Source organism: Theropithecus gelada, chromosome 7b (assembly GCF_003255815.1).
Source record: "Theropithecus gelada isolate Dixy chromosome 7b, Tgel_1.0, whole genome shotgun sequence".
Classification (NCBI taxonomy): domain Eukaryota; kingdom Metazoa; phylum Chordata; class Mammalia; order Primates; family Cercopithecidae; genus Theropithecus; species Theropithecus gelada.
This window is the reverse complement of record NC_037675.1, coordinates 95,457,264-95,527,854: the sequence shown is the minus strand read 5'-3', so window position 1 is coordinate 95,527,854 and position 70,591 is coordinate 95,457,264. Positions and strand designations below refer to the sequence as shown.

The 70,591-nt window shown below is 47.0% G+C and overlaps 2 protein-coding genes across 2 annotated transcripts; one reads left to right on the top strand and one right to left on the bottom strand.

Annotated features, from left to right (window-relative positions):
- Window positions 1–11,095: 11,095 nt before the first annotated feature.
- On the top strand, window positions 11,096–40,615 carry DDX24 (DEAD-box helicase 24). Its single transcript, XM_025392490.1, has 9 exons — window positions 11,096–11,222; window positions 12,550–13,266; window positions 28,865–29,389; window positions 30,406–30,559; window positions 30,914–31,429; window positions 33,648–33,723; window positions 36,350–36,538; window positions 38,421–38,550; window positions 40,076–40,615. Exons 2-9 carry the CDS (start codon window positions 12,555–12,557, stop codon window positions 40,342–40,344), a joined length of 2,571 nt encoding a protein of 856 aa, XP_025248275.1. The 5' UTR covers window positions 11,096–11,222; window positions 12,550–12,554; the 3' UTR covers window positions 40,345–40,615.
- Window positions 40,616–42,624: 2,009 nt separating this feature from the next.
- Window positions 42,625–65,804, bottom strand: OTUB2 (OTU deubiquitinase, ubiquitin aldehyde binding 2). The gene is made up of 6 exons (XM_025392492.1): window positions 65,599–65,804; window positions 53,998–54,093; window positions 52,393–52,511; window positions 47,493–47,577; window positions 46,750–46,944; window positions 42,625–45,814 (listed from the first exon to the last, which is right to left on the bottom strand). The coding sequence occupies exons 1-6, from the start codon at window positions 65,599–65,601 to the stop codon at window positions 45,608–45,610; spliced, it is 705 nt and encodes a 234-aa protein (XP_025248277.1). The 5' UTR covers window positions 65,602–65,804; the 3' UTR covers window positions 42,625–45,607.
- Between the last annotated feature and the right edge of the window lie 4,787 nt (window positions 65,805–70,591).

The following is a 70,591-nucleotide window of genomic DNA, read 5'->3' as shown; positions in this document are numbered from 1 at the left end:
GGGGAAATCAGACCTAGGACATTGTATACAGCTGATAGGACCAGCTCCACGACCGCAGCAGGCTGTGAGAGGGGAAGGCACGTTCCTAGCTGAGCAGTGTCGGAAACTCCCATAATAGGACCCGGTCTGGTGGACCTGAGATTGAAAGTGAGACTGAAAGTATGTCGCAAGAGAGGAAATGGGAGGAAAAGCGTCAAAACCAACTCCTTTGAAGTGCATGATAAAATTTTGTAAAAAGGATTTAGAGGTGATTATGGGATGAAGCTATGGAGGGATAATGGGCAGCTATGGAGACAAAAGAAAAGTCTCAGGAAAGAGAAAACTGGTTTTGCAAGAACCACAGAAGGGAACAGAGATCCCTCCTCACTACATTCCAATCTACCCCCCTTTACCAAGGCTAACTGCCCCTAAGGAGTTAAGTTCAAAGAGATACAGGCTCCTAGACTCACCCGAGAAGGAGAAATCAGAGCTCCGGGAAGTTAAACTGAAAGGCTGGAAAAGTCAGGCAGGCCGTCTCAGGTCAAGCCATGCCCAAGTTATGCTTATGCCTCGTAAGAGGATAAGAGCACCCCCATTAGGACCCAGATGATGCAGTCCAGCTTCAGCACCTACAAAAGTGCTGAGAAGCACTTCTACAAAGGCTAAAGGATGGTAAAAGAAAAAGGCAACCAATATAAAAAAATCTCAGAGGTGCTCCAGGGTGCAGAAAAAAGCACCAATGAATTTTAAGAAAGACTTTGTGAGGCATTTTGGTTGTACACTCCATTTAACCCTAAGGCTGCTGAAAATCAGTGCATGGTGGATACAGCATTTCTAAGACAGGCCCAAGGAGATATCAGGCATCAACTGCAGAAGTCAGAAGTTCCGTAGGCATGAATGCCACTCAGCTTATTAAAGTGGCTACCAAGGTGTACATTAACTGAGACCAGGAGGTGTAGGGTCCAGCCCCACAGGGTTGGTGGGTTTTCTCCCTGGGTGCAGAGATGAAAGATTATAGGAATAAAGACACAAGACAAAGAGATAAAAGAAAAGACAGCTGGGCCCGGGGGACCACTACCACCAAGACATGGAGACCGGTAGTGGCCCCGAATGCCAGGCTGCACTGATATTTATTGGATACAAGGAAAAGTTGCAGGGTAAGGAGTATGAGTTATTTCCAGTGATTGACAAGGTCACATGAGTCACGTATCCACTGGACAGGGGGCCCTTCCCTGTTTGGCAGCCGAGGCGGAGAGACAGAGAGAGAGAGAGAGAGAGAGAGGACACAGCCTACGCCATTATTTCTGCATATCAGAGACTTTTAGTACTTTCACTAATTTGCTACTGTTACCTAAAAGGCAGAGCCAGGTGTACAGGATGGAACATGAAGACAGACTAGGAGCGTGACCACTGAAGCACAGCATCACAGGGAGACGGTTAGGCCTCTGGACAACTGTGCGCGGGCCTGACTGATGTCAGGCCCTCCACAGGAGGTGGAGTAGAGTCTTCCCTGAACTCCTCCAGGGAAAGGGAGACTCCCTTTCCCGGTCTGCTAAGTAGCAGGTGTTTTTCCTTGACACTGACGCTACCACTAGACCAAGGTCAGCTTGGCAACCAGCATCTTCCCAGACGCTGGCGTTACCGCTAGACCAAGGAGCCCTCTGGTGGCCCTGCCCGGGCATAACAGAAGGCTCGCACTCCGGTCTTCTGATCACTTTTCACTATGTCCCCTCAGCTCCTATCTCTGTATGGCCTGGTTTTTCCTAGGTTATAATTGTAGAGCAAGGATTATTATAATATTGGAATAAAGAGTAATTGCTACAAACTAATGATTAATGATATTCATATATAATCATATCTATGATCTATACCTAGTATAACTATTCTTATTTTATATATTTTATTATACTGGAACAGCTCATGCCCTCGATCTCTTGCCTCGGCACCTGGGTGGCTTGCCGCCCACAAGGAGGCAAAGAAGAAAGTTGATCGGAGGCTTAAGAAAGGACAATTTGGCATATATAGAAACTCATGCTGCACTTCTTGTCCCCCAATAACACATCTCCTGGATTTGCAAAAAGGTCTCTTTTCTTTGGTCCCTGTAGCCCACACAGTTCTTTGTGTGTGTGTGTGGTGGGGGGCACTAACTGGGTGAGTTACCACAGAGAAATTTACTAGCAGCAGCCCTTATAGGAAGAGAAGCTGACTTTGCAAGGGGGCATGGACGCAGGCGTGAACACAGTCGTGGAAAAGGCTAGTCTGGACAGGAGTTTGAAAGCTGGCTGAGGCTAGAGAGAGACTAATGTGCACAGTGCAAAAGGAAAGGACACTAGAAGGATGTCACAAGAATAAGGAGAATGGTCAATGGTTTAACAACCAAGTACAGCATTCAGTTGCTAGTTGTGGTGCTTCAAAGGCAGACCCTGATCTGAGCGGCTTACCGGGGCGCGAGAATTTGGAGAACTGAGACAGACAGGGATCCATCCTTTTAGGCCCTGGGGAGCCTATAGTCTTTATGGAAGTAGGGGGCCGATTAATGGATTTTTTGGTCGATACTGGTGCTGATTTCTCTGTGGTAACTCACCCAATTAGCCCCCCCCCCCCCCCCCCCCCCCCCCAAAAAACTGTGCTACTATCATATGGGCTACAGGGGCCAAAGAAAAGAGACCTTTTGCAAATCCAGGAGATATGTTATTGGGGGACAAGAAGTGCAGCATGAGTTTCTATATATGCCAAATTGTCCAGTGCCTTTGTTAGAGAGAGACTTACTCCAGAAACTGCACAAATTTCCTTTACACCTAAAGGGAATATGACACTGTAGTTTGGAAGGTCTAAGGCAATGGTATTGACTCAACCTCAAGAACTGAGGAACGGCAGCTCTATGAACTGTGTACCAGGAGGCTGCCAGAGCCGGACCTACACAATATGTGGGGAATGCTTTTCAAGGTACCAGGTGTATGGGCTGAGGACAACCCTCCTGGACTTGCTGCAAACAGACCCCTGGTGCTAGTAGAGCTTAACCTTCATGCTGCCCCAGTACAACTCCATCAATACCCCCCTACCCGGAGACGCAATTGATGGCATAGCAAAACATTTAAATCGACTCTATGAACATAGGATTATAGTGAAATGCAAGTCCTCCTGGAATACTCCCCTGCTGCCTGTGTGCAAGCCAAACGGTGAATACAGGCCAGCGCAGGCTTGGAAGTGCACGCAAGGAGGCTGCATGTGCACTGCCCACCCCAGTTACAAGGCAGCACGTCAGGGAATTTCTAAGTGCAGCGGGATTCAGCCGAATCTGGATTCTACCAAATCTGGATTCCAAATTTCTTCCTTATAGCAAGGCCCTTATCTGAGGCTCCCAAAGGAAAAGAAAGAGAGCCCCTCCTATGGGAAAAGGAACAGGAAAAGGCCTTCAAAGATATAAAGGAAGCCCTCATCCAAGTCCCGGTGCTAGGGTTGCCAGATGTAAAAAGCCCTTCTTTTTGTATGTGGATGAAAGAAAGCGAATGGCAGTCAGAGTCTTAACTCAGTTGTTGGGCTCTTGGTATCGGCCAGTAGCATACTTATCCAAAAGACTGGACTTGGTGGCCTTAGGTTGGCCCCACTGCCTCAGGGCGTTGGCAGCTACTGCAATCCTTATAGAAGGTGCCAACAAGCTAGCCCTAGGTCAGAAGTTAATAGTTTGGGTGCCACATGCTGTAGTCACCTTAATGGAGCAAAGAGGACATCAACCACTGTCCAACTCTAGAATGCTAAAGTATCAAGGGCTTCTGTGTGAAAATCCCCAGATAACACTGGAGACTGTAAATAACTTGGACTCAACTACCCTGCTGCCTGTGGAGGAACCCGATTGGAAGGACGGTAGGTCGCCTCACTGCTGACAGCACCTTCCCCCTTGTTGCATAAATACGGTGGATGAAGTGTTCTCGAGCCAGGAAGATCTCAGAGACAACCCCTTGGAGAGCCCATATGTTGAATATTGATGGTAGCAGTTTCATAACAGATGGGGTGTGATATGCAGGGTATGCAGTAGTGACCCAACACTCGATAGTCGAGGCTCAAGCCTTACCTTCTGGGACTTCCGCTCAAAAGGCTGAATTAATAGCATTAACCAGAGCACTGTTATTGGCCAAGAGGAAGAAAGTAAACATATATACTGATTCAAGATATGCTTTTGCAACCCTGCACACCCTTGGGGCAATATACAAAGAGAGAGGACTTTTCACTACTAAAGGAAAAAAAAAAAGAGAGAGGAAATTTTGCAATTATTAGAAGCCACATGGGCTCCAGAGAAGGTGGCTGTCATCCATTGCAAAGGACACCAAATCGGGAAAAGCTATGAGGCACAGAGCAACAAAAAGGCAGACGGAGAGGCTTGGCAGGCAGTAATGTGCAAGGCTTTACCTGAAGAAAGAACTCTAGCAATGCCTCTCCTTATAGAGCCTCCTTTCTCAGAGGTACCCAATTACTCTTCAAGTGAAAAAGCTTGGTTTGGTCAGGAAACAGAAAAATATATTAAAGACGGATGGTGGTGGTTCTCTGACGGGAGGCTAGCTGTCCCAGAAACCATAGCCCCAAGGTTTGTGAAGCAGATCCATCGAGGAACACACATTGGGAGGACGGCCCTAGAAACTTTGATAGGTTGGCATTTCTATGTGCCATGGCTCTCTGCCATCACCTGTGCTGTTCGTGAACAATGTCTATCCTGTGCCTGGAATAATCCAAGGACCTACTTGACCCCCAGGAATACCAGAAGTGGGAGCTGCGCCTTGTGAGAACCTGCTTGTAGACTTTACTGAGTTGCCTCGAGCCGGAGGTTACCGGCATATGCTAGTGTTTGTTTGCACCTACTCGGGGTGGGTTGAGGCCTTCTCCACCAGAACTGAAAAGGCACGAGAGGTGACAAAGGTGCTACTAAAAGATACCATACCAAGATTTGGGGCATTTGTGGCAGAAGTTGTACAACTGCTGACTCAACTTTTAAAGATCAAATGGAAACTGCACACAGCCTACAGACCACAGAGTTCAGGGAAGGTGGAACGGAGGAACTGGACACTCGAACAGCTACTAAAAAATTGTGTCAAGAAACTTATCAAAGGTGGGATCAGGTCTTGCCCATGGTCCTCCTCTGAATCAGGTGCACCTCCACCAAACAAACTGGGTATTCGCCCTGTGAGATTTCATTCGATCGGCCACCTTTCCCCATCATAAGACAGATTAAAGGTAATCTCTGTAAACTAGAGGAGCTAACTTTAAGAAGGCAAATGCAGATTTTAAGTATGGCTATGTAAAAATGCATAGCTAGGTATAGAAAAATGCCTATAAGTCTAATAGACCCAGCACACCCTTTCAAACCTAAGGATTTTGTTTAAGCTAAAAAATGGAATCCAACCACTCTAGGACCCACATACGATAGGCCTCATATTGTAATCACGTCTACTTCCACTGCTGTTAAAAGTTGCAGGTGTCACACCTTAGATTCACCATAGCCGGCTGAAACCAGTGGCAGCAGTGATTCCCGACGATACCCAGTGGATTAACCAACAAGACCCAGATCACTCCATCTGAATAGTCCTACGGCGAAACCCAACTACCGGTAAGAAGGACAACTGCCCTGCTCTGACCACACCGGAGGCTGGTCAGTCTACGCATGGCTGAAGCTTGAGGATCCTGCAAGCTCTGCTCTAGTCACATCCTGGAAGCTGACTAGTCAACGCACAGCCGAAGCTAAGAGGACCATCTCTGGATAAGTAAATGTGAATACAATTTATAAGCCTAGTTAAAATTCTGTCAATACTGATTGTTCTGTTATGTTGTCATTGCAAATGCTGCAAATGTCTATGCCCAGAGGGAGGTTTGCACGCCCATGTGTAGTATAAGCATGTTTCTACTACATACACTGATGCTGTTACCATTTCTGCCTATGCTACAAAGTGAGAATTCTTTAAAAGATGTCCACACTGTGTACATACTACCTGGGTAAGAAATACCGTAGTCAAAACTCTACTGTACCGTACTTACTATAAATATACAGGAACCAAGTTAAAAACCTACACATACAACCAGAAACAGTCTGCAATAGTTTAATACAAGACAGGTTTAGCAGGGGCAGCCCTAAACATCAGTACGGAGAACCACAAATCGGATGCCCAGACTGTAACATTCAGCGGTCAACACTAACACAGCTCCAATATTTATATTCAGGAAGGACTGCTCTGCAAAGTAGTATGTCAACCAAACCAAACTGTAAGACAAGAACATGCAATCCTTTAAATTTTACTATCTTAAAGCCAGAGCTACCTTTTTGGTATACAGGACAGACATCACTACTACGAGTGATAGACAAGGAGCAGGCCTTGGAGTTCCACTACTAATTGTCAAAAAGACTAGAAGGAATCAAATGTGTCCAACCCCGCAATTCCGAGTCCATAAGTCATTCTACAAGCATTTTGATCAGTCAGCGCCTGAGCTTTCCCATCAACCAAAAACTTATTTGCTCAACTAGCTGAAAACCTAGCTGGCAGCTTAGAAATTTCCTCATGCTATGTATGTGGAAGATCTAATATAGGGGACCAGTGACCATGGGAGGCTAAGAAATTAATGCCACAAGATAACTTCACTTCGCCTAACCCTGCCAGTAAACCAACAGCCTTAGCCAGTGTTTGGTTGTTAAAAATCTCCATAATTGGAAAATACTGTATTGCGCGTTGGGGAAAGGCTTTCACAGAGGCAGCAGGACAAACAACCTGCCTAGGGCAACAGTATTATGATGAGACTAAAACAAAACTCTATGGAGAAACACCCAGAAGACTCCTACTTAGCAGATCCAAACCCTTTCTCTCGATTCTCTCCTCTAAGCCACTCTTGGTATCAGCTAGAGGCTCCAAATGCTTAGAAAGCACCCTCTGGCCTATACTGAATCTGTGGAGCATGGGCACATCGGCAACTGCCAGCTAAATGGACAAGGGCATGTGTGTTAGAAACAATCAAGCCATCCCTCTTTTGAATTCCTCTGAAGCAAAGGGAACTCTTAGGATATCCAGTTTATAAAAAAAATAAAAGAAGCATGATCACAGCTAGAATGCGCAAGTTGGCCCATGTTCCAATTCAGACTTGGGCCGGATGGTCTCTGGATTCCTTGTTTAGAAGATGGTTCTCAACCTTTGGAGGATTCAAAACCCTCATTGGTAGGTTTATTTTTGACATCTGCCTCAGCCTTCCTTGCTTTTTACCCCCGTTTATTAGGAGTATTCACTTAACTATAGATGCAGTAGTAACGCGGCACACTACCACAAATTTCATGGCATTAACCAAATATTAGCCGCTACCAGGAGAAGCAGCAGCTCAGCTCCATGAAGAGGTGGCAAATAGTAGTGCTTTCTATTAACACCTTTGTTATAAAAAACACCAAAGGGGGGAAATGGAACAGGAATTAAAAGAAATTAAAAACTGTGTAAGCAAAAACTCAGTTGTATGTAAGAAAACCCAATTCCCCTTGAGGAAGACAAAGGGCTGGAGTCCTTTAAAATTAACTGCCTGTTTTTCTTTCTGAGGCTAGTGAGTCTTATCTCTCCCTTTCCCAGGCGTTGTGAAGACTCTGTTTCTCTAGCTGTGTAGCTGCAAGGTCACTAAACAGATAATCTCAAGTCGCAAAACATGTTGTTCTTTGAGAAGTAAAAAATAATGTAATGCAGGTCGCAACTGAATAGCTTTGTTTCTCGCTTCTGTAATATGCTTTCACCTGCACAAATCTCCGAGCCCGGCCCCACGAAAGGTTGCTTGACCCTTTGTTCAGGGCTCAGTCCTTTGGATGTTAATCTGACTGGGTTAGTGCACCTAAATAATTAATTCCTCCTCAACCCCTCGGTCTCTCTGATTCCTTAATTATCCCACAGCAGCATGAACATGGCTCACTGTAGCCTCGACCTCCTGGGGTCAAGCAATCCTCCTACTTCAGCTCCCTAAGTAGCTGGGACTAAGGGTGTATGCCACCAAGCCCAGTTAATTTTTGTATTTTTTGTAGAGACGGGGTTTCACCATGTCACCTCGGCAGATCTTGAACTCCTGAGCTCAAGCGATCCACCCACCTGGTCCTCCCAAAGTGCTGGAATTACAGGTGTGAGCCACCGCACCCCGTTAACGTTATGGAGCTCTGAGTCAGGTCTGAGCCCTGTAACACTAGCTATATGACTCTGGCAAATTAATCATCCTGCAACTGTTTTCTCATCTGTAAAAGAAGAATAACATTAAAATAGTTTATTTTAACTATATTTTAAAATTAGAATATTGAGAAGAAGAAAAAAAATACGTATATTCCTACTACTATAAAGGAACCTTTGCCATCATTTTGCTCTTGGTTGGCATCTCCCCCTCCCCCATTTTTAAAAATGAAAATTGACTCTATTTCTTTCCTTCTTTCTTTTCCTTTTTTTAAAGATGATGTCTTGCTATGTTGCCCATGCTGGACTCATACTCCAGAGCCCAAGCGATCCTCCCTCTTCAGCCTCCTAGATAGCTGGGACTACAGGGATGTGCCGCCATACCTGGCTTAAACCAATTTCTTTTTTAATTCATAATTTTAAATCAAAACAATTTACTCAACTCTTTATTTTGAAAAGTTTTAAACCTCAAAAAAGCTGAAAGAATAGTACAATGAACACTCATGTACCCTTACTCTAGCACCAAGAATTCACCAATTATTAACATTTTGACTGTGCCCCTCTGCCATAATATACCTTTCTTTTTTTCTGAAATCAGCTGATTGATTAGGGTGGTGGTTGCTGAAAGGGGAGGTGCTGTGGCAATTTCTTAAAATAACATAACAATGAAGTCTGCTGAATGGATTGATGCTTCCTTTCATGAAAGATTTCTCAGCAGCATGTGATGCTGTTTGATAGCATTTTATCCACAGTAGAATGTACCAAATTGTAGTCAATCTCTCAAACTCTGCCACTGCTTTATCAACTAAGTTTATGAAATAGTGTAAATCCTTCATTGTCATTTCAACAGTGTTCCCAACACCTTCACCAGGAATAGATTCTATCTCAAGAAACCACTTTCTTTGGTCATACATTAGAAGGAACTGCTCATCATTCAAGTTTCTCATGAGATTGCCACAATTCAGTCATATCTTCAGGCTCCGCTTGTAATTTTAGTTTTCTTGCTATTTCCAACCACATCTGCAGTTACCTCCTTCACTGAAGTCTTGAACCTCTCAAAGTCATCAATGAGAACTGGAATCAACTTCTTCCAAACTCCTGTTAATTTTGATATTTTGACCTCGTCCCATGAATCACAAATGTTTTTAATGATATCTAGAATAGTTAATCCTTTCCAGAAGGTTTTCAATTTACTTTGCCCAGATCCATCAGAGGAATAACTATCTATGGCAGCCATAGCCTTACAAAATGTATCTTAAATAATAAAACTTGAAAGGCAAAATTACTTCTTGATCCATGGGCTGAAGAATGGATCTTGGTTCGCAGACATGAAAACAACATTCATCTCCATATACATCTCAATTAGAGCTCTTGGGTGACTAGGCACATTTTCAATGAGCAATAATACTTTGAGAGAAATCTTTTTTCTGAGCAGTAGTCCTCAACAGTAGGCTTAAAATATTCAGTAAACCATGCTATGAACAAATGTGCTTTGTTTGTTGCACTTTGTTTGTTGCACATCCAGGCTTTGTTGTTGCACTTACAGAGCACAGGCAGATTATACTTAGTGTAATTCTTAAAAGACCTAAGATTTTTAGAATGGTAAACACGCACTGGCTTCAATTTAAAGTCACTAGCTGCATTAGCCTCTAACAAAAGAGTGAGCTTGGCCTTTGAAGCTAGACATTGACCTCTCTAGCTATGAAAGTCCTTGATGGCATCTTCTTCCAATAGAAGGCTGTTCTGTCTACACTGAATACCTGTTGTTCAGTGGCCACCTTCATCAGTGATCTTACCTAGATCTTGGGGATAACTTGCTGCAGCTTCTCCATCAGCACTTGCTGCCTCATCTTACACTTTTACGTTTCTGGAGACAGCGTCTTTCCTTAAACCTCATGAAATAATCTCTTCTAGCTTCAAACTTCTATAGCTTCCTCACCTCTCTCAGGCATCACGGAACAGAAGAGAATCAGGGCCTTGCTTTGGATTCGGTTTTGGTTTTAGGGGATGTTGTAGCCGGTTTTATTTTCTATCCAAACTACTAAAATTTTCTCCAAATCGGCAATAAACAGTTTCAGTTTCTTACCATTCATGTGTTCGTTAGCGTAAAATGTTTAATTTCCTTCAGTAACTTTCCTTTGCATTCACAAACTGGCTACCTTTTTTGGTGCAAACTTTCAGCCTGGCTTTCAGCCTACCTTGCCTTTTGACATGCCTTCCTCACTAATCTTAACCATTTCTAGCTTTTGAGTTAAAGTGAGAGATGTGCGACTCTTTCTTTCACTTGAACAGTTAGAGGCCCATTGTAGGGTTATTAATTGACCTAATTTCAATACTGTTGTGTCTCAGGGAATAAAGTCCCAAGGAAAGGGAGAGAGAAGGGAGAATGGCCTGTCAGTGGATTTGTCTGAACACACACAACATTTATCAATTAAGTTTGTCGTCTTATATGGGCACAGTTCATGGCGGCCCCAAACAATTACAATACAAGGAACACTCATCACAGGTCACCTTTGTAGCAGAGTACATCTCCCTATGATGGACGCGTACGTCCTCTTACTTTCGGGAACGCCCCACTCCGTCTACGAAGTAGCCGCACTTTCACCACTTTACTTAATAAACTTGCTTTTGCTTTGCTATGCGGACTCGCCCTGAATTCTTTCTTGCGCAAGATCCAAGAACCCTCTGTTGGGGTCTGGATCGGGACCCCTTTCTGGTAACAAAACTACACCAAAAATAAAAGAAAACACGTTACTGTGCGGTACCTGACAAAGTCTCTAGTCGGAGGGAGCACACAGAACTTCACCTTCTGTGGCCTTTCCCTAAGCGGGGAGGAGCAGAGCTGGAAGAGGAGGGGCCAGCGCCCCAAGCCAGCTCTCCCATCAGCACAGCTTTGGTCCGCGAGGCAGCCAATCAGATAGCTGAGTTTGCCATAGGGGTGGGACTTCCTCCGCAGCGCGCACGAGTACGTGTGTGGAGGTCCCGCCCCGGAACTGCGGTTGCTTCTGCAGCTGAGGTACAGCAGCGGTTTCTGAGGCTCCTGACCGGCGACCAACAGAGCTGCCGTGGCGTCTCCAGACGGTGAGTACCAAAACGAGCGGAGCTGGAGCCGACTCTGGAGAGGGGCTGAGGCCAGGAACCCGGGTTCCTGTCGCGGGTCTCTCTGCGCCGGTGGGTTCCCGGGTCCAGAGAGGGCGGCCGCCGGCCCAAGCGGTCCAACGGAGCTGCGCGCCATGGTCCCCGCGCCTTGGGCTCCTTGTCTGGGCATCAGGGCCTGACGGCCTCGGCTTCTCGGTTTCGTGCGCGCGTTCGTGCCTGAGACAAAGCGAGAGCGCCGCGCGAGACCGGCGTCACGAGGAAACAGAGGCCTTTCTACTCTGCCTGACGCTCCCCGTGTCCTCGCCCGGTTCGCGTGGCACCCCCCGCCCTCTCCTCGTTGAACCCCGCGTGTTTTTTTTTGCCGTGGCGCAGCGGGTCCGGCGGGCACCGTGTGCGAACGTGCTCTCCTCGCCGGGCGCCATGCTCAGCGGTTTTTGACGTGCGTCACTTTTTCGTAGTGGCGTATAACGATTCTGTGGGACAAATGTCCTCGTTATTCCCATTGTGCAGACGGGGAAATAGAGACTCAGAGATGGATACGTCCACCGCAGAGCCACAGCTGACGAGTGGTGGATCCGGATTTGAACCAAGATTTACCTTGGTCTTTTTCACGGAACCTGTTGTCTTCCTTGGGCTTTCTGAAAAGGGAAAACCTGGATCGAGTTCCACCCAAACGAGTTGGGCCTAAATGGCCATTAAGCCACTTAAAATATGATGAAAAAGCTGGATGGGTTTTAAGACGCTTGGCAAAGGAAGGGATGGTGGAGCAGGCATTTGCTCTCTCAGGCAAGGCTTGAGAAGGAAGCAAGCGCAATACGCTTTTAATAAAGCTCACCCCTCCTGCCCCCACAAGAAAAACCCCTCAGATTCTTACTCTGCCTTCAGAACGGCTTATGTGTGGCAGGCTTCATCTTCCGTGCTTTATATAATTTCCTTTATTTACACAAAATATATAACTTAGATATTGTTAGGTACTCTCCTCCCTTTTTATAGATGAGAGCACTGAAGTTCAGAGAGGAGTGGGTGGCACTATCCAAGGTCACACACGCAGTAAGTGTTGAATTTGGAATTCAAACCAGGTCTAGCTCATACGTCTTTGTTCCATCATATGTGTACCCTGTGTTTCGGGCAAAGCTGTCTGTTGTGTGGTATTTCCTTCTTTGTTCATCTCTAGGTGGGAGCAACTGTGTGATAGCCGTCTTTGTATCCTCAGTTCTTTGTAGGGCCTAGTTGCTTAGAAAATATTTGTTGCATCAGAACCCTCTGCTTCTCAGACACCAACCTAATAGAACATGTATCTCCTTTTCAGCAACCATGAAGTTGAAGGACACAAAATCAAGGCCAAAGGCATCAAACTATGGCAAATTTCAGACAAAGGGAATCAAAGTTGTGGGAAAATGGAAGGAAGTGAAGATTGACCCAAATATGTTTGCAGATGGACAGATGGATGATTTGGTATGCTTTGAGGAATTGACAGATTACCAGTTGGTCTCTCCTGCCAAGAATCCCTCCAGTCTCTTCTCAAAGGAGGCACCCAAGAGAAAGGCACAAGCTGTTTCAGAAGAAGAGGAGGAGGGAGAGTCTAGCTCACCAAAGAAAAAGATCAAGTTGAAGAAAAGTAAAAATGTAGCAACTGAAGGAACTACTACCCAGAAAGAGGTTGAAGTCAAAGATTCTGAGCTGGAGGCCCAGGGAGATGGTATGGTTTGTGATGATCCGGAGGCTGGAGAGAAGACATCGGAAAACCTGGTCCAAACTGCTCCAAAAAAGAAGAAAAATAAAGGGAAAAAAAGTTTGGAGCCTTCTCAGAGCACTGTTGTTAAGGTGCCCAAAAAAGTGAAGACATGGATTCCTGAAGTTCATGATCAGAAGGCAGATGTGTCAGCTTGGAAGGACCTGTTTGTTCCCAGGCCGGTTCTCCGAGCACTCAGCTTTCTAGGCTTCTCTGCACCCACACCGATCCAAGCCCTGACCTTGGCACCTGCCATCCGTGACAGACTGGACATCCTTGGGGCTGCTGAGACAGGTAAGGGCAACTCCGGCCAAGGCAGGATTGCTTCTGGATTGAGCCCATAGCTAATAATAAGCCAGATAATTGGGAGAGAGAAGAATGTTGAGAACATAACCACAAAAGCAACGCTGAATAAAGGTGTTTAGAAGTCAGCCCCCTCTGGTTTGAAATACGCTCTTCCTGAATGGTACCCTAGCCATCACTTTTATCTCTCTCAGCTCTATAGACCCCATTATCAACCAAATGGAGATAACATTTTCTACCTCTTGCATTTCTGTGAGGGTTAAATGCTACAGTAAGCTAAAGCTTACACTGTGCATTGGAAGTGGTCTGCAAATGGTAGTTTCTCCTGTTCTTGAGCCTTTTCTGAATGACTCATAGGGGTAAGGTAAGGCTAAGATCAGCCCTCTGGAGAGGTAGATCTTCATGAGTATAAGGAAGAACTGTCTAATTCTCAGGAGTTGTGCAAAGGTGAAAAGGGTTGCTGCTTTGGGAGTTGATGAATTTCTTGTCATTGGAAGGATTTGAGTGTGGTAGATAGTCATTGGGTGGATTTTATAAACAGATTCAGCTATGACGTGACTGTTAGGACTAGGCTGTGTGAGGTTCCTGCAAGACTTTTGGAAGCAACGACAGGTTGGCTTTGCTGGATAACTAGACTACTGACTTGGGGGAGGAACTAGTACTGCCTGGAACTATTGGTCTGTTTAGACCAGCAGTGTCCGTTAGAAATACATATAGTCATCTCTTGATATCCATGGAGGATTGGTTCCAGGACCTCCCTTGGATACCAAAATCCAGGGATGCTCAAGTCTGATATAAAATGGTGTAGTGCTTGCATATAAGCTATGCACATCCTCCTGTATATTTTAAATCATCTCTAAATTACTTACAATACCTCATACAATGTAGGTCTTATGTAAATTGTTACACCGTATTGTTTAGGGAATAATGACAAGAAAAGTCTGTACGGTGTTTAGTACAGATACAGTTTTTTTTTTTTTTACCCCCTGAATATTGTCGATCCCCAAGATGCGGAACCCACGGTTACAGAACGGTGATTGTATAATGTAAAACACATGTGTAATTGAAAATTTACTAGGAGCCACATTTTTTAAAAGTTAAAAAAAACTAGTGAGATATTTTACATTTTCTTACTAAATTTTTAAGTAATAAATTACTTAAACTTTTAAACAATTTTAAAATTTTAATTAATTTTTAGTAATAAATTACTAAACTTGCAGCACATGTCAGGTTAGAGTAACTACATTTTAAGTGTTCAATAGACACGTTGTGCTTTGGGTTTCTGAAACAGTGGTCAGGAAACTCTTGATGAGGTTCTGTGACAGTCATATAGGTGGAAGAGTGAGGAACCCACAGGAAAGGGGAATGGAGATTATAACTTAGAACATTTACTGAGCATTTAAGATGTGTCATGCACTGTGTTAAGTGCTTTATGTTGATGAGGTCGGTTGTCACAACCACCCTGAGGTAAGTACCATTATTCCCATGTTACAGATGAGAAAACTCAACCTCACAGAGCATAGACAACTTCCCTAAAATTACACGACTGAAATGGTAGTGTCTGGATTCCAGGCTAGTTCTGTGTGTTGTTAAGCATTCTGCTACACTGCTTTGATATGTGCAGCAGAGTCCTGGAAATAAGTCCCTGGAAGGCAGAAACAAGGTTTATGTGAGCCATTGTGGCCAGAGATTGACATTTGGATTTATACCACAGTTCCTGTCAGGTTGTGAATCTACAAGTCCAGAATTCAAAACGACTTGGATAAGTCATCCATTTGGGGCTATGAACAGACCATTGCCCATGCAATAACGAATAGAACCTTAAACAATGTGGGGACTGGGGCACCGGTCCCCCATGCAGTCAAAAATCCATGTATAATTTTGAACTCCCCCCAAACTTAAAATAGCCTATTTTTGGCTGGATGCCTTACAGATAACATAAGCAGTCTATTAGCATATATTTTGTATTATATACTTTATTTTTACAGTAACATAAACTAGAGAAAAACTGTTACTAAAATCGTAAGGAACAGAAAATGTATTTGCTATTCATTAAATGGAAGTGGATCATCATAAATGTGTTCATCTTCATCTTTACTGTGAGTAGGCCGAGTAGAAAGAGGAGGGGTTGGTCTTGCTGTCTCAGGGGTGGCTGAGGTGGAAGAAATTATGTGGTATAAGTGGACCCCCACATTCAAATTTGTGTTCAAGGGTCAACTGTATATCCATTACCCCCAAAAAGATGCCCTGGTTTTTTTTGTAATCCCTCCCTCCCTCAGTTCTTGTTCCTCCTCAGGCAACCACTGATAGGCTTTCTTGGGCGTTCTGTCACTATAAATTAATTTGCATTTTTTTCTTTCACACACACACACACACACACACACACACACACACACTCTCTCTCTCTCACTCTCTCTCACTCTTCTCTCTCCCCCGCCCCTTTTTTTTTTTTGGAGACGGAGTCTCACTCTGTCACCCAGGCTGGAGTACAGTGGTGCAATCTCGGCTCAGTGCAACCTCCGCCTCCCGAGTAGCTGTGCCTGCCACCATGCCCGGCTAATTTTTTTTCATAGTTTTTGTAGAGATGAGGTTTCACCATGTTGGCCAGGCTGGTGGTGAACTCCTGACCTTGTGATCCGCCCACCTCAGCCTCCTAAAGTGCTGAGATTACAGGTGTGAGCCGCCACGCCCGGCCCTATACTCGGTCTTTAATTTTATTTTAGACTTTTAAAATTTTAGTATTATTTCCTTGTCATTTGAATTTGCATTTCCCTAGGGACTAGCAATGTTGAGCATTTTAGCATATGCTTATTTGTCTATTCAATTATTTTACCCATTTTAAAATTGGGATGTTCTGTTGTAGAGTTTTGGGGTTCATTATGTGTTCTAGATACATGTCCTTTATCAAATGTGAGATTTGCAAATTTTTCTCCCAGTTTGTGGCTCACCTTTTCATTCTCTTAACAGTGTTTTTCAAAGAGCAGAAGGTTTTATTTTTATGAAATCCAAATTAGCCTTGTCTTTTATTAATTTATGCTTTTGGTGCCTTTGGTATTTTATCTAAGAATCCTTTGCCTAACTCAAGATCACAAAGATTTCTCCTGTGTTTTGTTCTAGAAGTGTTAATAGACTTAGGTTTTATGTTTTGGTCTCTAATCCTTATTGAGTTAACTTTTATTTAGAGTGAGAAGTATGGATCAAAGTTTGTGGGTTTTTCTGCATATGGCTGTCTAATTATTCCAGCACCATTAGTTGAAAAACTATTCTTTCTCCACTGAGTTGACTTTGCGTCTTTGTTGAAAGTCTGTGACCATATAGGTGTGGGTCTTCCTCTGGAGTCATTGTTTTCCGTTGATCTGCTTGTCTAGTCTTTATGTCAGTTTCTTACTCTCTTGGTTATAGTAGCTTTATAAAAAGTCTTAAAGGTAGTATAAGTCCTCTTTGTTTTTTTTTTTTAAGTTATTTTGACTGTTGTAGGCATTTGCCCTCCCATATGGATTTTAGAATCCGTTTAATCAATTTCTACAAAAAAAGGAAGCTGATATTTGGATTGGGATTCTGTTGATTACAGAGCAAATTGAGGATAGATGACATCTTAACAATATTGAATTTTCCAGTCTATGAATATGGTATCTCTCCATTTCTTTCTCAGCAATGTTTTATAATTTTCAGTATATAGATTTTTCACATCTTACGTTAGATTTATCCTTAAGCATTTTGTATTTTTGATTCTATTGTAAATGGTAATTTAAAATTTTTTATTTCCAATTGTTTGTTGCTAATAAGTAGAAATATGATGGATTTTTGCATATTGATCTTGTGTCCTGCAACTTAGTACCACCAAGTAGTTTTCTGAGGATTCCACAGTATTTTCTGCAAAGATGATCATTATCCTGTCTTGGATGCCTTTTATTTTTCTTGTGGTATTGCAGTGGCTAACACCTTTAGCAGAATTTTGAATTGTAGTGGTAAAGTGGGCATTATTGCTTTGTTTTTGATCTTTTGGGGAAAACATTTAGTCTTTCACCATTAAGTCTGATCTTAGCTGTAGGTTTTTTGTAGATGGTTTTTATCTCGTTGAGGAAGGTCTCTTTGATTTCTCATTTGCTGAAAGGTTTTATCAGGGATGGATGTTGGATATTTTTCAAATGGTTTTTTACTGCATGTATTGAAATACGTGGTTTTTCATTTTTAGTCTGTCAGTATGATGAATGACATTTTCAAATACAAAATTAGACTGACATTCCTGGGATAAACTGAACTTGGTCACAATATACCAATGTATTTATATATTGTTGGATTTGATTTGCTAAAATTTTGTTGAGAATTTTTGAATTTAGGTTCATGGGATATTTGTAGTTTTCTTGTAATGTTTTTGGTGTTGGAATCAGTAATATAGCTTCAGAATGATTTCTGAAGTATTCTGTTCAGTTTTCTGAAATAATTTGTATAGGATTGACATTTTATCCCCAACTTAAATGTTTGGTAGAATTCATCTGGGCCAGCACTTGTCTTTGTAGGAAGATTTTTGACTACAAATTTACTTTGTTTAATAGATTAGAGATATTTGTGTTCGTTATTTTTTTTTCTTTCTCTTTTTTTTTTGAGATGGAGTCTTGCTCTGTTGCCCAGGCTGGAGTGCAGTGGCGCGATCATGGCTCACTGCAGGCTCTGCTTCCCGGTTTCACGCCGTTCTCTTGCCCCAGCCTCCCAAGTAGCTAGGACTACAGGCGCCCGCCACCATGCCTGGCTGATTTTTTGTATTTTTAGTAGAGACGGAGTGTCACTGTGTTAGCCAGGATGGTCTGGATTACCTGACCTCGTGATCCGCCTGCCTCGGCCTCCCAAAGTGCTGGGATTACAGGTATGAGCCACTGCGCCTGGCCTCTTATTTTTTTCTTGAGTGACAATTTTCTACTTGCGGTTCTACTAGTTTTTGCTTCATGTATTCTGACGATCAGTTTATGTGAATAAATGTTTTATGGATTAAAACATTAGATTGTTACATCCTCTAAATGAATTGGCTTCTTATCATTATGAAATGGCCCTCTTTCTCTTCGGTAATATTTTTTGTTCTAAAATGTACTTTGATATTGATGCAGCCAGTCCAGCTTTATTGATTAATGTTAGCATGGTGTGTGTTTTTCCATAGTATTACTTTCCCTTATTTATATCTTTATATTTAATGTGAATTTCTTATAGGCAGCATATAAATGCATCTTGCTGTTTAATCAGACAGTTTCTGTCTTTCAGTTGAATTATTGAAGCCAGGCATGGTCGCTCACATCTGTAATACCAGCATTTTGGGAGGCCAAGGCAGATGGATCACTTGAGGCCAGGAGTTCGAGACCAGCCTGGCCAACATGGCGAAACTGTCTCTACTTAAAATACAAAAAAAATAGCCAGGCGTGGTGGCACATGCCTGTAGTCCCAGATACTTGGGGGGCTGAGCCACAAGAATTGCTTGAACCCAGGGAGTGGAGGTTGCAGCGAACCGAGATCGTGCCATTGTACTCCATCCTTGGTGACAGGATCTCAAAAAAAAAAAAAAATTATCAAGTTATTGAAATTATTTATATTTAATGATTATTTGTAATGGCTGGGTTTACGTATTTATTTTTTGACTGATAGCATACCTGATTTATTTTTTTCACATTTCTGTTTTTTAAAATTTTCCTTTTCTGTGTTTAGATGTTTATTTTTAAAATTTATTTTTCCATAAGTTATTGGGGTACAGGTGGTATTTGGTTACATGAGCAAGTTTTTTTGGTTTTTTTTTTTGAGACGGAGTCTTGCTCTGTCACCCTGGCTGGAGTGCAACAGTGCGATCTCGGATCACTGCAACCTCCATCTTCCGGGATCAAGCTGTCTTCCTTCCTCAGTCTCCCAAGTAGCTGAACTATAGGCATGTGCCACCACGCCAGGCTAATTTTTGTATTTTTAGTAGAGACAGGATTTCACCATGTTGGGCAGGCTGGTCTTGAACTCCTGAACTCAAGTGATCTGCCTGCCTCGGCCTCCCAAAGTGTTAGGATTACAGACATGAGCCACCGTGCCAGTTTAGTGGTGATTTGTGAGATTTTGGTGCACTTACCACCCGAGCAATATACACTGCACCATATTTGTAGTCTTTCATCCCTCGCCCCCCTTTCATTCTTCCCCCCAAGTACCTGGAGTCTGTTGTATCATTCTTATGCTTTTGTGTCCTCATAACTTAGTCCTGCATATCAGTGATAACTAGGATGTTTGGTTTTTCCATTCCTGAGTTACCTTGCTTAGAATAATAGTCTCCAATCTCATCCGGGTCACTGCAAATGCTGTTAATCCATTCCTTTTTATGGCTGCGTAGTATTCCGTCCTAAATATACCACAGTTTGTTTATCTACTCGTTGATTGATGGGCATTTGGGTTGGTTCCACAATTTTGCAATTGTGAATTGTGCTGTTATAAACATGTGTGCATCTTTTTCGTATAATGACTCCTTTTCCTCTGGGTAGATACCCAGTAGTGGGATTGCTGGATCAAATGGTAGCTCTCCTTTTAATTCTTTAAGGAATCTCCACACTGTTTTCCATAGTGGCTATACTAGTTTACTTTCCCACCAGGACGTAAAAGTGTTCCTTGTTCACCACATCCATGCCAACATCTGTTTTTTTGTTTTTGTTTTTGTTTTTGAGTCAGAGTTTCGCTCTTGTTGCCCAGGCTGGAGTGCAGTTATGCAATCTCGGCTCACTGCAACCTCTGCCTCCTGGGTTGAAGCAGTTCTTCTGCCTCAGCCTCCCAAGTAGCTGAGATTACAGGCGTGCGCCACCATGCCCGGCTAATTTTGTAGTTTTAGTGGAGACGTGGTTTCTCCATGTTGGTCAGGCTGGTCTCAAACTCCTGACCTCATGTTATCTGCCCGTCTCAGCCTCCCAAAGTGCTGGGATTACAGGCATGAGCCACTGCGCCCGGCATTCATTCATTCATTCAAGTCAAAGCCTCACTCTGTTGCCCAGGCTGGAGTGCAATGGCACGATCTTGGCTCACTGCCACCTCCACCTCCCGGGTTCAAGCGATTCCCCCGCTTCAGCCTCCTTAGTAGCTGGGATTACAGGTGCCTGTCACCATGCCCGACTAATTTTTGTATTTTTAGTAGAGATGGGGTTTCATTTGTTGGCCAGGCTGGTCTCGAACTCCTGACCTCAGGTGATCTGCCCACCTCAACCTCCCAAAGTGCTGGGATTACAGGCGTGAGCCACCGTGCCTGGCTGCCAACATCTACTGTTTTTTGATTTTTTGATTATGGCCATTCTTGCAAGAGTAAGGTGGTATCGCATTGTGGTTTTGCTTTGCATTTCCCTGATCATTAGTGATGTTGAGCACTTTTTCATGTGTTTGCTGGCCATTTGTGTATCTTCTTTTGAGAATTGTCTTATTTATGTCCTTAGCCCACTTTTTGATGGGATTGTTTTTTTCTTACTGATTTGTTTGAGTTTGCTGTAGATTCTGGATATTAATCCTTTGTCAGATGTATAGATTGTGAAGATTTTCTTGCACTCTGTGGGTTGTCTGTTTAGTTTGCTGACTGTTCCTTTTGCTGTACAAAAGCTCTTTAGTTTAATTAGGTCCCAGATATTTATCTTTGTTTTTATTGCATTTGCATTTGGGTTCTTGGTCAGGAAATCCTTGCCTAAGCCAGTGTCCAGAAGGGGTTGTCCAGTGTTATTTTCTGGAATTTATATAGTTTCAGGTCTTAGGTTTAAGTCCTTAATCCATCTTGAGTGGATTTTTGTATAACGTGAGAGATGAGGATCCAGTTTCATTCTTCTATAGGTGGCTAACTAGTTATCCCAGCACCATTTGTTGAAAAGGGTATCTTTTCCCCACTTTATGTTTTTGTTTGCTTTGTCGAAGATCAGTTGGCTGTAAGTATTTGGGTTTATTTTTGGGTTCTCTATTCTGTTCTATTGGTCTTTGTGCCTATTTTTATACCAGTATCACTCTGTTTTGGTGACTATGGCCTTATAGTATAGTTTGAAATCAGGTAGTGTGATGCTTCCAGATTTGTTCTTTTTGCTTAGTCTTGTTTTGGCTATGCAAGCTCTTTTTTAGTTCCATATGAATTTTAGAATTGTTTTTTCTAATTCTGTGAAGAATGATGGTGGTATTTTGATGGTATTGCATTGAATTTGTAGATTGCTTTTGGCAATAGAGTCATTTTCACAATATTGATTTTACCCATCCATGAGCATGGGATGTGTTTCCATTCATTTCTGTCATCTATGATTTCCTTCAACAGTGTTTTGTAGTTTTCCTTGTGGAGGTCTTTTGATTCCTTTGTTACATTCCTAAGCATTTGTTTTTTTTTGTTTTTTTTGTTTTTTTTGGCAACTATTTTAAAAGGGATCGAGTTCTTGATTTGATTCTCCACTTGGTTGCTGTTGATGTATAGAAGAGCTACTGATTTGTGTACATTAATCTTGTATCCGGAAACTTTGCTGAATTATGAGTTCTGGGAGCTTTCTGGAGGAGTCCTTAGGATTTTCAAGGTAAACGATCATATCGTCAGCAAACAGTGCCAGTTTGACTTCCTCTTTACTGATTTGGATGCCCTTTATTTTTTTCTCTTGTCTGATTGCTCTGGCTAGGACTTCTAGGACAGTGTTGAAGAGGAGTGGTGAGAGTGGGCATCCTTGTCTTGTTCCAGTTCTCAGAGGGAATGCTTTCAACTTTTTCCCATTCAGTATTATATTGGCTATGGGTTTGTCGTAGAAGGCTTTTATTACATTAAGGTATGTCCCTTGTATGCAGATTTTGCTGAGAGTTTTAATTGTAAAGGGATCCTGGATTTTGTCTGATGCTTTTTCTGCATCCATTGGGATCATGTGATTTTGGTTTTTAACTCTGCTTACATGGTATAACACATTTATTGACTTGCATATGTTAAACCATCCCCGCATCCCTGGCATGAAACCCACTTGATCATGGTGGATTAACTTTTTGATATGTTGTTGAATTTGGTTAGTTAGTATTTTGTTAAGGATTTTAGGATCTATGTTCATCAGGGATATCGGTCTGTAGTTTTCTTTTTTGGTTGTGTCCTTTCCTGGTTTTGGTATTAGGGTGATGCTGGCTTCGTAGAATGAATTAGGGAGGGTTCCTTCTTTCTCTATCTTGTAGAATAGTGTCAAAAGGATTGGGAACAGTTCTTCTTTGAATGTCTGGTAGAATTCTACTGCAAAACCTTCTGGTGCTGGACTTGTTTTTGTTGGTAGTTTTTTAATTACCATTTCAGTCTTGCTGGTTGTTATTGGTCTGTTCAGGGTATCTGATTCTTCCTGACTTAAGCTAGGAGGGTTGTTTTTTTTCCAGGAATTTATCCATCTCTTCTAGGTTTTCTAGTTTATCTATGTGAAGGTGTTCATAGTAGCCTCGAATGATCTTTTGTAATTTCAGTAGTGTCAGTTGTAATAGCTCCTGTTTCGTTTTTTAGTGAGGTTATTTTGATTTTCTCTCTTCTTTCTTAGTTAATCTTGCTAATGGTCTATCAATTTTATTTATCTTTTCAAAGAACCAACTTTTTGTTTCATTTATCTTTTGTTTGTTTGTTTGTTTCAATTTCATTTAGTTCTGCTCTGATCTTGGTTATTTCCTTTCTTCTATTGGGTTTGGGTTTGGTTTGTTCTTGTTTCTCTAGCTCCTTGAAGTGTGACCTTAGATTGCCTGTTTGTGCTCTTTCAGACTTACTGATGTAGCCGTTTAGGGCTATGAACTTTCCTCTTAGTGTCACCTTTGCTGTATCCTAGAGGTTTTGATATGTTGTGTCGTTATTGTCATTCAGTTTGAAGAATTTTTAAATTTCCATCTTGATTTCGTTTTTGACCCAATGCTCATTCAGGAGCAGGTTATTTAATTTTCATGTATTTGCATGGTTTTGAAGGTTCCTTTTAGAGTTGATTTCCAGTTTTATTCCACTGTGGTCTGAGAGAGTGCTTGATGTCATTTCACTTTTCTTAAATTTATTGAGGCTCGTTTTATGGCCTGTCATATGGTCTGTCTTGGAGAAAATTCCATGCACTGTTGAATAGAAGTGTATTCTGCGGTTGTTGGATGAAATGTTCTGTATTTATCTGTTAAGTCCATTTGTTCCAAGGTGTAGTTTAAATCCATTGTTTCTTTGTTGACTTTCTGTCTTGATGACCTGTCTAGTGCTGTCAGTGGAGTATTGAAGTCCCCCACTATTATTGTGTTGCTGTCTGTCTCATTTCTTGGGTTTGTTAGTAATTGTTTTGTAAATTTGTGAGCTCCAGTGTTAGGTGCATATATGTTTAGGATTGTGATATTTTCCTGTTGGACAAGGCCTTTTGCCATTATATAATGTCCCTCTTTGTCTGTTTTAAGCACTGTTGCTTTACAGTTTGTTTTGTCTAATATAAGAATAGCTACCCCTGCTTGCTTTTGGTGTCCATTTGCATGAAATGCCTTTTTCCACCCTTTTACTTTAAGTTTATGTGAGTCCTTATGTGTTAGATGAGTCTCCTGAAGGCAGCAGATAGTTGGTTGATGAGTTCTTATCCATCTGCAGTTCTTTATCTTTTAAGTGGAGCATATTGGCCATTTCCATTCAATGTTAGTATTGAAATGTGAGGTACCCTTGCGTTCATCATGCTCTTTGTTGCCTGTGTACTTTAGTTTTGTTTTTTCTTTTTACTTTTTAACTTGTATTTCTGCGTCCTGTGTGATTTTTACTTTATACTTTAAAGAGGTTGTTCTGATTTGATATATTTCCAGGGTTTGTTTCAAGATTTAGAGCTCCTTTTAGCAGTTCTTATTATAGTGGTGGCTTGGTAAATGGCAAATTCTCTCAGCATTTGTTTATCTGAAAGCGGTTGTTTATTTTGTGTATCTTTCCTTCATATATGATGCTTAGTTTTGCTGGATACAAAATTCTTGGTTGAAGATTGTTTTGTTTGAGGAGGTTGAAGATAGGGCCCCAGTCCCTTCTAGCTTGTAGGGTTTCTCCTGAGATGTCTGCTGTTAATCAAATAGGTTTTCCTTTATAGGTTATCTGGTGCTTCTGTGTCACAGCTCTTAAAATTCTTTCCTTCATCTTAACTTTGTATAACCTGATGACAATGTGCCTAGGCGAAGATCTTTTTGCAGTGAATTTCCCAGGTGTTCTTTGTGCTTCTTTTATTTGGATATCTAGGTCTCTAGCAAGGCTGGAGAAGTTTTCCTCAATTATTCTCCCAAGTATGTTTTCCAAGCTTTTGGCATTCTCTTCTTCCTCAGGTATACCAATTATTCTTAGGTTTGGTCATTTAACATAATCCCAGACTTCTTAGAGCCTTTGTTCATTTTTTCTTATTCTTTTTTCTTTGTCTTTCTTGGATTGGGTTAATTTGAAGACCTTGTCTTTGAGCTCTGAATTTCTTCTACTTGTTCAGTTCTATTGCTGAGACTTTCCACAGCATTTCGCATTTCTAAAAGTATGTCCAGAATTTCCTTTTTATTGTTCTGCCTTTATGTATTTCCTCGAATATTTCTCCCTCCACTTCTTGTATCATTTTTTGGATTTCCTTGCATTGAGGCTTTACCTTTCTCTGGTCCCTCCCTGATTAGCTTAATAACTAACATCCTGAATTCTTTTTCAGGTAAGTCAGGGATTTCTTCTTGGTTTGGATCCATTGCTGGTGAACTAGTGTGATTTTTTTTTTTTTGTGGGGGGTGGTGTTGAAGAGCCCCATTTTGTCATATTACCAGGGTTGGTTTTCTGGTTCCTTCTCATTTGGTAGAAGAGGGAGGGTCTAGGGCTGAAGGCTGTTATTCAGGTTCTTTTGTCCCATGGGGTGTTCCCTTGATGTAGTACTCTCCCCCTTTTCCTATGGATGTGGCTTCCTGTGAGCCAAACTGCAGTGATTGTTGTCTGTCTTCTGGGTCAAGCCACCCAGCAAGCCTACCCGGCTCTGGGCTAGTACTGGGGGTTGTCTGCACAGAGTCCTGTGATGTTAACCGGCTATGGGGATCTCAGCCATGGATACCAGCGCTTGCTCCAGTGGAGATGGCAGAGGATGCATTGTACTCAGTGAGGGTCCTTAGCTTTGGTAGTTTAATGTTCTATTTTTGTGTTGGTTGGCCTCCTGCCAGGAGGTGGCACTTTCCAGAAAGCATCAGCTATAGTGTGGAGAGGGACCAGCGGTGGGTGGGGCCCTAGAACTCCCAAGATTATATGCCCTTTGTCTTCTGCCACCAAGGTGGATAGGGAAGGACCGTCAGGTGGGGGCAGATCTACGCCTGCTCAGACTTTCCTTGGGTGGGTCTTGCTGTGGCTGTTTTGGGGATGGGGGTAAGATTCCCAGGTCACTGGAGTTGTGTACCTAGGAGGATTATGGCTACCTCTGGTGAGTCATGCAGGTTGTCAGGGAAATGGGGGAAAGCCGGCAGTCACGGGCCTCACCCAGCTCCCAGCTCCCAGCTCCCTCACAAACTGAAGGGCAGGTCTCACTCCCACCATATCTTCCCCAACAGCCCCTGTCTGTTTCCAGGGGGAGGGCTTGAAAACTTGCCCAAGGCTATCCACTTTCCAGCTGTGAAAGAAAAGGGCTTTAGTTCTTCCCCTGCCTGTGAAGTCTGGATTCCTGCCCTCCCCCCAAGTTCTGGCCAGGAGGCTTCTGGTCCTCTTCAGATTGTTACATCAAATTGTTACAGAGTTTGGCTACAGAATGCCTTCTTTCTGTGGAGTTTTACCCCCTGCTCCTCTGGCCACCCGCTAAATGGATCCCTGTGGTGCCAGGCAGGAATGGGCTGCTTGGGGACCCAGCGAGCTCCCAGGGCCTTTCTGCTGCTTCCTCTACCCCTGTATTTCGCTCAGCTCTCTAACTTGACTCAGGTTCAGGTAAAGTCAGAAACTTCTCCCGCAAACGGACCTTCACCTTCTCCAGTGGGGGTGTGCGTTTGGGAGAGGAGGGTCTCCCTCCTCTCCGCATTTGGGGCACTCACAGTATTTGGGGGTCTCCTGGGTCCTGCAGGAGCAGTCCACTTCCTTCAGAGGGTCTGTGGGTCTTCTTGGGATTACTGGTTTGTTCTTGCAGTCAATCTGGAGCTAAAACTCACAGTGCAAGCCTCCGCTTACTGCTCTTTCAGGAGCTGCAATCTAGTCCTGCCTCCTGGGAGCCACATCAATGGTTGGGTTTAAATCTGTTACTTTTCTATTAGTCCCAGCTCTTCTTCGTTTCCTTCTTTGGCACTGAATTTTGTGTGTGTGTGTGTGTGTGTGTGTGTGTGTGTGTGTGTGTGTGAATTCTGTTCAATTCAGGCACTGTCTACCTAGAGTTAGTGTCATTCCTTACAGGTTAAGGGCTCAGCTCACAAGGTTGCCCCCATTAATGATGCTCATCACAAATACTGGTACTTCTGATCAGCTTGGCTACAAATTGGGTATTCCCACAACACCTTCCTCAGGTTCAACACTTTGCTATGCCTGACAGAACTCAGGGAAACACTTTACTTGCATTTAACAATTTATTATAAAAGATGTAACTGAGAAACAGCCAGATGGATGAGATGACTAGGGAAGGGTATGGGGCGGGGTTGGAAGTCAGGAGAGATAGGGCATGGAGTTTCCATCGTCCCTGGGGGGACCACCCAGGAATCTCTCCGAACTCCATTGTTTAGAGATTTTGTGGAGTTTCCATTGCATAGGCATGATTGATAATTGATTAAATCATTGGTTGTTAGTGACTGAGCTCAGTCTCCAGTCCCTTCTTCCCTCCCTGAAGGTTATTGGGGAGAGGCAGCTGAAAGTCTCACAAGGTTTTATATCAGCAACTGAGGACTAAGACCAAATATTTCAACAAAAGATGCTGCTATCACTCAGAAAGTTACAAGGCTCTTAGAAGCACTGTGTCAAGAACTAGGGACAGAGACTATTTTATATATATATATATATATATATATATATATATATATATGTATATGCATAGATACCATTTTATCTTTTTTGTTGTCTTTTAGCTATAATTCTTACGTCTTTTTAGTGATTGTTTTGGGGTTCATAGTATATATCTTTAATTTTATTATAGTTTACCTTCAAGTAATTTACTACTTCACGTACAACATAAGAATCTTATAAGAATATATTTGTTTCTCTCCTCCTTTGTGGTTTTTGTTGTATACTTCATATGTTTTAGAGATTCCAGAATACATTTTTATTATCTTTGCTTTAAACAATTGTTTTTAAAGATGTTTAAATAAGAAAAATAAGGGGTTTTGGGTTTTTGTTTGTTTTTAGAGACAGTGTCTCTCTCTGTCACCCATGCTAGAGTGCAGTGGCATGATCATGGCTCACTGCAGCCTCAACCTCCCGTGCTCAAACAATCCTCCTGCCTCAGCCTCCCAAGTTATGAAGACTACAGGAGTGTGCCACCATGTCTGGCAATTTTTTTTAAAGATAGGAGTCTTACTATGTTGCCCAGGCTGGTCTTGATCCTCCCACGTAGACCTTCCAAAGTGTTGGGATTACAGGCATGAGCCACCATGCCTGGCCATAAAAAGTTTTTAAATATTTACCCTACGTAGTTACTGTTTCGGTTGCTCATTATTTCTTTGGGTACATCCAGATTTTCATTTTATATTATCTTTTCAATTGCATGAAAGACTAATATTTCTGATAGCTCACATTTGCTGCTGGTGAATTATTTCAGGTTTTATATGCCTAAAGTCTTTATTTCACATTTTGTTTTGAGAGAGAATTTTGCTGGGTGTAGAGTTACAGATTGTCAGGGTTTTTTTTGTTTGTTTGTTTGTTTTTTGTCTTTAGGCATTCAAATAAAAAATATTGCTACACTGTCTTCTGGCTTTTAGTTGTTTCTGATAAAAAGTCTGCTGTTCTTCTTATCGAGAGTTTTATGTGTTTTTGCTCTTTTTTTTCCTTATAGTATCTTATTTTTGTGTGTGTGGTAATTTTTTACTGAGAGCTGCTTGTTTCCTTTGCAAATTGTGAAAATTTTTGGAGATCTATAATAATGGTTTCTCCCTTGAGAAAGCATTTATTGGCTTCTGCCTAGGGCATTATCACTTTGGAACTTCTTTAAATTCTCAGCCTGAGATGTTTTGTTTTAACCACCCAGATGATTTGGACTCTGTGTACATTCAAAGACCAGTTTGAAAATGTTCAGACATAGACAAAAGTTTTATATTTACGTTTTCTGAAAACTTGAGAAAATTTTCTTTTACTCCCTCCTTTCTCACCAAAGAAAAGTCTTGGGAAAGTGTTGTGTAGATTACTGCTTCCCACTCCTCACAAAAACAACACATACACCCAAAACTTGCCTTTTATCTCTTTATTTTTTCATTTCTTGGACATTTGTAATTCATTACTGGTGACCTAAGACCTCAGTGCTAGCCTGCCATACTTTTTTTCCTCAGTTTTAATTTACTTGTGCCTTCTGGTTCCATCTGGGGAAATCTGCGTAGAGTGGAGGAGCTTTGGGTCAGTCAGGGTGGCACTTGGCTACCTTATTCTGTGCAAAAGAATGAATTCCAGACTAAAGTATGTTCATCTGTTGATTCACACTGTTTTTATTTTGTTTTGTTTTTTACTTTTAAGGAAGTGGGAAAACTCTTGCCTTTGCCATCCCAGTGATTCATGCAGTATTGCAGTGGCAGAAGAGGAATGCTGCCCCTCCTCCAAGTAACACTGACGCATCACCTAGAGAGACCAGAACTGAGGCCGGAGCTGAGACTGGATCACCAGGCAAGGCTGAAGCTGAGTCTGGAGCATTGCCTGATGATACTATAATTGAGAGTGAAGCACTGCCCAGTGATACTGCAGCCGAGGCCAGAGCCAAGACTGGAGGCACTGGCTCAGACCAGGCATTGCTCTTTGGTGACGATGATGCTGGTGAAGGGCCTTCTTCCCTGATCAGGGAGAAGCCTGTTCCCAAACAGAATGAGAATGAGGAGGAAAATCTTGATAAAGAGCAGACTGGAAATCTAAAACAAGAGTTGGATGACAAAAGCGCCACCTGTAAGGCATATCCAAAGCGTCCTCTGCTTGGACTGGTTCTGACTCCCACTCGAGAGCTGGCTGTCCAGGTCAAACAGCACATTGATGCTGTGGCCAGGTTTACAGGTGAGGTTTAGTTCCATTTAATAAATCCTTTCTAGGCAAATCCCAAATGCTCATTGGTAAAGATGAATGAGCTGTGGCTCCTGCCCTCTAGGGTAAGCCATTCTCATCTGTGAGCCAGACAATTAAGCCCTAGAGAAAATTGATTGAGTGACATTTTTTCAGTTCCCTCAAGGATAATACATAGTTGGTGCCATTGTAGATGCATAGGAAATTTATTGGATACAGTAGATGCTTAGGGCAGGGATTAGCAAACTGTCTGGTTTTGTAAATAAAGTTTTACTGGAATACACCCACACCCATTTGGTTTTATATTGTCTGTGGTTAGTTTTGTACTACAAAGGGGAAGTTGAATAGAGTTAATAGTTGTGACAGAGACCATCTGGCCTATGAGGCCAGTAATGTTTACTAGTGACCCTTTCAGAAAAAGTTGGCTGATCCCTGCTATAAGCAGTTAGGATTTAATTCTCTCAGGGAATTCACTCTGGGAAGGTCTTCACTCTGGGAATTTTAATTTTATAATAGAAGCAGTTAATTACCAAATTGTTACTATTGCTAAGCCCTTTACCTGCATGATACTATGAGAACTTCTCCATCAGAGAAGAAAACAACAGGGCATTAGAGGACCTTTCAGAATAATTATAATTGAGGGAAATAGGAGAGGTATAGCACAGCTGCAGCTCATATTCCCCCCAGCATTATGGTGCACCAGTGCTCAGTTTTCCCAGAGCTTTGGAGGTAAGCAGACCTAGGTTCAAATTCATCCTCTTTGGTGCGGTTGGAGGGGAGGGAGCAGGAAAGAAATGAGGTTGAAGAAGTAGGGCCCAGATCACAGAAGACTTGGTAAGCCCTGTAGGAGTGGCACCAACAGTCTGCCCAGGCCTGCTCTTTTAGCAATGCTCTAGAGCATTACACTGTGCTGATGACTGTCTCTGGTAATCTGGGGTGCCTGTGTCAGCCATGTAAGAAAATGATCACCCAGACTGAATGAGTGTCCCTTATGGTTTTCTGTCCCATAGGAATTAAAACTGCTATTTTGGTTGGTGGAATGTCCACGCAGAAACAGCAGAGGATGCTGAGCCGTCGTCCTGAGATTGTGGTTGCCACTCCAGGCCGGCTGTGGGAATTAATTAAAGAAAAGCATTATCATTTGAGGAACCTTCGGCAGCTCAGGTAATAGATGGTACTTCTCTTTTCCCCCTCACTGCCTTTTCTGAAATGAGCTTCAGGTGACGTGGTGTGGGCAATGCCTTCTTCCCATTGCAGAATGCCATGGTGTGGTATCATCCAGACCCTGGCCTTTAGAAAGCCAAGAGTGCATGAGGGAGAGTAGTTGAGGCCCCGATGTGGTGGTAGTAGTGGTGTGTGTGTGTGTGTAGGATGAGAGTAGGGTGTGCTGTAGATGATTCCTCTTAACCTGTGTGTGTGTGTGTGTGTGTGTGTGTGTAGGATGAGAGTAGGGTGTGCTGTAGATGATTCCTCTTAACCTGCTACTGACTGATGATATGGGTCTCTCTGGATCTGCAGGTGCCTGGTGGTGGATGAGGCTGACCGGATGGTTGAGAAAGGTCATTTTGCTGAGCTCTCACAGTTGCTAGAGATGCTCAATGACTCCCAATACAACCCAAAGAGACAAACACTTGTTTTTTCTGCCACGCTCACCCTGGTGCATCAGGCTCCTGCTCGAATCCTTCATAAGAAGCACACCAAGAAAATGGACAAGACAGCCAAACTTGACCTTCTTATGCAGAAAATTGGCATGAGGGGCAAGCCCAAGGTCATTGACCTCACAAGGAATGAGGCCACGGTGGAGACGCTAACAGAGACCAAGATCCATTGTGAGACTGATGAGAAAGACTTCTACTTGTACTACTTCCTGATGCAGTATCCAGGCCGCAGCTTAGTGTTTGCCAACAGCATCTCCTGCATCAAACGCCTCTCTGGGCTCCTCAAAGTCCTTGATATCATGCCCTTGACCCTACATGCCTGTATGCACCAGAAGCAGAGGCTCAGAAACCTGGAGCAGTTTGCCCGTCTGGAAGAGTAAGTTAGGACTGTCCCCAGAGGCTTAACCTCTAGTTAGTTACTGGGGTAAAAGGGGTCAGGATGGTGGGGAAATGGTAGAAAAGCCACCTTCTGTCATAGGGGCCTTATCTCAGTAGTAGGTAGCCTTTTTTTTTTTTTTTTTTGCACAGCATTTGGCAAGGTTACTCTTTTAGTGGATTTGGTTGCTGTTAAATGCCATACAGAAGCTTCAATACTAATGAATATGGGTGACAATACATAATATTGAATATATAGACAATAGATTAGGTCCTATGCTGGCACTTCAGATTCAGAATCACATTCAGTTACTCTCCTAACATCCTTAAGAGGAAGCAGAATAGATTCATGGTTAAGAGCACAGATCCTGGAACCAGAATGCCTGAAATCAAATCCTAGCTGTGTCACTCCTTAGGTGGTCAAGTTATTTAACTTCTCTGTAATTTAATTTTCTCATTTTTGGGATAATAATAGAACCCATTATAGGGTTGTTATGAGGATTAAGTGATTGTAAATTCATGCGTGTAAAGTATTTAGAACAGTCTCTAGCATATAGTATATGTATATTGCTAAATGTTAGCTTTAATAATTTCTTCTTCTATTACTACTTATTACCATTATCACTATTCTCATTTATAGATGAAGAAATGAGGTCTAGAAAAGCCGATCAGTCTGCCCAAGGTTTCTCTGCCTGGAAGTGGTAGAACTAGGCCTCACACAAGCCTGTTGGACCTCAGAGCCCATGCTGTCTCTCATTCCTGATGTCTTTGTCCATCTGCCTTTGGACCAGGCTGATGCTCAGGGAATGGGGTCCAGATTGTCAAGATGAGGGCCTGGGAAGTTGAGGCAGACTATAAAGTGTCCTTTGCTAGTGTTTTGTCAGGTCACAGGGTAGTTAGTTTTTAGAACAAGTGTTTGATTTACTTGTTTTAAAAAATTGGTAAGTAGTATCAGTGGTTTACTGAGATTAGCTTAGAACAAGGCTTGGCAAACTATAGCCCTCATGCCAAATCTTCTTCCTTGCTGCCTTTTTTTTTCCTTTTTGAGATGGGGTCTTGCTGTGTTGCCCAGGTTAGACTTGAACTCATGGGCTCAAACAATCCCACCTTAGCATCCTAAGTAGCTAGGACTACCAATGCATGCCATCACACCTGGCTGCCGCCTGTTTTTTTAGTAGATGTTTTACTGGAACACAGCAAGACGCATTTATGTATTGTCAGTATCTGCTTTTGCGACAGAGTTGAATAGTTGCCATGGAGACTGTGTTGTTCACAAAGCTGGAAATGCTCTCTGGCTCTTTACAGAAAAAGTTTGCTGATCTTGACCCAGAGCAGTAGTTTAATGTTTTACAAACTAGAATTTGCATTGCGTTTCCCGGCCTCAGCTCAGAAATGCAGGGAGTGAGGATCCTGAAGGGCCAGAATCTTATGTTTTGAAGCACCTCAAGTACTTTTGACTTTCCATGAACCACACATTGAGAAACATCATCCAACACATTTATCAAGTGATGACAATGAACCAGAGGTTGTTTCTATGTGGTGGTTATACAGCAGTGAGTAATGCAAAGTCCTTGCTCTCATGGAGCTTACATTCTAGTAGAGGGAGATAATAAATTGCAAAGTAAGTCCACAGTGTACCAAGTGATCCTAAGAAGTAAGTCGAGCAAGGGTTGGAGAAAAGAGATTGGGTATGTGTGGTCAGGGAGGCTTCTCTGATGAAGTGAAAATTGAGCAGAGAGCTGAAGAAAGTAATAAAGCGAGTCATATGGATATTTGAGGCAAGACCCTTTAAGGCCTAAGGAGTAGCAAGTGCAAAGGCTTGGAGGTGAGAGCATGCTTGGTTTGTTTGGGGAAGAACAAGGAAGTCTGTGCCACTGGGAGGAAGTGAGAGGGTGATAGGATAGGAGGTCACTGACCCAGAATATGGATGGCCTCATTTAACTCACTGGAGGGAGTTTTTTTTATCATTGCAGAGTATGGCATGTTAGTTGGGGTCAGTGAGTCCCAAATTTGGATCCAGACTCCACAACTGAATAGCCATGTACATACCTTGGGAAGTTAATCTCTCGGAGCCTCAGTTTTTTTGCAAAAGGGTATAGAAGTGATATCTTACAGAGTATTGGTAAGGACTGTAACGTTTAGGATGCTCAGCAGTTGGTAAGAATTTGATTAAAGATAGCTGTTAGTTATTATTAATAAGCTTTCTCTCTCTACCCCAGCTGTGTTCTCTTGGCAACAGATGTGGCAGCTCGGGGTCTGGATATTCCTAAAGTCCAGCATGTCATCCATTACCAGGTAGGGGCATCTGAAAATGTATATGCATCTGCCTGCATTGAATCGGGAAATTTTAAGGCAAAGGTTGGGGGAGGGAGGAGGAATTGTTGGTTCTAAGGCTCTTGCATCAGAGAATACCACTGGCATCGAGTGCCCACTACTCCCACTTTTGGAACACTGCTGAGATTTGGTTTCCAGAAAACCTTGCTTTGTCTGATGTCAAGCAACCCTTCTCTCCAAGCTACTTGATATTGTCAGGTTAGAGTCTTAGTTTTTTCTGTGAAATGGGCATAAGTTAAGCTTGTAATTGGTTACCCTGATGTAGAGAAGTATGAATAGAAGAGTGTGGTAGTTTAGATCTGGGCTCAAATCCCAGCTGTGTAACCTTGAACAAGTCATGTAATCTCTCTGTATCTCAGTTTTCTCATGTGTTAAATGGCAGTGAGTACCTGCTTCTTAGGGTTCTTATTGAGGTAAAATAAGTTACTAAGTATAAAGAGCTTAAGAAGCCACCTGGCACATTGTAAGCACTTACTCATGTTAACTGCCATTGATAGTAGCAGTAATATTAGTTTGTGCATCTAGTGAATATCAGCATAAAGCTGTGGTTAGGAGTATGGGCACCGGAACCAGCCTGCCAGGCTTTGAATCCCCAGTCTGCTGCTTCATAGTTGGTTAGCGTTAGGCAAGTTATTTAGTACCTCTGGTTTCAGTGTCATCGTTTGTAAACTGGAAGTAACAATGCTAGCTATCCCATAGGGTTATCCTGAGAATTAAATTGAGCTGATGCTCATGAAGCCAGTAGCACAGTGTAAGTACTCAATAAATGGTAGCTGTTATGGCATTATTATTTTTTCTCTTTAATTCCTCTTTGTGCTTTTAAAAATCTTTTAGGCTGCTGTTTCAGTGAAACAACAAACTCAAAGTGCTTTTTCCCATTCTCTCACTTCACAACAACAATCAACACAGAAGACTTCTGTAACCAAACGTGTGGGCATTTTTCACCACATATCAAGCAGCAGCCTCCAGCTGGGTGTCCTCTTAGTTTCATTTTCTGATGCTGTCTTCCTGGAGATGGCCTCAGATCCCACAAGATGTCCCTCCTCCCCGTGACCAGTCTATAAGTCGGGGCCTCTGGAACTTCTGACCAACCAGCTTCAAGTTGGGGTTCCCTTGACCCCCCTCTTTGGGTTCAATTAATTTGCTACAGCAGCTCTCAGAACTAAAACACATTACCAGTTTATTATAGAGGATATTAGAAAGAATATAGATGGGGAGATGTATAGGCTGAGGTATAGGGGAAGGAGCATGGAGTTGCCATGCCCCTCCTGGGTACACCACCCTCCAGGAATGTCCACATATTCAGCTTATTCAAAAGTTCTCCAAACTCTGTCCTTTTGGGATATTTATGGAGACTTCATTGGGTAAGATGATTAATTAAACCATTGGCCTTTGGGAAGTAGCACTGAAAGTCCCAACCTTCTAATCCCGCCTTGGCCTTTCTGGTGACCAGCCCCCATCCTGAAACTACCTAGGGGGCTATCAGCCATCAGTCAATAGTTTGTCATTAGCTTACAAAAAGACATTACTTTTGAGATTCCTTTGCCAGGAAACAGGATGAAGAGAAAAACATATTTCACTGTATCACAGGTGCTAATTTTGGTTTAGCAAATCTCTATAGTCTTCCCTTTTTTGGGGAAGGAGTTGGGTCAACCTTTGTGGAGTCAAGATGAATCAAATACAGTCCCAGCCCCTAAGAAGTATTGGATCCAGCAGAGGAGGTGAGATGACCACAGCCATAATTTAAGGCAGAAGGTATTAGAAAATTACCAAATACAATGGAAGAGAGGTAACTTCTAGTTTGGGAGGTTGGAAAGTACTTTTTAAAAAGATGCCTGGCATTTAAGGGTGGAGAGGATTTGGACATGTAGAGGCATTAAAGGAAGGAGCAAAGAAATGGGCAGTGTTCAGGGGCACTTGGCTCAGAGTGAAAAGAGGGGATGTGTTGGGAAAGGAATAGTTGCTGAGGCTGGAGGGGTAAGTTGGAGGCAAGTCACTAAAGGCCCTGAGTGTCAGGTTGAAGAGTTGGGCCTTTATCTTATAAGTAAAGAATGGCAAATCTCATTTCTAGAGCTCTTATGAACAGTTCATAGTGGCTGCTTAAAGTACTATATTGAAAAGGATACCTAGTTGTTATCTGGGCCCAGTGGAGAAGACTGTTGTGCTTGATTAATGGTGTGTGCCAGGGGCTCAGTGGATGTGTCAGCAACCATGCCACATTATCTATGGATAATATATATATAGGAGTAGAGACCATGTAACCCAGGGATTAACATGGTCTGTGGAGCTGGGCTGCTTAAATCCTGGATAAGAAGTGACTGCTGTGGTCTGGCTACATGGTCTTGAGGACCTGAACTAGGTTGAGGGGCATGGGAGGGGAGAGCCTACACAGTGAATGGGGTAAACCTGGGAACATTTTGAATGTGGGACTAAGAGAGGAGGGCTAGGTTGCTCTACAATGCTACAGAAGTTTCTACCTGCCTGGCTGGGAGGTAGGAGGGTCCGGTTTGGAGATGTGGCCCTGAGGAGAGGAGGACCAGTGTTTGGCAGTGGCCATGTATTGATCTCCCAGTTCTTCCTGTGGCAGGTCCCACGTACCTCGGAGATTTATGTCCACCGAAGTGGTCGAACTGCTCGAGCTGCCAATGAAGGTCTCAGCCTGATGCTCATTGGGCCTGAGGATGTGATCAACTTTAAGAAGATTTACAAAACCCTCAAGAAAGATGAGGACATCCCGCTATTCCCCGTGCAGACAAAATACATGGACGTGGTCAAGGTAGAAAGCAAAGTTAAAACCCCAGTGTTAATGAAGGGATTGGGCTGCTCCCTTGCAGAGCACCTTGCTGTGAGACTGGCAGCAAAACCCTTGAAAACTAAGGAATGGTTCTGCCAACAGCTGAACAAGGAGACTTGTAGAAAGGATTGAGAGCAACATACCTGGGAAAAGAGAGAAAAGGGGAGTGACTGAAGGTGTGAGGCATTTTCTCCCTGAACCATTTCTTCCTTGTCTGGCCCTGAAGTCCCCCCTGCTCACCGGACAGTGCAGTGGGCATGGCTGCCTGGATATCCTGTCAGAGGGTTGTAGACAGTGTGGTTAGCATTTCTTGCTGAGGCAGATGCTACAGGTTTGGCACATCCCTGGAGCAGGTGCCAGTAAATTCTGTCTTTTGGGTTTTAACTCAGCAGGCATTCCCAAAGTAGGTGCTGCTTACCGTGGGACACTGTATTTACAAGTGACCAAAGTGGGGTGAGTTCTCCTTCCCAGAGGTTTGCCAGCTGTGAATAAAGTTCAGGTACAGTGGAGCAGTGTGGAATTACTGGGCATATGGTTACATTGGGAGGAGAAGAGGTTCTGTCCCAGCTTCCTGCTGGCAAAGATGTGGAAGGGTACAGAGGAGGTGGAATTCCAGGAATTGAGGGAGCAAAAGCATGGCACAGTTCAAGGAATGTTGGCTTCTCTGGCTCAAAAGGAATATTAGCTGTTTGGGGAAATAGGGTGGAGATAAGGCTGGAAAAGTGGAAATCACAGAGAATTCCCATTAGTAAGGAGGAATAGGAGCCACCCAGGCTTCCCGTGATTCCTTTGACCACATCACAAGATCCTTCTCATTTTGCCTCTGCAGTGCAGCCCCAAAACCCCCTAGAGGGAGAGTTGAAATGTTTTATCTTAGCTCAGCTGTGGAAGCGAGCTGTGGCATCTGTGTAAAGAGTTCACTTGGGTTACCTATAGGTTGACAGTCGAACCAGTAAGGGTTTTCAAAGGATGTGGCTGTTGAGGTTGATTGTTGGGAAAGCTAGCGGTTGTGTTTAGATGTGTACACACAGACGGGTAATGGTTGCCCACTGGGCTTTTATCAGGAAACAAAACAAATGCGTTTCAATAGGAACTGAAATGCATCTCACCACTGATCTCAAGAGCTTTTTATTTATTTATGTGTTTATTTATTATTATTATTATTATTATTTGAGACAGAGCTTCACTCATGTTGCCCAGGCTGGAGTGCAATGGCACAATCTCGGCTCACCACAACCTTCGCCTCCCGAGTTCAAGCGATTCTCCTGCCTCAGCCTCCCGAGTAGCTGGGATTACAGGCATGTGCCACCATGCCAAGCTAATTTTGTATTTTTAGTAGAGATGGGGTTTCTCCATGTTGGTCAGGCTGGTCTCAAACTCCTGACCTCAGGTGATCTGCCCGCCTTGGCCTCCCAAAGTGCTGGGATTACAGGTGTGAGCCACCATGCCTGGCTCAAGAGCTTTTTAAAAACACTACTTGCTGGGCATGGTGGCTCACGCCTGTAATCCCAGCACTTTGGGAGGCTGAGGTGGAAAGATCACTTGAGCCCAGGAGTTCAAGACCAGCCTAGACAACACAGTGAGACCCTGTCTTTACAAAAAATAAAAATAAAAATAAAAAAATTAAAAGAAAATAGCTAGGCATGGTGGTGCCTCCCAGCTGCTTGGGATGGGAGGCTGAGGTGGGAGATAGCTTGATCCAAGGAGGTTGAGGCTGCAGTGAGCCATGATCGTGCCACTGCTCTCCAGCCTGGGCAGCAGAGTGATACCTGCCTTAAACACACAACCACAACTCAAGTGAGACTTTGCTTCCCAGAGGCCTGAACTCTGTTTCAGGTGAATATTTTCTGTTACTTCCCCCCAGGAGCGAATCCGTTTAGCTCGACAGATTGAGAAATCTGAGTATCGGAACTTCCAGGCTTGCCTGCACAACTCTTGGATTGAGCAGGCAGCAGCTGCCCTGGAGATTGAGCTGGAAGAAGACATGTATAAGGGTAAGCCCTTGGGCGGGATGGGAATTGAGGAAGTTGAAATCTCTCTTTAACTTTTGCCTTGTTGGAACCATCTCTACTACTGTGGATCTTGTCAGAATCAGCAAGACGTCCTTCCCCCTCTTTGCTAACAGGCCCTAGTCCCAGATGAGTCTACTGGCCTTGGTCAGTCTTTGTTTCCTCTGTCTCTGTCTTGTGCCCTCAGCTGCCTCCTCTTACATGGACAGGCAGTGGAGTACAGTGAGGAAGGGAGCAGGCTCTCTGGCCAGGCTGCCTGTGTTAGAATGCCGGCTCATTGCCTTAACTATGTTACTGAGTCAAGTTATTTAACCTCTGTTGTGTCTCAGCTTTCTCCGCCATAAAATGGAAGTAGTCAACTACCTACTTCATGGGATTGTTGTGAAGACTGATTGAGTTAAAAAATGTTAAGTGCTTGTGGCATTGCCTGGCAAATAGAAAGTACTACATTTTAAGTTACTTGTCATTATGGTTCCTACTACACCTGCCTTCCAAGCTGACAAAGCACTTCCATGCCATTATCTCATTTGATCTTCTCCACTCTCATGACATGAACACAGCAGGAAGTACTCTCCTTTTACATATGGGAACTAGATACTCACAGCAGAGGCACTTTTTGCAGGGCAACAGCTCTGTCACAAGGCATTTCCTGAGCTGCTACTCTGTATGTGACCAGAGGCTGAGGCTTCAGGGATGAGTCTGCTCGTTCCCTGCTCGAGAAAGCTCCTGAGTCTTAAGAAGTGGTAGAACCAAATCTAGAACTCCATGCTCCTTCCACACCACCAAGGATGCGGCTCAGCAGAGATGTTGACACCTCGGTGCCCAAGTCAGCAAATTCAGAGACAGACTAACTGCTGTCTGCTCAGCATGGAAGCCAGGAGCCAAACCAGAGGGCTTGGTGACAGTGAGCTGGTCCTCCTGGTGGCTCAGGGTTGGGGCTTGGGCCCGGCTTCCCTTCCTGAAGACAGGCTGAGGTGGAACCCTTTGTCTCTTCCAGCCTCTCCATGTGCAGTCACAGCACTGGTGGCAAGGCACAGGACAGCTGGGCTACAAAGAAGCATTCAGTGTCTCCTGGTGGGGGGCAGTGGGTGGTTGTAGTTGTGAAGTCACCAAACCCCAGCTGGGCAGTAAGTGTGTGGGTCATAGGAAGAAAAGTGATCTTCAGTCAGGAGACTTGGGTTCTGGGCTCTGTCTGATGGCTGGCTCTGTGATGTGAGTCAGGTGACTTCTCTAAGCCTGAATTGCCTCATCTATAAACATAATTCCAGCCTTGGAGGATTTTTATGAAGTAAAAGGACAGAGCGGTCCTGCGTATCCCCCGCAAATGGTTAGATGTTATCCATTTACAGCCCCTGCCCCTGCCAAGCCACCACTGGCTTCTTCAGAGAACTTTTGAACCCTGCCTCCCTAAAGTAGTTCTAAAACATTTTTCATTGTGTTATCCATCAAGGGAAACAAAATGTTTCTACAAACCATAGTAAATAGGATCTTTTTTGTATTGTGTTTCAAGGAGGAAAAGCTGACCAGCAAGAAGAGCGTCGGAGACAAAAGCAGATGAAGGTTCTGAAGAAGGAGCTGCGCCACCTGCTCTCCCAGCCGCTGTTTACGGAGAGCCAGAAAACCAAGTATCCCACTCAGTCTGGCAAGCCGCCCCTGCTTGTGTCTGCCCCAAGTAAGAGTGAGTCTGCTTTAAGCTGTCTCTCCAAGCAGCAGAAGAAGACAAAGAAGCCAAAGGAGCCGCAGCCGGAACAGCCACAGCCAAGTACAAGTGCAAATTAACTGCCCTGGTCAAGTGTGTTAGTGACTGCACATTGCTCTCTGTTCTCTGGCTATTTGCAAAACCTCTCCCACCCTTGTGTTTCACTCCACCATCAACCCCAGGTAAAAACGTCTCCCTCTCTTCTACTCACACCCATAGCGGGAGAGACCTCATGCAGATTTGCATTGTTTTGGAGTAAGAATTCTATGCAGCAGCTTAATTTTTCTGTATTGCAGTGTTTATAGGCTTCTTGTGTGTTCAACTTGATTTCATAAATTAAAAACAATGGTCGGAGCCATTGTGTCATCCTGAATTTTTTTTTTTTTTTTTTTTTTTTTTTTAGCTAGAAGATGGTTGGGGGCGTGGTGTCGTTTGTTTCATTATTAACTTAGTGATTCTCCTGGGCCAGCACAGTGCTAAGCCCTTGAAAAGACAGGAATAGTGTCAGGCCTCTGGCTGCAGGCCAAGATTGGACAGTGTGGATAGAGCAGGAGGCTGGAATGTTCAAGAGGCACATGTTCCTGCTTTACCCAGAGCAGCACCCTAATAGCTCCTTAGTTCTCTCCCACACTCTTGGCTATTGTCTGAGCCACTGTGGGAGGTGGGCAGGGATGACGTTGCTGTCTTCAGGCTTCCCTCACATCACAGAGTCAACAGTAACAGTCACACGTCTGACGTGTGAAGCCCTCAGGATCTAGCCCCAGCCTTGTCTCCACTCCCCTCCTCTGTGACAGAGCAGGCTCCTGCCCACAGTTCCATGCACCCCTTCTCTTGTCCTGAGCCTTTGTGCAGAATAGGCTTTTCCATCGGTCTGGATTGCCTTTTGGTCTTCTCCATCCCAGAGCACTGCTATGGATCCTCTAGTCCTGAGCCTCTAAGGGGGGGCAGTGCTTCTCCTGGGGCTCCCTTAGTATCCCATGCTTACCCTCTTCATAGCACTTGCCATGCTGTGTTCCCTTAGCTGAGCTCCTTGGGAGAAGAGGAACTCAAGGCTTGGTCAGCCTGGTATAAATGTGTGCCCAGAGAACTAGGGACTTCCTGGTGCTGCCCCAGCTTTGTCTGCATCAGTGTAGGTGAGTATCCACAACTCCCACAACCATGGGAGAAGCACAGATTTCTGCATAACTGTCTGGCTTCCAAACAGGTATTTATCGGGGCACAATACAATACAGCTGTTTAGTTCAAGGGGTGCTAGGGAATTGAAGAGGATACACAAATGGACCAAGATACCCCAAGATCTAAGTAGTCGCCTCTCTCGCCTCATGGTTGGCACTTTTATCTAATTAGCATTTAGTCTTGAAGGTCCTGAGAAATAATTTTTTTTTTTTTTTTTTTTGGAGACAGGCTCTTGCTCTGTTGCCCAGGTTGGAGTGCAGTGGCACAGTCACAGCTCACTGCAACCTCACACTCCTGGGCCCAGGCAATCCTCCTGCCTCAGCCTCCCAAGTAGCTGGGACTACAGGCACACACCACCATACCTGGCTGATTTTTTTTTTTTTTTTTGTAGAGATGGGGTCTCACTATGTTGCTTAGGCTGGTCTCAAAACTCCTGCCCTCAAGTGATCCTCCTGCCTCAGCATCCCAAAGTGCTGGGATTACAGGTGTGAGCTACTGTGCCTATCTATAAGTCTTAATAGTGTTTTTTGTACTTGAGCATATAGACACCCAGTGATTGAGACTTGCCCAGCGCCACACAGCAGCCAAGTGGCAGAGGTGGGATTAGTATCTTCCTTCTGGGCCCAGGACAAGTTCAGAAAACTACTTCAGTCTCAGAAGTGTTGCCAAGGAGTGACCTCCCATCCCCCAGTGTCACCAGTGACCTGGATAGGAGGGGAAAGTGCCCCTGTCTGTGAGGTCAGCTCCTGACTGACAGCTATCAGAGAATGACAGGGAGACTCCGTTTTCCAAATGATGCAGTGGAGGTCAGTGGGGTTAGGAAGCAGGCTCAATATCCCCCAATAGTACCTGAGCCATGGGAGTGAAGCCACTTGTCACAAGCCAAACATAGATCCCCTGATGACTGTCGGTGTCCTGCCCTAGCCTTCTAACAGCAAATTCTTTTCCTTTTTTTGGTGGAGGAGCTAATAAGTAGACAGGCTTTAAAAGACAGGAGCAGCCTTCCAAGCAGTGCTACTCTCGCCTGGTAAGGTGAAGTCAATGGGCAGAGCTTCCTGATGTCCTGGATCTGCCATTAAACAAGGAATATCCCTCCCCAGCTAATCTACTCAACACATAAGCACCACGGAAAAGCAGAGTTCTTGGCCGCATGCCAGGAACTCAGTATTAAGCCAGGACAAAAGTAGTTATGGAAACCATTTTAATGCTAGGAGAATGTTTTTACTTACTGCCCAGGGAAGCTGTAGGGCTTGGCCTACATCCCGCTGGGCCTGGGGCCCCTGAAAGTCACTCACTGAGTCACAGCCCCCTCCTCACTCCCGTGTCTGCTCAGGGTGGTGATGCGTTTGGCTCCTAGACTCTGTCTAATGGTTCCCCTGACACTCCTGCTTGGGAAGCCACAGAGTCACTGCCAAGGTGACATGCTTCCCCATCTGCAGTGCCCTGTGCTTCCTGTTGGGAAGGACAGGTTGGGGAACATCCCTTTGTAGAGCCCGTACGATGAGTGTCAGGTATAATAGCTCTTTTCACACAAGGAATCTCATTCCATTTTAGCCAATAATCCAGTGATACATAGGTATTGTCGCCATTTCACAAACTTTGGAATTGGGGTTCAGGGAAGTGAAGTTACTTGGCCAAGATCATACAGCTAGTAAGTGGCAATGCTGAGGGTTGAACCCTGGCATTCTGGCTCCAGAGATCTCATTTGTGCTTAAAATAGAAACCCAGTCAAAAGCAGGGACTGTGCTCTTTCTGTTGCTAATTGTTCCCATTGATTTATAAAGTTTCCTTTGGAGAGAAAGTATCATAATAAACGTGCAGTTGTAAAAACAAGCTCTCAAAACAACTCTCCTTCCAGCTTTTGGTCTGGAGAGAGATGGCTCTGTGGGGTGAGGGTAGAGAATTATCCAGGAAGTGTGACTGCCAGGGTGACTGGCTGCTGTGGACAAGCAAGGTAACATCGACAGATGACTAGATTTTAATAAGCTGCCAAAGCCTGCCACACCTTTTCATCCACTGTGTTTTCCCTTTGAGACAGAGATCTGAGAGGGAATGTGGGGGGAACAAGGGCAATGTTACGGATTTGGCTGATGGTTTTTTGCAAAAAGGGGAAAAGCAGAGGGTAAGACCATGACTTGGCCTGCCTCTGCCAGAGCTTGAGTGTCCTGATTCTGAAGTGATAGAATAGATTCTTTCCTGGGAAGAGGGCCCTGTGAGTTTCTGGGGGGCTCTGTGACCTGGAAGCACAGCACAGGCAAGTCTCCCAGAGGGAATTTCTCCAGCCAGTCTGCCAAACAGCTCTGCTTCTGAGGTTACCACACAAGCCACAGATACAGAGACATAGCAGCCAGTGAGGCTTCTGCTGTGCTTGAGAGCCTAGCTGGAAGGCCCAGAGCCCACCTGACAGCCCCTCAGAACAGCCAAGGTGTCATCCAGGCCATGTGTGTGTCCGTTCACACCTTTCAGTTGGGAAACAGGGATCCTCTGGAGACTTGTCCGGCAAAGATGATGCTATTTACAAATCATGTCATGTGTTCCCCCCACGCTTCCAGTGTACTTCTCATAGACCATGGTGGGGTACTGAACAAATTCAGAGGTGATGGTCAAATTTACATTCCTGTGAAAAAGTGACATAATGACTTAGCCAGAGCCTTTGGATCCAAACTCCAACTGAGGGCAGCATGGAAACCAGGGGCCCTGCTTGGAACGAAAATCCCCTGACATCTAAGAGTGCTATTGGCTTTTCATGAAGGCAGAAGAGTGACACAAATCGGACATTTGTGTCAAGAGGACTCTGAGGAGTCTGCTACCCAGTCCTTGTGTAGTCAGGTTGTCAGCAGACTCACGTAGCAGCACCAATAGATTCCAATAAATCCCTGCAGAATGAAACCTGTGAGAAGGTGGCCTTCAATTAAGGAAGGACCCCAAAGGGCAATTCCACACCCTGCATTTTCCATTTCCTCCTACAGAGAAAGAGAGGTTGCTAGCAGCACCTCTGCCCAGCCAGGGTGTGGGGCCCCACTGGTGCCGTTGCGCTGGCCAGCCCATGGATGGAATCTTGAAGGTCCTGAGGCAGCAAGGTGAGGGGCTTATTTAAGGAGCATAGCCAGGTGGCCGAATGAGGACACTGCTGGCCAGAATTCCCAGGCAGTTTCCACAGTGGAAATCTCCCCACTGCCAACTTACATGGCTTGTCTGTTCTTTCCCACCTACCCTCTGACCAGTCCATAAAGAGAGCAGAAGCGGGAAAGGGAGAAAGCAGCCAGGGGCAGCCTGAAAAGCATCTGCTCTGCTCAGCTGGGTCCACGGCTGTGCATGCCGACACCTCTCTCCGTGAAGTACCCAGACTCCACTTCTAGGATTTGCTGGGGATGATGGGACAGCTGCAGCTTCCTGGTCCCAGACAGAAATACACAGATTCTGCTCCAGACCCTAGTCTTGTAAGCCTCTGTCCAGGTGGGGCTGACAGCAGAACCCTGAAGGGCTCGTCCACCAAAAATCAGGCAGTTCTGGCCCTGAGAGAGGTAGAGGGGCCCCAACAATTTAAGCTCCTGCTAAAGGCTAAAGGCCCTTTTCTGGACTTTGGCAAAAAAAGAAAGTCTTTTTTTTCTCGTTAAGTTAGGGGTAGGAAAATACATCCATCATGAATGTTTGAAACCACACCGCAGCCCTCACATTCAAATTGACCTCAACAGGCCATCTGCCAGAGCCCCGTCCAACAAATGACTGGACTGGACTCTGTAGGCCTGGTAAGTCACTTGCATTAAGACAGCTAACCTTGAGCTTTTCCTCCCCCGCAGAGAGGCACTGCCCCTGGTAAAGAGAAACCGGAGGCCCCATTTTTCTACAGTGCAATGTCAACATAGGCAGGACCCTCCTCCAGTTGAAGAAACAATTCCAGAGAAGGCAGGTAACCCACCCAGGCCTCACAGGGAACTGTCAGGGGCCCAGTTAGAAAGCATTTGATCCTCCATTAAAATAAATACTAAAAATACCACCAAGTTACCACAGTCCATAATGGGTAGGCCTCGTTCCAGGGGCTTTGCCCAAAAGGCTGCACATTTTCTTGCTACAGTCTAAATTGCTTAAAAAATTGAAGAGCCGGAATGTTCCATTCAGAATGCAGTCCCATTAGGTGACAGGTTCCACTGCATGGCCTAAAATTAATCAATGTTTATCGGCTGCATAAAGGATGTTGTAGTGGGATGTTTTATAGAGCAGGTAAACGGAAGGGGTGGCGGCCTCAGGGAACACGTGGTGGTTCAGGGCGGTATCCATCTCGTCCACGTACTCCACCTGCAGGGCGATGCTCAGGGCCTGGGACAATGCCGTGATCTGGATGTGGTCACACTCCGTGGCCATGGGCTCCACTTCCTGCAGGAAGCCAAAATGAAAAGAAACCAGCTTAGGAGGGAGGCCTGGCAGAGGATAAGTGAGTTCAACTCTGGCTCTCAGGGTCATGGTCACAGCCTCTGTGCTGGGACATCATCTTCACAACTTCCCATGAGTTGGGTATGGACATTCTCATGTCACACAGGAAACAGCCTCACTGAGAGGCAGCACAGCTAGAAATCGCTACAATGGCAAGAATCGAACCTGGATCTTTTCCATTCTAGACCTTGTTGTTACACCTGAGAGCAGGCTACTACTTTAGACGGATCTGGAAAGGGGGCAGAAATTTTTCAGGTTGGGCATCAAAGAATCTTAGAGATAAAAGGCACCCTGACATCCAGGGGTGCCTTTCAAGCTTAAGTGTTTGCAGAGGCCAGGCTGGTGAGTGAGGGTGCCAGTCCAGATGCTGCAGAGACGATGGAAGAGGCAGAGGCGGTGGCAAGCAGGTGTGTGTCCCACATCGAGAGGGCAGCTGCTGCCTAGTGCCTGCTGATACTGTCCTGCACGAGCAAGGGCCTGGGGGCTGGATCTTCTGATTTTCCAACAGAAATCCAAATATTCCTATGAAAAGTGCCTAATTTTCAAATATTGGCAATTCTTTTGGGTAAATACCACGCATCATAAACACGTCAAGCAAATGTAACTCTTGGACTGTGACTCTGCAGTTTTGTAAACAGGCCAGTCCAAATCCCTTATTTTTCAGATGGGAAATCTCCAGGGAGGGAAGTGCCTTGCTTCAGGCCACACAGCTCAGGCAGCTCAGGTGAGACCTGTCTGCAGCTTGCTGACCTAGCTCTGTTTGAATTGCAAGGGCAGTCGTGACACCCAAGTCCCTTGGCTAGAGATGGGTGCTGAAGTCTGTGGGAGAGGGCCACAGGAGCAGAACCCGGGGCTGGGGCTGAGACCCCAACACCTACATGAGTGCAGAAGTCTTTGATGTCCATCTCCTCATCAATGAAGTGCCGGAAGAAGTCTGCTCGGTTTCTGATGAAGGCCGATGTGAGCAGGCGCAGGAACTGCACGATGTGGTCTGAGGCACTCTGGTCGTTGAACACCTTCAGCAGGCTGGACACTGAGCCGTCTTTCTCTACCAGTTCCACCACACTGTAAAACTGCGCCGCCCGGCCCTCAGCTAGGGAGGCCAAGCAAGCCCCAGCCCTCCCTCTGCATTCTCCCTCCGCTCCCTCCCTTTGCGTGAAGCCCTCACGTGCATTTTCATTTGTAGATTCTCAGGTTGAAGTAGAAAATCAGTCTGAGATTCTGCCTAAGCTAAGTAACCCAGGGTTAGCAAGACTGTAGTTTGTACACTAGGCCAGAGGCACGTCTAGGGAGCGGCAGTTGGGTCTTCCTGCCATGACTACCTGGGTTTGCATTCTCACATGCACACTCAGAGTGGCAAGCGTCAGAGTCCTCGATCCCGCCCCTTCACTAATTGGATAGGGAGGCACAAGGTGGAGATGGAATAGGGTGGAGGATGTGCCTCCTCCTAAAGGGAGGGCAGGGCCCTGGGCTCCCTGTGCCCACACACCCCCACAAGCAGGAAGCAGCCCTCTGTCCTTCCCCAGCCCGGAGAAGCAGAGCTGTGGGCTGTGCAGGGCTCCAACCAGTGCCCGCTCCTGTCTGCTCTGCCAGTGTGGAAGGAGGGACTAGGTGAACTCACAGCATTGAAGAAGTTTCTGAACTTGTGCTCCTCAAAGCCAGCAGCCAGAAGGTCATTTGGGGTCTGCAGTACGCGTTCTTTGAACCTACAGGGGGGTAGACTGAGTGTTTACAGGGAAACACAGCGAGTGTGCTGTGATTGTCAACTGTGCATCCCCCTCTCAACCCACTGCGCCCACCAACCTCATCTCTAGTCCCCGGGCCCTGGTGACTGAGCTGCATTGTGTGTGTGTGCATGGTGAAAAGACGATATGACAAGGACGTGTGTGATTTTGCATCTTTTCCAACTCCCTACTCAGTGACCTCATGAAGGCAGCTTGACTCAATCATGGTAATATTGAATACTGACACCACAGCAATCGACTGACAACACACACCAGGCCTCCCGCACGCCCAAAGCCGGCTGTTAAGCATCTGCCAGCACCAAGTCACCCTTGGGGACACGCTCCACAGGCCCTTGCTCTGTGCATGCTGGGTTGTTCCTCTCTGCACCCACTGCAGGCCCCCTCATGGCACAGCCCCTTTCTGGGACCTGTCCTGGTACCCTCAGGGAGCATGGCAAGAAACCCAAGCCTGGGCCTGGGCCTGGCCCTGGCTCCAGGACACTCCAAGTTTAGTGGCAGCAATGAGGTATGGAGGAAGGGCTGCCTCCCACAAGGACCAGGTGAGCGGCCCTGGGTGACTAGCTGGCAGGCGCAGAACACTAAGGCCACACCTAGTTCTCCAGCCCCTTACTTTCCCTAGGAACAGAGACGAGGCTCTCACAGGACCCAGGAGGCAGCAGGTTTCACAAGGGAATACAGAGGCCTGGGCCACCTCAGAAGTTGCTGTGCTCCGGAAAAGCCTAGTGCCTTGTAGGAGGACAGGGGGCGGCGAGGAGGGAGAAGGTGGTGGGTGTGGACGGGAAGCCAGTCTCCTAACTCAGAAGTAGGAGTGTTTGCCTAGACGCCGCTTGCCCCTGGCTGGTCCTGGCATATCTAAGAGTCCTGCCTGGGCCAGGACTAGATTGTCCTGATTGCGGAGTGAGGTGCCTGGATGGGAGGGATGGATCCTGTGCTGACTTCTAGCCGCAGTCCCCTCCAGCCCTGTCAAGTCTCCCTCTGGCTTTTGGCCATAGGCTCCCCTGTGGCACAAGTGTGGATGGTGATGACGCCTTGACTGCAGGGGTGCTGAGGGCGAACGGAGGGCTGCCCGGGAGGATGAGGCCTCCGCTGCGGTGGTACCTGCTACCTAGGTTTCCCCTCCGGGCCAGGGCAAGGATCTGATGGTCAGTGCTGACTAATGCCTCTCGCTCAGGAGCCACCCTCATCAGCACCCCCGTTCTGTCTTCAGCTGTGGCCTAGGTGGCCCATGGCCAGAGTACTAGGAGCAGCTCCAGGAAGCAGCTGCAGTCCTCCAGGGCCGCTCCAAGGGCCTGCACCCTCTTCGGGCCACTCTGTCCCTGCATGGCCATGAAGTGCACTGCTCTGCTCCCAGCTCTCCTGCCCTTACTCCCACCCCCAAACCTCTGCCTCATTCCACATTCATTCCTTGCCAGTGACTTGTGGGCCCCTCTGTGCCAGGCACTGGGGACACGGAGACAAGCAGCACGCCGTCGCAGGCCCTGTTAGAAGGGGGCAAGCCCCCAGGCCAGGACATGCACCCCCGAGAGGCAAGCCAGGGATGTGGGGAGGGATGGCACTGGGGCTCAGCAGGGGGGCAAGTTCAGAGAGCTGGGGCTGCACACAAGCCTGTGTGGGACCTCTGGCAAGTCATTTGACCTCTATGAGGCTCTGTTTGCTCATCTGTAAGATGGGGTAGTAACAGTGGCTGCCCTCGAAGGAAGCGCGTGTTCTCCAAGCCTCCGGCACACGGAAGTACTTTGCATACTTCTAGAGCAAGTATGCAAGATCCAGGGCTGGAACAAGCATACTGCTGCAACACGCTTGCTCCAGCCCTGCAGCAGCACTGAGCAGAGAACAAGTGTCTGCCTGGGTGGCTCTGGGCTCACTGCACACAGGGAGACAGCAGGTTGTGGAGGATGCATGACGCAGACAATCAGAGCTAGCACAGAACACCCCAGTCAGTGTTCCAAGTACTCACGAGTCAATCACTTAATGTCCATGACAGGGCTATGGTCACTGTTCAGCTGGGGAAAGGAGCTACAGAGGAGTGAGTGAAGCAACCTGCCTGGGGCCCGAAGAACCCACAGCCAGGTCAGGGGCAGGGCTACCTAGGCCAAGACAGCGTCAGGCGGCATGTCATGCCTGCAAGCTCTGGTATGTGTGGGATAAATGGGTCCTTGTGCCTAGACCTCAGGGTGGGCAGGCAATGGGGTAGGAGGGGCAGGGGCCTGGTGTGGAGGGCCTTGGTGTCAGGGGTTTCCACTGCTCCTAGAGGTCAGGAGCATATTTCAAGCCTGTGAGTGACATGGTCTCGGTTTTTGTGTAAGATGCAGGCTGAGGAGGGAGGACCACCTGAGCCCAAGAGTTCGAGGCCAGCCTAGGCAACATAGCAAGACCCATCTCTTAAGAAAAAATAAAGAGAGAAAGAAAATGTTTTAAAAAAGAAAGAGAAAATGCTGGTGGTCTCATGCAGCCTTGTGGTTTGACTTACCACCTGTGTGCCCCGGCTTGCCTGCTGAACACCAGCCTCATACCTCCAGTGCCCACCAGACACCCCCACTCTATGACTCCTGGACATTTCAGACAGCATCGCAAAACACAGCTCCTGATCTTCCTCAGCCCTTTCTCGCAGCAAACGGCTTCTCCATCCTGCTAACTCTCAGGTCAAATATCTGGGAACCATCCTTGACTCTGCCATGTCCAACATGTGAGTCAGGCACGAATCCTGTCTTTGCCACCTCCACAGGTGTCTAGACCTGCCCACTTCTTGCCATGCCCACTGCATCCACCTGCTCATGCCACGGCCATCTCCTCTCTGGATCTCTCGCCAACCACATCTCCCTGGCCGTGTCTCCGCCCCCATCTGTCCTGTACACAGCAGCCAGCAGGGCAGGTCCCCGTGCTGCACAATCCTTCGGTGGCTCCCGCGTCCTTCAGGCTGAAAGCCAAGGTCCTTAGAAAGGCCTGAGGTGCTATGTGCCCTGCCGCCCTTACCTCTCCAACCCTACTAGAAACAGACAACGCCAGACCTTGCACTCCTCGGCCTCCTTCCTGCTTGATTTTTCCCACAATACTTATCACCATCTGACACCTCAAACATGATACTCATGTACTGTCCATCTTCTCCCATTAGGACGCAAGCCCCACAAGGCAGGGATTTTTGTCTCTCTTGTTCACTGCAGTATCCCCACAGCCTAGAGCAGGGTCTGAGCATGGCACCCGTGTCTGCTGACGAGCAGGGAGACAGGACAGAGGAAAGGTGAACAGAGCACGTGGGCTGGTGCAGAGAGAGATGCAGGCATTGGGCTTGACCAGCATCACCCACTGAGTCCTCACAGTAGCATCCTGAAGTGTGTTATAATGTCCACCTTCCACAGGCATGAAAACTGAGGACCAGAGAGGTCAGGTCACTTGCCCAAGGTGGCACAGCAAGTAAGCAAGAGAGTGAGGTCCGACCTCAGAGCCCAGGGCTGCTGCGTGGCACAACTCCAGGGCACATGGGTCATAGGGAAATGACGTTGGGGTCATAATCCCTGCACTGTGCTGCGCTGGTTCCCACAGGGCTCTGAGAAAGTTGGGGAGGGGAATGGCTTGAGATAGCTGACTCTTCATCATAAGGGGCTCTGCCAGTCTGTCACGGGGGAAACAATCTGAACGGTTCAGCCAAGGAATAGATGACTCAACTTCTACCCTCTTTGAGATCATCTATATTTTGAACAGGCGATGATGGCCTTAACCTAGTAGTTCTCAACCAGATAGGGTCGACTTTTTTTCCGCCGAAAGGAGATTCTTGGCAGTGTCTGGAGGCAGTTTTGATTGTCATGACTTGGGGAAGGGGTTACTACTAGTATCTCATGGGTGGGGGCCAGGGGTGCTGCTAATAAGCCTACAATAGGACAGTCCCCACCATGAGCACGATCTAGCCCACAACATCAGTCATGCCGCTGGTGAGAAACCTGCCTTAGCCAAAGAAGTGCTCTGTGACCCACTGCCCCCCGTACTGTTTCCAGAGGGCATTTGGGTGCGGGTCTCAGATGAGGAGGGCCCATGGCCCTCACCAAAGCCTCTAAGGGCTCTGAGACCCCCAAAGGTTAAGAGCCAGGTGGGTCTCTTAGCTCCTTGCTCCTCAAAGCATGGTCTGAGGCCCAGCGGCATCAGCATCTCCTGGGAGGCAGTGACGAAAGCAGTCCCGGCTCTGCCCTGCTCCCCCTGAACAGGAATTTGCGTCCTAGCCAGGTCTCAGGGGTTTGTTTGTCTTTGCTTTTTGTATCTTGCTATGGACTAGAGAATCAGGGGCCTTGTACAAATGTTCAGGTATGAGAAACCCTGAACTAGCCGAGATGATAGGGGCAGCTCTGGACACAGACCTTCTCCAGCATGACCTCAGGGCCAGGCCCAGACAGCTGAATGCCTGGGTCACACACACTCCAAACCAAGGTCAACAGGAATTATGCCGAACACCGGGGCAAAGCTTCTTTTTGTTTGTTTTCTTTTTTCAGATTGGGTCACGAAGCCCCTGCTCCACGCGACTTACCTGGGCTGACCCAGGCCTGTGGTGGAAGCAGAGGCTGGAAAGCATCTGGGAGGCCACAGATTCCATCCTCCACCCCTTGGCTGCCTCCAACTCCACCACAGCAGGCAGCTGGGCTCCCCCAACATCAAACGCCTCTGCCAGGCAGCCCTTCAGCTCACTCTCTGGGTTAACCAGCCCAAGTGTAACAAAAACCTCCGAGAGACTTGGGGCTGACCTAGCACAGAGAACATAGCCTTGAGAGCCCAAGGGGCCCCGGCACTCACTTGAAGATCTCCCTGCTCTTCCCCAGCAAGGACTCCAGGTAGGAATAGCCCAAGGCCCTGTAGAAGCAGTTCCCATCCCCTTTGGTCTTGCGGATGGCGGTGAACCTTTTGCTGAGTTCCTGAAGGGGACAGAAAGAAATGTGGGCATTTGCACCAATAACAGCTCTGTGTGGTTTAGGTGCTGGGACTAGCCAGGTGCCCCCCATCTCTCCCAGGAAACACCTGCTCCCTCCCTTCAGGCTGCTATCCCCTCAGCCTCCCACCCTCGTACATCCCCCTGATATAAAAATACACTGCATTGTCCTGTGTGTCCGTCCCTGCCCCCCGGCAGCCTACAGTCCGGGAGGGAAGGTGGATAGTTAGACAGTGGCACTGTGAGGACAGAAGGAGTGCACGGCTGGGTGCCACAGGGCAGTGGCATTGCACTGGCTTTTGGAAGTTGGGGAAGCCTTCCTGGGGGAGCAGCACAGAGAATCGGGAGCCGGCAGAAGTAGGGGTTGGGGGGTTGCATGTGTGAGCAGGGGAGGGAGGGGTAGGCTCCAGCTCCACTCCTAGCAATAAGTAGGTGTCCCTCTGAACTGGCCTGGAATCCCCTTTCCTGCCTCATGGGACTATAAGCAGCATTTTGACAGCAGAGGATGGTTTTCAAGGGGTCTGGGAGTTTGTGTTCCCCCCATAGCCATGAGAAGGCTCAGAGCTGACTTGGGCCCACCTGAGGCCAGCTGGCAGTGGGGAGACAGGGACTCTCTGGAGCCGCTGGCTCTTCTCCCAGGAGGGCTTCGGGGGACACGAAAGTCAGCGGGCTGCAGAGCCCAGCGCCTGTCCTGGAAGTGCCCCTGCAGCGGCGTTCTGATCACATGATGCCCACACCACTACCCCTGGCTGCTGATGGACATCTGACCCAAGCTGGACCCATCAGAGTCTCTGAGGATAAGTAACGGGGTCCAGCAACGGTGCTGCGTGTCTGAGAGGAACTCAAAGGGAAGGGCCTGTGGGGCCAGTGCCAGAGCAAGCCTGTCCTGCAGCGAGAGGAAGTCCTGCAGAGTACAGAGAGCAGCCGGGGCCTGCTGCCAGAGGGACAGAGTGGGTACCCAGCTCCTCCGGCCACCCACGGGTGACCGCTCTGTAAGCGATCCCTGCAGCCTTCCCACAAATCCCTTTAGCCTCACTGGAGTACACTTTCCCTCCAAGAGGTCTCCGGCACAGCAGTTACGAATGTGGCTTGAGACTCGGCTGCCTGGATTTAAATCCCAGCTTGGCCACTCATGAGCTAAATGGCCACAATTTAATTTCTGTGCCTCAGTTTCCTCAGCTGTAAAATGGGCATAATAAAAGTACTTACCTCACAGAGTTGTAGTGAAGTCTCAGTGAGTAAATAAAACATTAGGATAGTGCTAAACTTTTAAACAAAAAATCCTTTTTTTTTTTTTTGGAATGAAAGGATGTATTGCTAAGGCAAATGTCCAACATCGAAATATCCTAGGAATCCTTTCATTTGCCCAGGAACCTGGCCCAAACTATTGGCCTTCAAAGAGGCATCACCTTTACACTCCCGACTCCAGCCTGTTTATTTTAGGATGCTTTTCTCCCTGCCCTCTGCCTCACCTCGATTTTCCTCCGGTAAATCCTGTTTTCAGGATGGTCCCGAAGAATGGATAGAATGTCACATTTTTCTGATATTAGGTTGAAAGATGTTTCACTCTGGAAGAGAGGGAGGGAAGAAATGCTGTGACAATTTCAAAAGCAACGGATGGGACTCCACGAGCTGGTGGCCTCTGAACTGCCAGTTACAGACAACAATGAATGGGACCTTCCTACCTTCTCATGCTGGGAGTATGTTACCAACATCCTAGACGCCTGTTGGGATCGCCACATTTCTAGGACAGGGATGGTCAGGGTCAGGGCCATCGTGAAGAGATAGCCCTGGTTATAAGGAAACTCATCTTGTTATTGAAGCCTGATTCATTTCACAGAATGTGTACCTCGAACCTAATGAGCCTTCATGCTTGAGGATAAGGCCGTTTGTCTCCTTCCGTCCCTCCTCTCTCATTCATGCATTCATTCATTCATTCTTTGATTCATCCAACAATTCCTGAACATCCACATGCCCAGCACTGTGTCACATGCTGGAAATACAGAAGGAGGAACGTCTAGCACTCCCCCACCCACAAGGCTCACAGTCTACAGAGAAAAACAATCAAGATAGGGGGTGATAAGGTCACCAGAAGAGGCCGCACTGTGTGGCACTGGTACACAGAGATGCCAGGGAAGGTGTCAAGAGATTGAGCTCAGGGAGCACAGGGCGGGAGGGCATCTTCATGCACCACCTAGCGGAGAAAGTTTATACTACAACCCAGCTCTAGGTCTAGGTCAATTCCAACCCAGAAAGACAAGCCTCCTACAGGCAGGGTCTCTCCAGGCCTGTGAAGAAATTGGCGGGCCGGGAGGAGGCAACTGCAAAAGGAAGCTTCGGGGTGAAGGAAACTGCAGGAGACACCTCGTTCTAGCAGCCAGCTCCCCGTGGGCCTGGTCTCCGCCTTGTGCTATCTTGTCAGCAGGGCTCAAACAAGCGAGAGCTGCATCTCTAGCCTCCAACCCGCCCAAAGCCGCTTTGATTGCAGCATGAACATACTGTGAGAGAAATGGTGTTAAAGCCACTTACAGTTTATAGCTTAAAACAAGTGAGGCTGGCTGCTGCACACAACCAGAGGAGACCATTTTTATGCAATAGAGTACTGTGGATGGTCACTGTTAATTGGGATTTTTGTAAATAGAAATCTAGTTTTCCATCCATTTATCACCATCATTGTTGACATGCAGTTGTAACTGGCCTTTTTCATGTCACATCGGCCACAGTGGCCTTCCCTGGTAGCCTGTCAGCCTCATCGCTGACTAGATAATGATCTCAACCCAATACCATCCTGCTCAGAGAGGAGCCCTCTGACGCTACAAACCCCTTTCTTCACCTGAAGAAATATATCTGGATTTTGGATGATTAGCTTTTTCCAAAGCTCAGCACACAAAGCAGAAAGCTGGACCATGAGATTAGATAATGAGGCCTCAATGACTTTTGTTGCTCCTGCCTCCACATGGGACAGACTGCAAACTTCCATCTGGCCCTGACCCTGCATCCAGTATCAGGTCAGGGACGAAGCTGGGACTGGGCAGGGGTGTCTTTAGGGGGCCTGGATGACAGCTTGTCATACTGTCTGCCATCTTCCATTCACCAAGGGCCTGGCACAGAGCAGGGGGTGAGATATTCTTCAAACAAATGAATAAAAGCTACCTCCTCCATGAAGCCTCCCTGATCTCCTCACCTCATCTGAGTCGGTCCTGGGCTCTCCCTTGAACTTACACTTTATTCCATTTCTCCCTTTCTGGTGGCACCAAACATGATCTTCCCCAAACATGGGATTCAGGGCAACTTCCCAGAAGAAAGCTTAAAAATAGAGGATGAATCCATTGTCCTAAAGAACTGGATGGGCCGGGCGTGGTGGCTCACGCCTGTAATCCCAGCACTTTGGGAGGCCGAGGTGGGTGGGTCACGAGATCAGGAGTTCAAGACCAGCCTGGCTAAGATGGCGAAACCTCGTGTCTACTAAAAATACCAAAAAAAAATTAGCTGGGCATGGTGGCACGTGCCTGTAATCCCAGCTATTCAGGAGGCTGAGGTAGAGAATTTCTGAAACCTGGGAGGCAGAGGTTGCAGTGAGGCAAGATCGCACCACTGCACTCCGGGGCAACAGAACAAGACTCTGTCTTAAAAAAAAAAAAAAGAACTGAATGAAGAATGCTTCCAAAAGTGGAAACAGGGCATGCAAACACTTGGGGGGTTGGAAGAAGGGATTCTGGATTTTGCTTCTAGAAGCTTCCATGCTGTACCCACCCTTCTTTGCTAAATTAATCCAGCCCCAGACGCCTTCCTTCCTTCTGCCCTGACATCATAGTGCGGGCTGGCAAAGCAACAGGAAAACCATCAGGAGGAATCAGGTAACACTTGGGGGCAGGTGCCGAGGGCTTCTGTCTCATCAGCCGTGACCCGTTTCCTCCCCACTAATGGAATCCCACAACACAATAAAAAATGACTGGGTAAGTCACAACAATCCTACCTCTTTCCCATTTTCCTAGCCTCCCTTGCAGCTATGGGCAGTCAGGTAGCTGGGGTTGGCCAGCTGGACCCATGAAAAGTCTGCTGGGGACTTCTGGGGAAGCTTTTGGTTTTGGATAAAAGGAACAGAGATGGGAGTGTTTTACTTCTTCCCGCCGTTAGTGCAGGTGCAATGTCTACAGCAGCCACCCTGCGAGTGTGAGGCTGAAAGTCAACACATGGAAGATGATCTGGCGATCTGCTACCCTAGGCCCAAGAGGTATGAGGTGATAACAGGTGCCATTATTATGCACATACTATGTGCTAGGCTCGGGGAGAGAGGCTGACATGTCCCCATTATCTCACTGAATCCTCACAACTACCTCCTGAGATGGGTATTATGCCCATTCTACTGACAAGGTCAGGTGCCCTGTGCTAAGAAGCAATTTTAGGCAGATCTGACTCTGAAGCCCATGGAAATTCTACCATGCCAAACTGCTAGGTAGGCAGAACGCAGAGGTCTTGAGCAAGGCTGCTAAACACAAAGGGACATTCCACGCCGGGCAGCCCAGGGCCTTCTTATCAACAGGCCAGGTCCCGACCTCCTGCCCCTGAGGCCTCCCCCAGGAAAGTTCTCCATCCAGCTTCTGATCCTGGGGGCTCAGTGTCCACAACAGCGTTTTCAAGCCCAAGAGATGCTCATCACAGGTGAAACAGGACACGATTTACAGGCAATATCCAAACACGGCAGTAAAATACATCCGTGATAAATGGAAGGAAAGTGATTTGCCTTTCCACTTCCTTCAGGCCTTCTAATCGCATCAAGGAGAAAGACAGCCTCTAGCATACCTTGAACTCCTTTCTATTTTGCTAGTCTCTCTACTCCAGATTGGGCAGGCCTCTGACTCGGAGTTTAAAATCATTCCATTTTCATTTGTGTTTTTTCTTTTAACTTAAACCAAGCCAGATTTATTGACTTCAAAGGCAAATTTATAAAAAGTTAACATGTTTTGGTCTATTCTAAATCATGAAAGATTGACATTACTAGCATAATAACAATTGCTAGTTGTACAATTAATTTGGCACTCATACTGCATGCTAATACAGCAAATATTCATAGGATTCTGTACATTTCAGAATGAAAGCTGTCTCTCTCTGCTGCCTTGCATGGATGGTAGGAGGACAAACAGGTAATACTGAAAAGCAAGCGCACCTGCTCTGCACTCATGCACCCTCTGACTTCATTCCAAAGTCTCATTATTTATCTAACAATTTGTTTATACTATATAAAAGTCTTGTTGTTTTTATAGACAGCTGACTTAAAATGGTGGCTTGGGTCTTTTTAAATCATAGATCAAACAGTAGAACAACTATATTTAATACTGCTGGTGTGTGGACTGCCCAAAACCAAAACCAAAATGGCGGAAGGAGGACACAAAATCTGCTACATTTCCTCTGCAGTGTCTGAGAAGGTAATCAACGGAGGAGTGGAATGGATTTAAGGAATTAATCTTCAACATGCAGAGATAAGTACTTCAATGCAGAAAACTGCCATCAACAGTTAAAATGAGGGGGCCTGGCGCGGTGGCTCACGCCTGTAATCCCAGCACTTTGGGAGGCCAAGGCAGACAGGTCACAAGGTCAGGAGATCGAGACCATCCTGGCTAACACGGTGAAACCCTGTCTCTACTAAAAATACAAAAAATTAGCCGGACGTGGTGGCGGGCGCCTGTAGTCCCAGCTACTTGGGAGGCTGAGGCAGGAGAATGGCGTGAACCCAGAAGGTGGAGCTTGCAGTGAGCCGAGATCATGCCACTGCACTCCAGGCTGGGCGACAGAGCGATACTCCATTTCAAAAAACAAACAAACAAATAAACAAAGCCAGTTAAAATGAGGAATATTTAAAGGTGGATTAGGAACGAGGGTGGCACCTATGCCAGGAAAGTCAAGTTAGGTTTCCACTTGCTCTATTAACATAAATTTTGCATTTTTGACAAATCTACTTAAGCTCTTTAAAATAGCCAAGTTAAGGGAAAATATTACATAGGGCCGGGTGCGGTGGCTCACGTCTGTAATCCCAGCACTTTGGGAGGTTGGGGCAGGCGGATCACAAGGTCAGGAGTTCAAGATCATCCTGGCCAAAATGGCGAAACCCCGTTTCTACTCAAAATTCAAAAATGAGCCAGGCATGGTGGTGGGCACCTGTAGTCCCAGCTACTTGGGAGGCTGAGGTAGGAAAATCACTTGAACCCAGACGGCAGAGGCTGCAGTGAACCGTGACCACCGGACCACTGCACTCCAGCCTGGGCGACAGACTTCATCTCAGAAAAAAAAAGAAAAAGAAAAGAAAAGAAAATACTACATAGCGATTCAGAGCCCTCTCAGCTCCTAAGAGCTGAGCTCACCATACCCTCAGGACATGCTGTGGAAACCAGCCTCAGGAAGGTATTTTTTCAGGTTTTGGTCCCCTTCATCCCTGATCCTTATTTCCATTCCTCCATCCCCCCATGCCTCTATAGGTAGTTTCTATGGCATGTCTTTCTAGATATATTTGTTTTTTATTATGATTATGGTAAAACATACATAGCCTAAACTTTATTATTTTTATCAATTTTTTTTTTTTTTTTTTTTTTTGAGACGGAGTCTTGCTCTGTCACCCAGGCTGGAGTGCAGTGGCCAGATCTCAGCTCACTGCAAGCGCCGCCTCCCGGGTTCACGCCATTCTCCTACCTCAGCCTCCCGAGTAGCTGGGACTACAGGCGCCCGCCACCACGCCCGGCTAGTTTTTTTGTATTTTTTTAGTAGAGACGGGGTTTCACCGTGTTAGCCAGGATGGTCTCGATCTCCTGACCTCGTGATCCGCCCGTCTCGGCCTCCCAAAGTGCTGGGATTACAGGCTTGAGCCACCGCGCCCGGCCCTATTTTTATCCATTTTTAAGTACACAGTTCACTGGCATTAAGTACATTCACACAAGAGTGCAACCATCGCCACCATCCATCCCCAGAACTTTTAATCTTCCCAAACTGAAACTCCCCTACCCATTTTTTTCTTCCACGTACTTATGATGAATCTCTACTCATTAAACACTAACTCCCCATCCCCTTGCCCCCAGTCTCTGGCGACCACCTTTCTACTTTTCTGTCTCTAATGAATTTGACTATCTAGGTACCTTGTATAAAGGAAATGCATCTGCCTTTTTAAAAATACAGACTTGTAAGTATGCGTGCCTTTTAAGTTTGCATAATATTAGTCTATAGATATTCTGGAGATTTTTTTCCCTTTACTCCACACTATTTAAGAGCTACCCCTGCTTACAAATGTCTCACGGGTGGGCTACCTCCATCTGCAGGTGCAGGTGATGGAACCTTGGGCTAGCTCCAGGGCCCCAGGGGTCCCAGATGTGCTTATTAGGGGACCTAGGGACAAGTGGATTCTCACTTTGGCCCTTTGAGTCCCCACCTGGCACCTCCAGAATGATCCAACTCCGCCCAAGTTGGTCCCCTGCCACTCCCCACTGGCAGGGCCCTGGCCACACCCCTGACAAGACCAGAGACTCAAGCTCCTGGGAGAACCCCAGGCACACCCTCGATTTACTAGCCCATAAATCAGGCATGAGGCTTGACCTGGCTGGCTCTCATTTGTAATTGCTTTTTAAACCATGGCGGAAAATTTCCAGGATGTTATGGAGAAAGGACAGGCCACATCTTGACAATGTCCTGTCAGACCTAATTAGGCCACCTAAAAGGACTTTAGCCCTTTAATTGCTGGTTTGCGAGTAGATGCTAATTAATTAAGTCAGAGAGCACTGCGGCTTGGAAACAGATTTAGCAGCTTGCGTGGAGGAATATATTTCAAAGTGAGAAAAGGATGTTCTTTAATCACTGCTTTTCCCCAGTAACCCTGGGAACTAGCAGAAAGCGCTAGGACGTGGGCTTGGTGTTCAGACTGGCTTTGAGTCTTTGGTGGGAGACGGTATTACATCTGTCTGCTGGTCCTTCCTCCTACATCCCTGGAACACCGGCTGAGATGAAAGAGCCAGGGTATAAACTCCCACCATGATGCTGGAGAGCTTGCCCTTGATACCCCATCCCTAATCCATGGACCAAGCCCTACCTCCAAATTTAGGGAAAGTACAAGTCCCCACTTTCCTCTGGTTTTCCCTCCCAAGCCTCTGTATATACCTGAAACCTGCCCACATAACCCAAGGACTCCTCAAGCAGCCCGCAGCCATGGGCCCAGCACTGTGGACTGCTCCAGGGGCTGGAGGAAATGTCCCTTCAGATGTGTACTCAGGGGTATGATATATGACATATGTACGCGTGCAGTGCTCAACGTTGTTGTTTTTTTGGTTTTGAGATGGGATCTCACTGTGTTGCCCAGGCTGGTCTCAAACTCCTGGGCTCAAGCAATCCTCCCACCTTGGCCTCCCAAAATGCTGGGATTACAGGCATGAGCGCCTGGCCTCAGAGGTTTTGTATTGATGAGGTGAGCGATGACAAATGTTTGGAAGCCATGGATTTAGGGGCAGCCAAGTGCCCCGAGTTTCCCGTGGCTGCTGTAACAAATGAGCACAAATGTAGTGTCTCAAAACAACACAAATGTATGATCTGACAGTGCTGGAGGTCACAAATCCGAAAGGAGTGTTGCTGGCCTAAAGCAAGATAGCGACAGAGCTGCGTTCCTTCTATGGGCTCTAGGGGAGAATCTGTTTTCTTCTTCAGTTTCTAGAGGCTCCCAGGTTTCCTGGCTTACGCACCCGCCCCCCTCCCCCCACATTACTCTGCCTTGCTCTCATAAGGACACTTGTGATTACGTCATTGCGCCTACCTGGATAACTCAGGATCCTTAATGCAATCCCATCTGCCAAGCCCCTCTCGCCACGGTAACATAGTCACAGGTTGTGGGGATTAGGACGTGGACATCATTGGGGCCATTGCTCAGGCTTCTACATGTCCCTTGTCTGCTGCTCCACTAAGAAAAGTGACAAGACCCTGCAATGAGGCTTCACCCCCTGGGTCAGTTCTCGGTTGGCTTTGCAGAGACCCTGACCTGGGCCCTGGCCTTCCCTCTTAGAATATGCCTGAACTCATACAGCATCCTCCCAACAGACCCTCACATCTTCCTCTCTGGTCCTGACCTCTCCCTAGAGCTCTGACTCCACAGCCACTCGCCACTCAGAAGTCTGAGAACATTACTGAATTAGCATGTCCCTGACTGCTCTCCTGCCCACCTCGCCCCCCCACCCCCCACAGGCTTCTCCAGCTCCCCAGAATGCCCCTCCATCCAGGCAGAGCTCACGCTGAGACCCAGAGGTGCTTCTGAGACCCAGAGGTGCTTCTCCACTCCTCTCTCATCGACCTCCCCATTGATCCAAGTTGCCATCATCTCCCCCCAGGGAGGCTGCACCAACATCTGCCCAAGGACCTCCTGGCTTCCACTCCTGCCCCCATCCCAGCCCATTCTTCACAAGCAGCCGATACAAGCTGCTTAGCCAGCAAGGGCATGCCCTTCCTCCATGCCCTCCAATGGACCCCCTCACTTAGGCCAAGACTCAATCTTCTGACAACGACCTCCCAGATCTGACCCCATGTGGTCCTCTCTGTGTTTCTTCACAAGACACACTCATTCTTACCTCAGGGCCTTTGCGCGGCTGCTCCTTCGACCTGGATTCTTCCTCTGCCTTTCCCAAGATGCAGGTGGAGTCACCTCCTCAGAAAGGCCTTCCCTTGCCCCTCCCCATCCCTCTCACCTTTATTTCTTCAGGGCATGATCTAATAGGCTCGCCTGTTTACCCGCGTGCTGCATGGCTCCCTCCACTGCAATGCCAATTCCATGAGCACAGGGACTTTGTCTGCCCGTCAATGCTGGATTCTCAGTGCCTGGCACACAGCCATGTTCCAGAAATGTATACTGAGTGTTATGGGTTGAACTGTGTCCCCCCACCAAAATTCATATGTTGAATTCCTAATCCTTGGTACCTTAGAATGGGATCTTATTTGGAAATAGGGTCATTGCAGATGTAATTAGCTGAGATGAGGTCATGCTGGAGTAGGGTGGGCCTCTAATCCAATATGACTGGTATCCTTATAAAAAGAGGAAATTAGGACACAGACCTGCATACAGGAAGCACACCACATGAAGATCAGAGTTCTGCAACCACAAGCCAAGGAGCTACCAGAAGCTTGGAGGGAGGCCTGGAACAGAACCTTCCCTAGCGCCTTCAGAGGGAGCATGGCCCTGCTGATACCTTGATCTTCAGCTTCCAGCCTCCAGCACTGTAAGAATCCATTTCTGTTGCTCTACACCACAGTTTGTGGTACTTTGTAATGGCAGCCCGGGAAGCTCACACACTGCATGAATGAATAGACAGATGCATGCACGGGACTAGCCAGGCTCTGACTCCAGCCTGGCTACCTCCAACCCTGTGTCCACTTCATTGTCAGAGAGATCGTCCCAGTCAACCATCTCTCACTTGTCAAAAATATGTTATGGTTTCCCCCTTATTGGTGGAATAAAACCCAAACCCCATAGCACAAGTGAGGCCCTGCACAGAACATCCTGATCCCACCGAATTTTCCAGACTCAATTTCCCTGCCTCCCTCAATCTCCTTGCATCTTCAGCGGCTGTTTACCTTTCCCCATTCTTGACCATGCTTCAAAGCCTGATAGCCCACTTTCCCCCCGCACCCACCAGAAGGAATGTACCCTTCCCAAATCCTCCTTGAACACTCATATACATCCTTCAACTCAGCTCAAAAGACCTCCCCCAGCTCAAAAGACCTCCTCTGCAGAACCTTCCAACACCCCCACTCCCTCAGAGCATATTGACCTCTCACTGTGCTCCCAAAGTCCTTAGGCCTCTTAGGCCATGACCTGTAGCTCAGACACTGCTTGTGTCCAGCTGTCTTGGCCAGCAGGCAGTGAGGTCCTAGAGCGGGCAGGCACCTTGTCTTTCTCATTAGTGTCACAGTGCCCAGCACAGGCCTGACAAAGGCACCCACTGGGGACCTGTTTGACAAATAACAGAACAAAGCACAATAGGCCCCTGTGGTTTTCCTGCTTATGTCTGATTCATTCATTCGCCAAACATGAAATGCACCTTGAGTGCATGAGACTCCTCGCTATTTGCAGTCCCTGCCAGAGGCCTGGTCCTTGTCTCACCCCTACCTTCCCAAGGGGCTTTGTGTCTTCCACGGGGGGCCCTTCCTCAAGCTTAGCCCAGTGATGTAGAAACAGGAAAGCAAAGAAGATGCTGTATTTTCCAAGGATATTCCTTCTGTCACACACACACACTCACCACCATCCACACAATGCAGGTTCAACATAAAAACCCACCATGCAGTATAGGGCCCAGTACGGTCCCCACATGCAGTAGGTGCTCAATAAATGCCACATGAAGGGAAGGGAACAGACAGACCCTGCACTGCCTCCACCCCTGTGATTCCCAGACAGACATCCTATTTTAGTGGGTTAATCACTTCATCCATTGCCAAGGCACTCAAGCCCCCGGTGAGGTGTGAGGGCTTTGGACCCCACCTGCCCTCTAACTTCCAGTCTCCTGAGTTAGGGCACATAGGGGGCAGAGTGAGCGGCCCCACTGCATGGCACAAAGAGCGGCTACCGCCTCTGCTGTGCTCTGGCATGGCCAGAGGGCATGCCAGCCTCCAGCTCCCGGGTGGCTAAGCCCATCATTACCCCAGCTCCATCCCTCCCTGGTGGGTGATGCAGAAACACCTGGGCTGCCTTCCAGGAGCAGCTCAACCAGGTAAACCCTTGGGCACCAAGTGGAAGCAGGAAGCTGGTGCTTCCAGATGCCCCAGAGGCCCCCAGCTACGCCCCAAGCTGGCTTGGCAAGGACAGTCCCAGCTCGAGTGCCCTGGCTGCCTATGCCACACCCAGATCATGCCAGGCCATGACCAGGCTTTGACCCATGCCCCAGCCTGGCAGCATCCTGCTGCGGTGACCCATTTTCCTGCCCAGTCATAGGAGAGAGGAGGCTAAGCTTGAAGAACCAGGCATCTGTGCACACCCATTTCCAGGACTCTGTTGTCACAGGAAAAGCTCCAGCTAATCATCTCACATGGTTCTCACAGCAGCCCACTACACAGATGTGCAAAACGGTGCTGAGGGGGAGAGTGGACCAACCAAAGCCTCTTTGCTTTCCAGGAGGTGGAAGCGAGACTTGAACCTGGGGCTGTGTGGCCCCGACTCAAGCCACTCAGCCCTCACTCCACAGGCTCCCCCCTGCTCAGGGTTGAAGGGTCTTAGGCAGCCATCCCACCCAGTCCCCTGAAGGATGCCTGACCCCATGGCAACCTGGAAGGTGAGCTGATGTAACACAAAGAGTACTGAACTGAGAGTCCAGAGGCCTGGGTTCAAGTCCCAGGACCACCACTATCAGTACCAGCCCTTCCCTGTCTGACCTCAGTTTCCCCACCTGCTCAAGCCCAGGGTTAGCCTGGCTCAGAGGGTCTCTGGGCCCCGTTCTGTGCAGACAGGACTCTCCATCAGGGATTCCTGAGTATTTTCTTTTCCCCGACCCCTAACTCATGTGCCTCACAACTTGAGGCAACCTCTCCACGTGGGTCCCGACTCCAAAAATGGAGACGGACTAGTCGCCCGCAGGGACAGACGATCTGGTCCCCTGTGCAACTCCTAGATCCCCTCGTGGGGTTGGGGCAGGGGCCAGGAGTGGGTTAGTCTTTGACGGCTGAGCCCTCGGGTGGGAGGGGCCGTGGACTGCTGACTGGGGGGCTACTTAACAAAGAGGAGGCGACCCAAAGCGCTGCAGCCTCCCTGTCCCTGCTTCCGTCGAGGGCGCCCACCCAGCGCCGTCGAGGCGGCGCCCAGGGCCAACTGGGGCGGACACGCTGGGGGCGGGGACTCGGGGCCGAGCTGGACCTCCTCAGCTGCACGTCCACGGGGGACAGCGGGGCGCGACCTGGCCCCCAGTATCCGTCCGGACTCCGTATTTCAGGGGTTCGGAACGCGGCGGGGGTGGTCTGGGGGCTGAGCCTCGCGTCCGACCCCCGTCCCGCGGGTGCACCCGCTCCGACAGCGACCCCGCCCACCGCGCCCCCTGCCCGCTCCCCGTTCGCGATCCCCCACGATCACTGACCATAGTGACCGGAGCCGCCAGGCCAGGTCCCGCCCCAGCGAGGAGCGATCCGGTGCGGGAGTGCCGCGGGAGGCGCGGGCGGGCTCCGCCGCTGGTTCGGTGGCGGGGACCTCGAGGGCGTGGGGGCGGCGGAGAATACACCCGACCGCTCCGCAAACCAAAGGTTAGACCTCCACTGTGTCCCAGGAAGACACACGCCCCGCAATTGACGTCTCAGGCGGGCAATCAGGAGGCGGGATGCAGGACGTCATAGAAAGTGGGTGGGACTTCACGCGCCTTCAGCCTATGCTTTAGGGGCCATTTGACAGGATGCCTCCCCCTTTTAAAGACACAGAAAGCTTTTAACTAGCAGAGGAGTTAGCTCAACCCAGAAAGACAGGTCCTCGTTTGCAAAGGCTGAAGGGCTTTTGCGCAAACCTAAAATTGGAGTCTTCTGAAGGATTAGCTGGCCCTCATTAATTCATAAACAAGGTCACATAAGTATAGTTTGCACAAGATCAGAGGATAGGCGCTTAGGGAACACGTGTCCAATAACATTAAGTATGGCTTCTACATAATATTTTACCCTCTTCTAACTCATGAATCAGTAGGTTGCCACGCACCCAGTTAATGTTTGTTGAATGAATGAATGTCCAGGATCGTTGACTCTGTGGCTCTGGAATTGTAGGGATACCGGTGAACCATGTCTAGATGACTCATCTTGCCTACAAGCTCATTATTAATGGACATCAAAATAGGAATATTTATCATTCAAAGATTCATTCACCAGCCCTTGAGTCCTGGAGGAGCTGCTTTGGGTGTGGTAGGGAGAGTTTGTAGGGGAGGGGGGCTCAGTGCATTGCATGCATCCACTTCACAATATTAATATTTCCAGGAGCGTGTATTGAGCAATTCCCCTTCCTGCTGCTGCCCCGCCCCTCCCCCCCGCCACAACTCTTACTCTGTAAGTCCCAGGCACGAGGCTAGGCTCTGGGCATACAGACATCTGAGTCTTCCAAGCATGTGTCATGTCCTGGGTGGGGAGTGTGGGGTCAATGGAGGCTCAAGGAGCAGTAACAATAGCATCTAACTTTTTACAGTTATTTATACAGTTATGCAGAACACCTACTATGTATCAGGTGCTATCCTGAACCCTCCACATATACAGAAGTATCTTGCTTAATTTCCTCACAACTGGTTTATGGGGGTAGGTCCTGTTATTATTATCCCTATTTCACAGATGAGGAAACATTACAGAGAGTTTAAGTTCCTTGCCTAAGTCACATAGCACTCAAGTGGGATTCAGTCCCAGGCAGTGTGACTCCAGAGCTGGTTTCCCATTCACTCTGCACGTGACTACAGGGGCTGTGTTACCTGCCCCCACCCCTGACCCCCGTTTGTTTTCAGGGGGTTTCTCCTCTTTGTTTTTTACAGCCAAGAAAGCCAGAGAGGTGACAGGAGCAGCCCAGTGCTGCTGACCTAAGAAGTGGCCTGGCTGGGCTGGATCCCCGGACTTCTGACTCCCCAGCCAGTGCTCATTCCAAGGCATGTTAGCTTCCCTCTGCGGAGGAATGACTGAGCCAGGTTCCATGGTATCTGGGTGAGGGACATGGGTGAAGAGTCTCTTCAGCCAAGGTTTTGATGAGCCCTCAAGTTGGGCTGCTCTGGGCCCACTCTCCACCCTTCCTCGGGCCCCAGCAGTTCCCCAGCCAGCATGGAAGTGTGGAAGGAGCACTGGGCTGGAGTCTATGAGGAAGTCTGGGCCCCTAGGCTCTGCCACTCATTGCTGTGTGACCCCAGGCAACGCCCAGACCCTCTCTGGTCTTCTGGTTCCTCACTCAGTGAGAGGGTTGGACAATCTGGGTGGTTAAAAATGTTTTGTTTTGTTTTAGTATTTGTAGTAATGAAGGCTTTAAACACACACACACAATCTTATAAGAATTACAAGAATCTCAATGTATGCATAACAAAGTATTCCCTCAAATTTAGCTCAATTAGCAGGGAAAATGTAATTTCCTTAGTCTAACTAATCAGGGTTCTTTGTAAGCTCTCTAAATCCTGGTAAGAAGAGTAAAAAGTTGCAGAAGGGTTCAGTGGGTTTTCAAGCTGGGTCCGCATTGAAAATGTGGACGGCATCTTTAGGGGCTGCCCATGGCAGGGGATCCATGTGTTCTGTCTGGAATGAATTTGCTCCCTTCTTCCTGCACCCCTTCTCCCTGTTGTCCAGGTGTCTGGGTTGAGGGATTGGGGAATGGCGGCTGTGGCTTCACAAGTCCAGAGAAGCAGGAGGCTTTGGGTGTCCTGTCTTCCAGCAAAGGACCTGCATACCTGAGTGCTGGATACCCCAGATTTGGGGGCTGGGTTCTGCTGCCCATGCCACTCATGGTCTGGCCCTTCTCAGCCTGGTCAGACCCAGAGAGCTCTCCCAGGTTGACATCATCCCATTCTCTGTAATATGGCCCTAGCCCACCTTTCTCACCTTCTCTCCCTGACTTCCCCACTTGTCCAATAATACATGAGTTTACAGGGTTGGCTTTGAGGGCCGGGAAACTTCCTCGTGCTTTTGCACCTCTACACACCTTTGCTCCTCCTGGAATGTCCACTTGTCAGATATCACCTGTCCTTCAAATCCTGGGTCCTGGTCCTTGAAGCCTTCCCGGATTGCCCGGATGGTCATGAATCTCTTTGAATCTCCCCAGTATGTCTGTCCTCCTTTAGTGCTGATCCTTTGCTATTGGGATTTGGAGGGAGCGGTAGGCCATAGTAATTATGAGTGTGGGCAGCGGAGTCAAGTATGCTTATGTCACCCTTCCCATGACATTACTCCTTGAGCAAGTCACACCCCTCTGGGCCTTGGTTTCCTCGACTGTAAAGTGGGGGTGTTCATTCCTATCTCAAAGATTACATGAGATGATCGTGAAAAGCACTAACATTGTACTTGACATTCAGTAAGTGCTTAATAAATGTGGGCTTTGCCTGGTGGCTTTTCGGGCCTGAGTCTCCTTCCTCCTGGCGTGACTAAGCCTACAGGGGACTAGGTCACCATGAGGCCTGAGACTCGCGACTTCTGTTAGCTGGTATAGATTTGCGTGTGACAGGGAGGAGCCCCACCAAGGATGGTGTCTGGGTGCCTGAAAAGGGGGTTGTCTACCATTCTCCTAGATCAATGGAATGGAGCTATGACGGAGGGGTTTCAGGCAGCCACACCATGCTGGCAAGAGCGGCCATTTTCCTGATGCTGGTTACATTGTGCGGTTTTATTCACTTGACAACGCCTTCCCCACCCCACCAGCTGCGGGCAGGGTGCTTGGTAGGAAGACCAGGCCCCCAGGATGTAAAGCGCTTCACCTCCAAGCAGAGCACAGGCTTGACTCAGACTTTGAATTTCCTCTGCTGGGTGTGTCAACATTCTCCTCCTGCAGCCTTGGTCTGGAAAACTTGTTGAGATACAAATTCAGGTGTTGTTTCACTGCTGGGAAAGATCAGAAAGAAGAGCTAGAACTAGCCCTCCGCTCACTCCTCCCGTGCCTCAGTCCCAGGGAGCAGAGCTGGGGGCTGGCCCTGGAGCCAATGGCTGTCCTGGCTCCCACCCCCAAGGGCAAAGGTGAGAAAGAGGCTTTTGTTTTTGAGAAAAGAGGATCATTCTAGGAAGAACAGTGGATTGGGGAGATTAGGGAATGGGGAGGTGGATCCAGCTGAGTAGGGAGAAGTTTCTGGAACCCAGGAAGGGCAGAAGCAGGTGTTCTAGGACAGAGGAGACTCGTAGTGCAGTACAGTGACTCCTCACTCACAAGCCACTTGTTGGATCCTGCGAGGACAAGCCTGTATTGAGTAAAGGAACTCGGGTCCCTGGCCTGGCGGGGACTCCTTTGTCCCTCCCTTAGAAGCACGTTTTGGGTAAGGGGTGTAGCAACAAGGCAAAAGGCATTCATTCAACATTCCACAAAGAGTTACTGGACATCAACTATGTGCCAGGCACCCACTGCACATCACCACATGAAACTGACGGAAGTCCCTGCTGTCACTCAGCTTATATCCTCCTGGGGAAATAACCCCCAATTGTTCTGCACTAAGTTGCCCCAGACCATGCCACCCCAATGGGGTTGGGGGTGAAGATGGGGAGGGAGTTCCCCCAAATAACTGAGAGTTAATTTTCCACTAGCCCAGGGATACAGGATATACAGTGAGTTCGTTTTTGAGAGGAGAAACATAAGAACTGTGGGATTTCTTGAACCCGCAGAAAGGGTCCCAGAGGAGGCATGAATGGCTTTTCAAGTGTGAGGCAAGAAAATCGGGAGGAGAAGTCATTTTATAAGGCCGGGTTAGGACCATGGCATAACCCCCTCTTCAGTTTACACACAGCCCCAGGAGGGTAATAGATGGGCCCGTTTTCCAGCCAATCACCCCTTTGTGGGTTTCCCCAGGGCCTGGGGTTTGAAAACTAGCATTTCTCAGCTCACATGGCAAATGCTTGTAACCTATCCAGCCTCCTGGGCTGGGCAGGAAACCATCTCTAGTTTCTATGGGAGAAGGTGCATTTGCTGTGGTTTTCAGAAAGGCCAAGGCCAGTAGTAGGAGGTCCCCAGACTTGGAGAAAGCGGCCTGTTCCTGCCCTGTCCTCGCTCCCTGTGGTAGGCACAGAAAGCCCAGCTCCCAAAGGCAGCTGGAACACATTCTAGCGACGAGCCCTTGGGAAGGTTATGTGACTTCTGTGGTCAGTAACCTCTAAATGGTTCCCAGGGACTACCTGCCCCCTCTATCTCCTGTGTTCAAGCCCTTGGGTAATCTCTTCCTTTGAGTGTGGGCTGGACCTGGTGGCTTGCTTCTAACCAATACAGCACAGCAAAGTGATGGGCGGCCATTTCTGAGATTAGGACTCCCAAAGCCTGTGGCTTCCAGCTTGCTGGCTCACCCTCACTCCCTCAATTGTTAGGAGCTGCTCCATGGAAAGATTCACAGGGCCAGGAGCCGAGGGAGACCCCCCACCAACAGTTGGCAAAGAACTGAGGCCTTC

Excerpts from the sequence above, each read along its gene's own strand:
- DDX24 (XM_025392490.1), top strand. The coding sequence starts at position 12,555 with ATGAAGTTGAAGGACACAAAATCAAGGCCAAAGGCATCAAACTATGGC. Across the intron at positions 31,430-33,647 it reads CAGTTTGCCCGTCTGGAAGA|CTGTGTTCTCTTGGCAACAG; the intron begins GTAAGTTAGGAC and ends TCTCTACCCCAG. Across the intron at positions 38,551-40,075 it reads GGAAGAAGACATGTATAAGG|GAGGAAAAGCTGACCAGCAA; the intron begins GTAAGCCCTTGG and ends TTGTGTTTCAAG.
- OTUB2 (XM_025392492.1), bottom strand. Across the intron at positions 52,512-53,997 it reads TTTACCGGAGGAAAATCGAG|GAACTCAGCAAAAGGTTCAC; the intron begins GTGAGGCAGAGG and ends TGTCCCCTTCAG. Across the intron at positions 45,815-46,749 it reads TCAAAGACTTCTGCACTCAT|GAAGTGGAGCCCATGGCCAC; the intron begins GTAGGTGTTGGG and ends GGCTTCCTGCAG.